The following is a 70,940-nucleotide window of genomic DNA, read 5'->3' on the forward strand; positions in this document are numbered from 1 at the left end:
ACAGTTGCTGGCCAGGCCTGACTGCAGGGGAGCTGGAAATGCTGAGTCTGGGGAACAGTCTGAGAGAAAAAGAAGCCAGACCCTTTCCAGATGTGCACAGCAAAAGGTCAAGGGGCCAGCTGCAATGCGGGAAATCTGCTTGGGTATCTGAAATAAACCTTTTTGCTCCAAGGTGGTCAGCACTAGCACCAGCTGCCCAGGGTGGCTGTGCTCCTTTCTTGGAGATACTGAAAACCCCAAAGGACAGTCCCTACACAACCTTGGAGACACTCAAAACCCCAAAGGACAGTCCCTACACAACCTGCTCTAGCTTTGAAGCTGGCCTTGTTTTAGTAGAGGGCTGGACTGGAGACTTCCAAAAGCCCACTGCTGCAGGCAAACACCTCTTGTCTGGGCACAGTCGCAAAGCAGAGGTTTTTCTTTTGCTGTAGCTTTCTTGGTGGTGATCTTCTCACGTCTGAATTTCTGTAACAGCCTCCTGTTTCTGTCAGGATTCACTGGGGTTCACTTATAGCCTATAGTACACTTCCAGGGCCATGGAATAGTTTGGGTTGGAAGGGACCTTAAAGACCATCTAGTGTCAACCGGGGGCACTGGACCAGGTTGCTCAAAGTCCCATCCAGCCTGGCCTTGAGCATTTCCAGGGCTGGAGCATCTGCAGCTTCTCTGTGCAACCTGTTACAGTGCCTCACCACCCGCACAGCACAGAATTCCTTCACAGTATGGAATTTCAACCTGGTGCTGGGGGAGCCTGTGTGCGCCCGCAGCCCCTGCTGTGCTGCCCCGGCTCCTTCTCCGCCCGCCTTGGGCCCGGGGCCGGGGCCGGGGGCGCTCGCTGCTCTGCCTCCATCGCTGCTCCACGCTGGGTTTTGGAAGTTCAAGGGCGAAGCGGATCGCGGAGGCGAGCGCACACCGGTGTGTGGGACAGGCGCTTCGCTCCATTCAGGTCCGGTCCTTCCCTGACGGCTGCAGCGCACTCCGGTGCCCCGGGCTCCACAGCGCCTTCCCCCCAGCGGCACACGGAGCCCCGCGCCCCGTCCGGACTGCGCCGGCGGGGACAGCGCCGGACGGGACGGGCGGTCACGCTGGGCAGCGCGGCGGTGGCGGTCCCAGGACTGATTCTGATTCTGATCCCGATCCCGGTGCCGGTCTCGGTCCCGCCCGCGCCCCGTGACATCGGCGGTGACGCGCTGGGGGCGGCCCTGGCGGCCCACGTGGGCGCTGACGCGGCGGCGGCGGGCGGGCCGGCGGCAGGTGAGGCGCGGCGAGCGGGGCAGTCCCGGGTGGGTGCCCCGGGCTGATGGCAGAGAGCGGGACCTGTGCCCGGCCCGGCCTGGCCATGGCTTTCCCCTCCAGCCCGTCCACGGCGGGTCTCCAGGCCCGGCCCGGGCGCCCAGGCCCCGCAGGGGATCCGGCACTGACAGCCGGGCCCGGCCGGGGTGGCCAGGCCCAGGCGGCTCCGCCAGTCCTCTAGAGGGCTGGGGGAGGCTTTTAGCCCAGGTGGGCACGAACATTTCCCTTACGAGGAGATCCGGTAGGAGCTGGGCCTGTTCAGTCTGCAGAAGAAAAGACTGAGAGGGGATCTCATCAATGCATGTAAATGGTTTGAAGGTGGGTGCAGGAGGATGGTGCCAGGCCCAGCGATAGGACGAGGAACAATGGCCATAAACTAAAACACAAGAAGCTCCACCTCAACATGAGGAAGAACTTCTTTACACTGAGGGTAGCAGAGCACTGAACAGGCTGCCCAAAGATGCTTTGGTGTCTCCTTCCTGGAGACATCCAGAACCCACCTGGGTGTGTTCCTGTGTCACCTGCTTCAGGTGACCCTGCCTTGGCAGGACTGGACCAGAGGTCCTTTTCTATCCCAACAATTCTGCCATTCTCTTTGGTGAGTTACAGGTGCAGCATGGTTCTGTGGACAGGGGACAAGCAATGGGCTTGTCCCTCAGTGCATGGCTGCCCTGTGTGCAGAGCAGCCTGGCTTTGAGGTGGTGCTGCTGGCTCCCGACTATCCAAGCCAATGTGCTTATTTTGAACGAGACTGTTCATAAAAGAGAAAGCGGAGAGGAAATTATCACAAGGATGAGCATATCTGACGAAAACATGACATAAACACTCAGGGTGGTCTACACAGACCCAGCTGCAGCCAGAGCTGCTGGCCTGGCCTCCCTTCCCCACCATGGCACTGGCACACACCCTGACACAGGGGCCCTGGTGGCCTTGGCCGTTGCTGCTGTCCATTTCTGTGCATGCATGTGGGAGGCAGGAGGACGTGTCTGCTTCCTCTGGCAGCATTTTCGTGGTTGCTCTTTGCCCCATGTGTCTGATGGAGATGTTGTCCAGGCAGGATCTGGTCTGGGCTCTTGGAGAGCTGCCTCTTGCAGCCTGAGTGAGGTGTAGATAATATATGTCTAGACAGTGGCAGATTTTGGGATCCAGCTCTGACTCTTGTCGTGCTGCAGTGGTACTTTGCATGTTACTCCTGCTCTGCCTTAATTTCTCCATCTGCAGTATGGGGAGTGGCCCCTGATAGAGTGACTGAGAAAACAAATTGGCATAAAGCAGCACACGCTTGCAAGATTTAATCATAAATCTTGACAAGCAAATGCGTGACCCTTGACGTTCCCTGTTCCCTCATGGTTCACCCTCAGTGCATCTCTAATCTTACCACCAAGAACTCAGTGTTCATGCGTGTTCAGCTCCTGGCTGGGGCATGAGAATGTTTTATGGGCGGGCAAAGTTTGTTAGCCACTTCAGTTTTGCCCTTTGCTTTCTCAGGCACAGTGGAGCTTATGAAGGCCGAGCAAAGAGCTGGATGGTATTTTGTGTGAGCACAGACAAGGGGCATCCAGACGTGGGGGACTGCAGAGACAGGTAACAAGGGAGCCTGGTACCTTGGAAAAAGTTAGGGCAGGAAATGGGGGTGGTTCTTGCACTGCTACAGCCACTAACTTAATTAAGCTGTGTTTCATTTTAATATCTGGATTGATTAAATAATGATAGAAATAGTGATAGAGAAGCTGTTTTAACTTTGTAGAGGCTTGTAATGGTGGCCAAGGGAGGAAAAGTCACCTGTTAAGACTTATAGGGGTGACCACAGTAAATGGCTACCAACTGTCTCTGAGAAAATGGCTTCTATTTCTCTGGAAACTGAAGACAATTTTTATTGTGAAGTTTGTGAAGAATCTTTTGAAGACCATTTCTTATATTGTGGGGGTTATCCAAAGTAGAAGTGCTCCTTAAGTTGGGTTTTGTTGCTAATCTACCTTAGTTGTGTTTTTAATATTGAAAGCAAATCTTTCAACAGTGAGAATACTTTTTAAAATTACTTTTTTTTTGTCCTTGAGAGAATCTCATCTTGCTAACAAAACCATGGCTTGTCAGCAAGGAGCTTTATTAAAAGGCAAAGCCTTGTCATGCCTTGCCTATTTATATGAGGCTTCTAGACTCCTGGAGACAAAGCACAGGCCAAGAAAGGAAGCTGTGTCCTTATGAGTTTGTAGAAGGAGATTCTTTTCTGCTGGCTAGTCACTATGTTGTTGTTCTCTCTCCTGTGTGTTTCACCCTATCTGAACATAAATCAGGAGCAATGTTATAGAGTATTACAGCAGCTCACTGTGGAGGACAAACAGAAACAATCACAGTATTATAAAGTTCAGTGTAGCTTGCAAACACTGTATAAAGCAATGACATTTGTGCTGGAAATAAATCTGAGGTGTAATCCCCTGCAAAGGGATGAGATACCAGTTTGAGGATAACACTAGTATGGTGCCTTTTGAGATTGATTTCCTTTTTGTGTTCTGGGTTTTAAAAGACAGTTTACCTGTGCTCCTGACTCTGTGGGCAGAGTCAGTCTCACACAAGTCTGGTGTGCTCTAAACTTCCTGTGATGAGACATGTGAATGGTGATCTTGGGTTTTCTTTACACCTGAACGCACCAGATCTTGGTTCAGGTTGTGATTGTTCACAGGGCTACTGTGTGACCTCGGGCAAATCAAACCTTGTGAAAGGGAGGCAGCTTTTCTGCCTTCCTGTTCAGATGGCAAACATCTCAGGGCAGGGACTGTGCCTTACTGTGCTTTGCCATAAGAGTGTAATGTCATCTGGGACTCCTGGTAGCTACTGAGGTGTAAATAGAATAAGTGCCTGGATAAGCAAAAAACATTTGAGACTTGCATGCTGTTTGCATCTCCCCTCTATGACCTGTTTGTAGACATGGCTGTGAAATGAGCTGTGAAATTAACTGGTCAGAATAAAATACTTCATAGCATGGCCTTCAAGCAGCACATAACCCACCTTGCCCTGGAAAGTGACAGCACTAAAGTTATAAGAGTTCTTAAAAATGTGAGAGGCCTGGGGAGAAAACCAGGAGGAGGATTATCCCACTTTGGGCACACTTTGGAGATATGAGCAAAGAAAAAGGTGGAGAACCTCTGAGGTTTAGGCTGTTTGATTTTCCTGGTTTTTCTGGCCAGTCACCCTCTGCAGCCAGCGTGTGCCTCCCACTGCAGCCATCTCCTGTGCCAGCACAGCAGCAGGGCCTGGCACGTCGCTGTGCCGGGCGCTCACCGCGGGCACTGCCTGGTCAGGGTTTGGGGGAGCTCATTGAGAGCTGCTGTTCACTGCAGTGCCAAAGGCACATCCATTGCAAAAACACACCCAGGGAGGCTGGCCTGTGCCCTTGGTTTTCCCTCTTATCTGCTGTGTGCCTTCCAGGCTGTGCCCCACCCCTGCCTGACACCAGCTGACATCTGCAGAGCATTTGCCAAAGGTCTTTAGAGAACATTCCCATGAGCATCCTTAGTTGTCCTCTGGCAGTCACTTGTGAGAGCTCAGTGGGCTGTTCCTCCTGTTACAGTTGGGTTCTTGCTAGGTGAACTAGTATGCAGCCCTGAGGTCAATGTAGCCAGTGAATACATCTCTCTGAATGTCCTTGGGAGCAGATTTCTTTTGTCTGAGTTAATTCAGTCAGCAGTTCAGGATGAAACTCTGGGCTACAGTAAAACCTCTAAAAGTTACATGTATAATTGGTCCATATCTGAGTTCCAGATGTGCATGTCTTCCTCTCCACAGCATCCCAGGCCCTAAAGTGAAAAGACTGAGAGTTTCTCTCAGTGCACTTGGTAGGTGGGGCAGTTCTGTGGGTGCTTGGCTCTCATGCCAGAACCTTTCCTGGCTGTCACAGAGTATGTCAGGTGCTTTATTCCTGGTGCTGTCCACGTGCAAGAAGGGATTGGCCAGTGCATTAAGCTTACATGTATCACCACAGGGCATTCCATTCTTCACCAGGTGGGAAAGATCCTTTCCAGGCCAGGCCAGCTTCTACTCTCTGGCCTTAACCTGACTTCTTGTTCTCGAGAAATGTAGGGACAAGACATGTGAAATTCTGGTCTGAGAGGGATGATGTTGGCATAGTTGTCCTCAAGGGGAGTTTCCAGTGGAAACAGCTTCCTCCAGCCTGAGCACATGGGTGACCTGGGATGGCTGGGGAAACACTGAAGTTTTGTGCTTTGTTTCAGTTGCAGGTAGGAAGATGAGTCCGAAAATTACAACAGAGCTGCTGAAGCACCTGCGGCAGGTGATGAAGAACCCCAGATATGTACAGGAGCCTGTCCAAGCCTACATAGTGCCCTCTGGAGATGCCCACCAGGTATGGATGGATGCATTATGGGAATGCTCATACTTTCCTTCTCTGCAAAAAATAAAAGCTAGGTATAACTAAAATTGTCCTTTGTTTAACCACTTTAATGGTTCTAGCATAAAAGTCTGGAAACCTGAGAAATATCATGTTGGAAAACATTTCTGGGGTCTGTTCAGGAGATGGAGGTCTTTGTGTTCTTGTAACAAATCAGGGTGGATGTTCCACAAACAGCTTTTCATCACATTGTCTTCAGGGAGCTCACATTGCAGAAAAGGGAGTTTTGCTGTGCCCATCCTGGCTGTTGGGAAGAAAGGGTTTACTGGGGGAGGAACAGGCCTTATCTGGGCTTTACTTTCCCCAGTAGCATCTCCTGATCAATACATACTCTCAAGGAAGGTAGCAAAGGTTTAGTTGCAGAGTTTTCTCTTTGCTGGATCCAGTTTTTGATGGAATTTGTTGCCTTATGCTAGAGCCCTTCAGATCCCAGATGAAGGGGCCTTAGGAGGGGCAGGGAAGGAACAGGCCACAGTGATGCTTCCCTTTCCATGCTGCTCTGCATCACATTCTGTGCACTAAAGACAGGAGGCAAGTCTGGGCCCAGGGTGGTAACCCATAGCAATAACTGTTGTGTGCTGCTTCCACTGTTAGGAATTTTGTAGTCCGTGACATAAATTTTAAAATGCTGAACTGCCTTTTACCTCCTCTGCTTGCTCATGTGTAAGGTTCACTCTGTTAGGAGACCCAAGAACTGCTGAGGGTTTTCCCCTCCTCAGCCATTTTCAGGAAACAAAAGACCTGAAGCTTTACTGGCACACACCCAAAGCTCCCTTTTACCCTGGGGTGTGCAAGAGCAAAATGCAACTGAATCAGAACCTTTGCCCTTGACTTGGCACTGGGGTGAGCTGGGTCCAGACTTGCCTGTGCCCTGGGACCATATGTGCAGCATCGTGTTTCCTCACAGGGAGATCCAAACTTGGGCAGGTAGGGCGAAGGCGTTTTCTGCAGCTGCTATTGTCTGCTGCATTCCTGCCTCAAGCTGCCTCTGTCCATATATAACTCTGGTTTCATTTCACTAGACATTAAATGCTGTCATGTGAGTTGAAGAATGTGACCCTCAGGACTTCTGGGTTTTTCTGTTGCTTTCTTTTCCTTGACAAAGTGCAGTTAAGCAGAGAACCCCATGTTGCTATTTCCTGCCAGGCGAGTTGGTCAGGTTTCTCTGCAGAGGGAATCTATCTGAATGGGAATGATTACTAAAAACTGCTGATTCTGGTGCCTCCTGAATAGCTGGTGCAGGGTTTTTTTCTGTCAGAGTTGGGAATTGATGCAGTTTTTGCCAATGACAGAAACCTGTTGATCCCAGAACAGCCTTATTGATTCCAGGTAAATTGTGATGACCTGTGATTTGAAACTTCTCCATGTTCCAAGCAAGGGTTTGTTTCCTGTGTGCAAACAAGAACTTTACAGCCTTGCAGTGAGATTTTGCTCTTAGGCAGCTCCCTCCATGAGTCAGAATTACTGTAGTTTAATGATACCCAAGTGTTTGGTGGCCTAAGCCATTTCCTCCCTGCAGTCCAAATAAGATATGTATTACTGTCCTTGCCTCTCTCAGCTATTCCTGAGGCTGTCCTGGCATCTGCATCACAGAACTTGTCAACAAATAGGGCTTTCCCTCCTGTGGTGCTGCCACAGGGTTTAGATTGCGGGAAACTTTATTCCTTCCTGGGTTGCAGAGGAGCCCCTGGATTGGACCAATGCTGATACACCCTGATGCTGCAACTTGCTGACTAATTTCACTTTGTAACACTGGGAATGTTGATGAGCTCTGAGTTCTGTGATGCTTTTAATATTGGTTTTCCTGCAAGGCTAGGTGGCTTAGATTATCATACTGCCAGGAGTCTTGCTACCAGTTGTATCCTTTGCTTTCCATGTTTAGTTGTGTAAGGAACTGAAAGACTTGCAGAGCTTCTCAAACACACCTGCCTCTGACTCAGACTTAACCAAGGCTGCCTTGGATTTGTGGCTCTTGCACTCGGTCCTGGATGTTGGCTGGCTCCTTTAATTTTTGAAAACTTTGATGCTGGTGATAAGAAGTCAGAGAAACAGACTTTTTCCCAGGGTGGTCCAGAGGCTGATGAGAAAGGAGGACAGTCCCAGCCAAAAGTGGAATGAAACTCAGAGTCCAACTACCTTTCATGAGTGCTGGGTGGCTACAGGTACCCAAAGATCACGAAGGGATGAAAAACCATGCTTTTAGGAATGAGGCTCCTAAACCCTTTGTGATTTGGTTTAAAATGTCAGAGCTTTTGGGATGTTGCAGTGGTAAAAGCAGGATCCATTTTTATGTTGAGTCAATCTGGAGTCTGCCCATGTGGGACTATTCAGAGACTGGAAGAGCTGCTTCTTAGTGGGAGGGAATGAGGTTTGGATTAGAGCTTGGGTTTGGAGCCAGTCACAGCTTAACTGCAGTTGGCTTCACCCTCCAGGCCTTGACTCAAAACAAATTTGGTCAGATTTGGCTGGTTGTCCACATGAAGGAAGCACCTGCCCAGCTTAGGGCCCCATGTTTGGGTTGGCAGAGGTGCTGTCTTCTCCTCAGGGCTGGCTCCTCTGACACACACTTGTGCTAAGCTGAGGAATCAGCCAAGTTGTAAAGCAGGAGATGGCTTGTGCACAGGTTGCCCTGGCGTGCTCCAGATCTTACCAATGCAGTTTGGTTTTTGGCAGTGAATCCCTCCCTCCCTCCAGGTTCACTGCAGTGTTTGTTCTTTAATGACACCAGTGTCGTGCCTCTGAGGGCAGCCAGATGCACTTTGCATTGCTGATCTTGGTTGACATTAGACTAAAATGAGCTTCAACATGTTTACAGCACAACCATGCAGGCTCTGGGGATAAGCAGCACTGATTTTTTGGGGGTTCTTCCTGGCTTAGATGAGCATTTTTTGTGATGTAGCCCCCAGTTTTGTCTGTGTGACTGACAGGTGTGGTGAGAAGCAGATGTAAAAGGACTGAGGAGGGGCAGGCTGAAGGCCATCAAAGCTTCAGGACAACCCCAGGGAAATACCTTGTTCTCACTGTGCTGTGGTCTGTGCTTTGTGTGGCACACACAGGTGTTCCCCATGTAATTTTAGCTTGTGCAAAACATGGGCTCATCTTTACACAGGGGGGGTTGCTGCATGGAACAGAACAGGTGGGTGTGCAAGAATTCAGACCGACAGATGAATGAACTGTCTTTCCCTCCAGATCACTGATACTCACTTTGAAAGCCCTTCTGCCTCATTGTAAACACTCAGAACACTCCCTGGTCTGTGAATGGGATAGCATGAGGTTTTCACAAGCAAACTAACCTGTAGTCTCTGCTGTGTTGGTCAAGAGAAATGGAAAATAAATCACTGCTCTCATTTGTACATCATTTGAGATGTATTTAAGTGATGTGATCCATGATGGAAAATTTCCAGGATCTCCTGTTGGCATTGGACCCTGGGAGATGATGTCCCACCTTTGAGCTGGGAAGTGTAGGAGAGGGGAGTCATAGCAGTCAGCAGGCTGAATAGTCTCTGGGGAGTGTTGAAATGAGGAATCCTCAGGTCTGGCATCACTCTGCCTTCGTGTTCTGTCCTGCTGCTCTGAGGCAGGCCATGGGGAAACAGACACTTGATTCTGTTCCCTCAGCAGCTTTGTCCACTCTGTCTGCTGATGCTTTCACCATTATTTGAAAGCGGCTCAGAGGTGATCATGTGCTGTGTGGGGCTGAGGGATCCACCCCATCAGCTGGAGCTGTGCTGAGGGCACTCATCCTTTCCCAAGGTGGCTGTCCTGACCTCCCCTCTCCCCACAGGAGACTTGTGACATGCTGAACAAGTCACAGCCCTGTGGGGCTGGACAGGAAAAGGCACAGGAAACTAACTGGGCCCTCATGGTCTCCATACTCCCCTCCTTTCTGCCAACTTTCACTAGAGTTTGGATAAAATGGAGGATTTCTTTGGGGTATATACAAGGAATCTTCCCTGGCAACTGGGAGCAAAAGCCACTCAACAAGATCTTCTTTTGGGCCATAAGATTTGCTGTCCCAGGGTTTAGTTTCAAAATGTTAGTGGTGGATGGTTGGTTGGCTTCTCCCAGGAGGGGGCAGACATGGCTGTTGTGGAAGTGGTTTGATGATGGAGTGATTTGGAGCAGAAATAAAGGTCCCAGGTGCTGTAATTTGTGCTGCTTGCTCTCTCCTGTGCTTTGAACCCTCTGTCTTCCGTAGAACCGTGAAGAGTAACAGATTTGAAGGGAGTATATTTTAACAATCAGGTGATTCTTTCACAGTAGGGACTAAAAGCACCTGAGAATTGGGCTGTGATTTCTTAGCTCAGTTCCTAAGATGTTTCTGTTGCCCCAGCACAGCTGGAGGCAGAGAAACAGACTTGAATTTCAGGCCATTTGTAAGGTACAAATCCAGGGGTTTTGCAGCTCAAACGTCAGTGCTGTCAGCCTGGATTAAGCTGATTTGCTGATTTGCACTAGTTCATTAACGGGCCTACTCAGCAGTTCTGACCTACAAACTTGCCAGAATGGAATCCCATAAAAAAAGTCATGTGGGTCATGTGAAGGTTCAGTTGTTTTAATTTTGGCAGTTCCTGTTAATATCAGGTGTCTGTGCATTCTCAGGCTCTTCAACATTTTGAAACAATGTATCCAGAAACACAGGTTGTAACAGGTTTAGGATGAAGATGGGCTCTTATTCCCTCTCATCCATCAAACCATGCTTTTGTGATTTTGGCTGTAGTCTGATTTTGACTAGGCAAGGAAGAAGTGAAAGCATCAGTATCTATTTGTCCCAAGTGTTAAATTTTTTACAGTCTTACCACCTTGATGATTTTCTTTCAGTGTCACTATTGCAGGAAAAAAAAAAGTCTTAAAGGAATTCTTATAAATGCGTATAAAACGAGGGGACTTCAGTGGAGATAGTGAGTTTTACAGATTTTATGTGCTGATTACCTTAAGAACAAGGGGTGCTTCTGGTTTCCCTTCCCTTCACGTTGCAGCTTCAAAGGCATGATTTGTTTGTTGCCTAAAGGGGAGGCTGAGTGTGAAATAAACGTCTGCAAACTCTGAAGCACTTCAGTGTTTACAGATGTTTGTGGGAGAAAAGTGCTGCAGCTTAAAAAAACCCACCAGTTAAACATAAATACAGTATAATCACAGTGGGATAGAGCCCAGGAATTTTTAACTCATTTTGTTCTCTCTGTGGTGTCTTTTAGGAGAAAAAGCTTATCAAAGTATTTGTCATCAGCTGATTGTTTTTTTTCCCCTGCTGCTATAAATAATTGCTGCCTCTTTTGTTTTCTAGAGCGAGTACATTGCACCCTGTGATTGCAGAAGGGCGTTCATCTCTGGATTTGATGGCTCTGCAGGTACCTTTCCAGAACTTGGGTTCTTGCATAATTTTCCTCTAACGAAATAGTTCCTCTCATGGCATAGAGGCAGGATGGAAAAGAAAATCTATCCAGCTTGTTTGGACTGTTTTATTCCCATTTCAGCATCTGCAGAATTATGTCTTGGCTACCCACTGGAATTATGTAATATCAGCAGAATAACAAGTTTTCACAAAATGTTTGACCCCTAAATGAACCTCTCATAAAGTAAAATCCTGTTAACTGTTTAATGTGGTGCCTGTAACCTGTGGTCATTTCTTTTGATGTGCAGCCAGTATGAACAGATTTTTACATTGCCCGTTTGGGCTGGGTGAATAGTGGATGGGCTTTAGCTGGCCTTTCTGTTTGAACAGAGCCAGGGCCAGAAACTCTGCATTTGGAAACTGAGCACTGTGGAAAAGTTTGCTTATCTTGCCGAGACAGGATGTTTTCTTGGCTGTAGGATAGGTCTGTGTTTCAAGAGACCTAATTTTTACCCTAGCTCTACCCTAAGCTGTGCAAATTACTCTGTTCTGTGGTTGTTGGAAAGTCACTTTAGTCTGCTGAAGTTATTTTACCCTCCAATTGCATATCATTTTAATAAATACTGGTACCTATGTTTGGAGGGTCTATTCATCAGTTCCTATGAGCTCTGGGGCCTCATTTGGAAGGTGATAAATCCAGGGCTGTGGGCTGCTGTTAATGGCTAACATGAATCCTGTATTAATTCTGCTCCTTCTGCGCAACCTCTTCATAACCTTCCTCTCTAATTGTGCCCTTGTTATGTATTTGGAAGGTCTGTTCCCAGCCTGGTGCACAGTGAGGTTTCACACCGTCACCTTGTGTTTCTTACTTCATCTTTTCAGGCTGAAGCAACTTAAAATGGGGTTTGTTTTGGGGAATTTGGTAGAAGACACAATGAGTTAATAATTGGAAACTCTGCTCTGCTAGTCTGAGTATCAGTTTTTTGTGACAGAAAGTATTGTCAAGATGCAGACTCCAAAGACTTGGATTCAGTTTCAGTTTGTGCCATGGTTTGTTTTGTTTTGTATTGTCAAGGGCAAAGCAGCTTGAGTGCCTTGCTGGGATGTCACTGCCCCTCAGCTCTCTGTTTGCATCCCTCCATCTGGAGTCAGTGAAATGGGACAGACAATGAAAGCAGCAGAAGTTTATGTTCATGTTTCCTGTTCAGCCATCTCTGCTAGAGCTGTAACATTTGGGAAAGGGGTGCAGCTGACAGCTGGGGGTGATACCCGTGTCTGCAGGCCTGCTATCAGCTGTGTTTTGTGGGTGGCCAGAGCCCAGGCTTCCTCTCCAAAAGAAGCTGGGATGGAATTCAGAGATGTACAGCATGTGACAGCAGCCAAGTTAGACCACAGTCTCTGTTACAAAAGGTTTGGAAAGCCCCACTTACCCAGTTCCACTGGCTGGCTGAGATTTGCTTAAGTTGAGTTCATCTGAGGCCATTCATGAAGGTGCATCCTTGTGCATACTGTCTGCAGTAGGATTTGGAAGGTCACAGGGCAGGGGAAACAGTGAATATCTCCACTGGAACAGGAATAACTTTAGAACAGTGATCAGAGATGCCTTTTAGGGAATTAGGGTGAATTTCAAACCCTGTCCCTGCTGTGTGTGTCTCTGCATGGTGGCTGCCCACCCTGAATCCCTTTCTGCCTCCCTGCCTAGGTACTGCCATAGTGACCGAGCAGCACGCCGCCATGTGGACTGACGGACGCTACTTCCTGCAGGCTGCACATCAAATGGATAGCAACTGGACACTCATGAAAATGGGTATGCAGGAGCCTGGGGTACTGCTCCACTGATCAACAGAGAGCAGTCACTTCCCACAAGTACAGCTTGAGCTGTAGGGATATCGCATCATGCAGGGACTTCGGGACATGTTGGATACACAGCTTCTGCTTTAGTGTCCTGTGAGAACTCTTGCCTGTGGGTCTAGACATTCATTAGTAGACATATCTAATGCATTAGCTTGGACTTTTTGCATAGTGTGGGAATGTTTCAATGTGACTGCTTCTTTGAACCTTTTTTTGTTTTTTAATCCTTGAAGGTCTGAAAGATACACCAACTCAGGAGGATTGGCTAGTGAGTGTCCTCCCAGAAGGCTCCAAGGTGGGAGTGGACCCTTTCATTATTCCAGCAGGTTGGTTTTACTTTATACTTATAACTCTGGGTAGTGCAACTGGATTTTTCTTCCTTTCTTCTCTGGCTGAGCTGTTGTGTGATGGTGTGCAGCTAACCATGTTTCAGATGTAGTGGTGGTTAAACTGTTATGCAAAACAGGCTGGATTTTGGTTTAGCCTTATATCACAAGAGTTACGTTGCAGTGCATTGACTCCAAAGCACAAGGGATGAGAAGTGCTTTCTAGGCTTGCAGTGACTTTACCTGAAAAGTAGAATTCTGATCACCTCTTTTTGTCTGTGCTTTGGCTTGTTATGGGCACTTCAGTACAAAGGTGCTGAATGCCTTGGTCAGCATCTGAGCAAGAAAACCCAGGCACAATTCAAGCTGTTACTCCTGCTTGGTGGCCTTGGGATCTCTGCAGCTTTCCCTGTAGGAAAGGGAGGTATCATTTATATCAAAGTATCCATCTATTCATGCTTCAAAACATGAGGCACGATGCAAAGGTCACTGGAGGCAAGGGGAGATACTTGCTTGTTTGGATGGATTAAGGACCTGTCTTGTGGCTGTGTGGAAATAACTCTTATCTTGTCTAGCTTAGATCTAGCATGGTTCTGCACTGGGGAGAGAACATCCTTAGGGCAGCTTCTGCTGTGGCTTCTTCCAGAGACTTCTGTCTCCCAGCTGGAGCAGTTCTTCAGCTCAAGCATGAGGCTTCAGGACTGTGAGGTTCTGTACCTGCCACTGGCTACTGTGGCATGTCTGTGGAACTGTAACTTCAGTAGATTTTGCTGTCTTTCTTAAGGGAATGGGAAAAGGAGAGGCTGGAAGGAAAGGAGAAGACTGGTTTTTGAGTTTGACATTTGTGAAGAGAGCTGTTGTTGAACATATGTGCACTCCTTAAAGCCTCCACTCTTGACTTTCTTCCCTTTGACAGACCAGTGGAAGAGAATGTCCAAAGTCTTGAGAAGTGCTGGCCATGACCTTGTGCCTGTCAAAGAAAACCTGATTGATACAATCTGGACAGATTGTCCTCAACGCCCCTGCAAGCCTCTCATCACACTTGACCTGAGTTACACAGGTGAGGAGCTGAACTCCCAATAGACATGGGTTGTTCCTATTGCCCTAAATCCCCCTTTTGCTCTTCTCTTACAGAGGAGAGTTAAACAGTAGCACAGCACAATGTGGTCACTGTGAATAATGACCCCTCTGTCCTCAAAACTTCAAATAACCATTTTCTAGAAGTTGGATGACTTCAGAACAAATCCATGGGCATCCAGAAGGCAGCTCATTTGAGACAGTTCGTATCACTTATTAGAAAGGAATGAGGAGCACAAGCATGATATGTTGGTCTGTGTTTACATCATCATCCCCAGCAAAGTTAGGAAATGATGTGGCTTTTCCTGTTGTGTTTTGCAGGGGTCAGCTGGAGAGACAAAATTGTAGCCCTCCGTTCAAAAATGGCTGAGAGGAAAGTCATGTGGTTTGTGGTAACGGCCTTGGATGAAGTAGCATGTAAGTCTTTGCATCTCCTTTCTCAGTTCTTTCTACAAAATAAATGTTCTTCCTGCTCTGGAAAGGAAGAATCATGCCAGGGTGAGAGGCCCTTATGAAAGCATGTTCATTAGACATCAGTTAACTTCTTATCAAGTGCAGTGGTGGTAACAGGTCACAAGCAGCAAGCCTGTATTTCTGCACAATGCCTCATTACACCAGTGCAGCTCCTGAGTACAGTTTTGGCCCAGGAAATACAGCAAATCACCACCTGTGAAAAACAGCCCAGGCAAAGGGAGAAGGTCACAAAGCCTGAGGCAGCGTGATGGAAAGAAAAAGACCTGTGAGATTTTCTGGCTGTTAAATATCCTGATGCTGCCTCACCCATTGGAAAATGGAGACTGTTTTCTGCTGTGGAGTCTGGGCTATAAACAAAGCAGTGCAGCATGTGGCTTTGTATACATAAAGCAAGGGTGGGGTACACCACATTCACAGTAATCTTCCTAATTGTCACAACTTCTTAAGTCAGTGTCTGCCTCTCCAGTGTTCAGCCAATGCTTTGGTTAAAACAAGTATGTCAGGGCTCGACTTGTTTTTCCAGATCATTTCAACCCAGGGTCTCACTAGAGTCCCCTCTGTGTTTGGGGCCCCAGGATGGCTGGGTCTCTACACCCTGGCTCCCAGCCCAGTGTGTAGGAAGGGAGAATGGCCAGAAACAGCAGTGATTTCCCCAGAACTGCTGTTCCTAGGACTGTGTGTCCTTTTTGCAGAAATCACCAGTGCACACACTGCTGTAGGGGAATGTAACACTGGCAGGGTGGGAGTGCTGCTCAGCCTGTGCCCCATGTCTGATCTGGAAAGATAGAAATGGGGGTGCTGTTTTCCTCACTCCAGCACTGCCAGCACAATGTCCCTAGCACTGGGTGAAGCCAACTTGATGAGGTCCCTGGGCTGTTCTGGATCTGGGACACTGAGCAAAGAGCTTTTTTTGTGAAAGAACTACTTCTGAGAGTGGTGAATATGACTCCTCCCTGGGGAGGCCTGCATGAGCAGAGATTGTATGTCTCACCTTTTCAGGCGCATCTCCAATTAAATTAATGATAAATTGGTGCCCTGAGGTGGTTTCAGATTAAATGTCTCCAGCAAAGTGAAGCTTGGTTATGAATCAAGAGTGTCAAGATGAACCACAGAAGGTCACTAGAGCAGCTCATTTTCGGGTGCCTGGTTGATTTCTTATCCTACAGGGGGAAGGGGAGAAGTTGTTTTAATTTTATCTAATTCAGTTCACTGTGTTAAACTCCAGACAAGTTTCTAGGGACAGAAAAAGAGCCACAAAGGAGATTGTTGCCTTCTTGCTGCATTGGGAGTTGGCTGAGCGAGGAAGTTTGTACCCATGCAGTAAAAAGTTCTTTGTGGCTCTTTCCTGCATTCAAGTGACCCGCTGCTTCCCTGGAGAGAATTAAGCTCTATTTTTACATTCATGGCAGAATTTGCACAGTTCAATGAATAAAGTGCTGGGTTGTAATTTAGGACATGTTGGTTCTTTTCCCAGCTGTCCTGCTGGCTGGCCTTATTGGCTTGAGTAACTTATTTCAGCTAATTGGATACCCTGGAGTTTTTATTTGACCCTAAAATCAGGAGTTTAGAGATGCTGGACATCTACTTCTCCTCTTGACTTTGTCTGGAGTTGTGTGGGACAAAATCTTTGTGAAAAATAGCTAAGACTGTACAGTCTGAATCTGAGATATTGGAGGGGCCCAAATAAGAGGCCTTTTTGAGGTATTGTAGTCTTGCCTATTGTGTTTTCCTCTTACCTCAAATGTCAAAAGGATTGGAATGAAATGACAGTTTGTAACCTTGAAGTTTTCTGGCTGTTACAAAGTGAGCTTTTATTGCATTGCATGGACCAGAAAGGACAGACCCTACCTTTGGTACATGTGTCCTTGTCTTTCCTTGCCTGTACCTGCTTTTTTCCAAGGCAGCCCTCCTTTAGAAGTTAAACACCACTTGTAACACCCGGGAGTGTTCATGCTGTGGTTCTGGTGCCATCTCCTGGCACAAATTTAGGATTGCCAGGAGTGAAGCAGTCTGTGGGATAGCTGCGCATCACAGCCTGCACCTGCGATGTCTCATTGCCTGCCTGTGTTTTTGTGCGATTGTTTTTGGCTTTCTCTCATGTTGCCGAAGATGACCCAGGACTGTGATTCTTGGTGTTCTTATTTTTCAGGGCTTTTCAACCTCCGAGGCTCTGATGTCGAGTACAATCCTGTGTTTTTTGCATACGCCGTCATAGGATTGAACACAATCAGGTGCTTGTATTCCCTTCCCCAAGATGCATTTTCTGGGGGAGAGCTGTTCTAGCAAAGTCTTTTCAAAACTACCTATGCTTGGTACTTTAGTGTCCTTTCTGAGCTCTTTTGTCTCCAACACTCGTTACCCTCCTCCCCTGATCAGAGCTAGAGAGGCAGCCAAGAGCTCTGCAGCACTCCTCAGCACCTTGGCTGGCTTGCTGGGTGACCTTGGGCGCGATGGCAGAGTCCTCTGTCTGTCACCCTGAGATAAAGTGTAGGGCCTTTGGAGCTCTGGGTGAAATGTGCCTGGCCTGGACATTACAAACTTTAGGGAAAAGTCTAATTGCTGAGTCACTTCAAAACTGCAGGGACACTGCAGGAAAGTTTCAGGGCTTATAACAGAAGGATTCTTTCCTGTGGCTGCCCCATATATTGAGCCTCAGCAAGCACAGTTCCTTTGGAGGCATCTGTAAGCTGCTACCTAGATCCATCTAAGGTAAAACCTGGCTGGGTGGGTGAGTACAGGCTGTGTGAAGGTTGAGCTGAACTTTTCAACTCAGTGGAAGTGAGGGCAATGTGATACTTAGAACTACAGTAGCTTTTCTCTTTGCAGATGGTGCCCTTAAAAGTTAGAGAGTGGCTGTTACTTGCCTCTGTTACTTTCCTGTTTCAAGCACAGTGATGGGATGTAGCCATTTTGACTGTGTCATACAAGTAGAAATGCTATCAGCTCTTTCCGCTCATTGGGGTGGCACATCCTAATTTCAAGCTGGGATTTAAACTGTGTGAAAGCTGGTGGTTAAAATGACATAGGACAAAGTAGAGTGCATAATTCATGATTTCCTTTTTCCCTGAAATGTTGCCAGAATGGTTTTTCCTTCCCTCCTTTACTCCAGCCACTGTTAGATGTGGTCTCACCTATTTGATCTCTCCAATTTGTTTCTCAGGCTCTTCATTGATGGTGACAGGATGATGGACCCAGCTGTGAGAGAACACTTACAGCTTGACTCCACCCTGGAACCCGAGTTCAAAATCCAGGTGATGCCCTATGGATCCATCCTGTCAGAGCTGCAGGCTGTTGGTGCAGGCCTCTCACCCAAGGAGAAAGTGTGGCTCAGTGACAAAGCCAGCTATGCTCTGACTGAGGCCATTCCCAAGGTCAGTGGCCCTAGCAGGGGAAAATGCTTTTCTCTTCTCTGCTCATTGTGGTTAGCAAGGGTGTTAATGAGGGCAGCTGGCCTCAGTTTCCCCTCTGCAAAGCCCAGTGCAGGCTGGAGCTTGTGCAGAAGGGACCCAGCCATGCTGAGGTATCGAGGGGTTGTTAATCCAGGGGTTGCTCCTGCTGGAGCTGCCCTTCCAACTCGCTAAGCCGATTTATCCAAAGAATTGTCAGCTTAAGATAAAACAAGTTCAGTGAGAGAGGGGAGGGAAGAGGCAGCGGGTGAACTCAGGTCATTCTGCCCATGGGTGGAGCATCAGCCTCATGTGGAAGAGCAGCAAGAACTGGTAACTTGCAGAAATTGAAGCAGGAAAGTTGAGCAGGACTTCTGGGAGAGTGCATTTGGCTTGATTTGAGTGTCTGAGGGTGGTTGCCCTTATTTAGTTCAGTGCCTTGAGGATATCAGGCAATATGTGATGTCCTTTACTGAAGGCAGGAGGGAGGAGATGACAGTTGTTGTAGCAGGGAATCTTGTGAGGACACAGATAACCTGCAGGCACTGGTTGTCCATGCACTTAGTGCATCTGCTGAGGGACAGTTGTAGCATCAGAATAATTTCTGCACAGCCATACATGCTGTATCTTGCTATCCTTTTGAACTTGCTGCCTGGGACTCCCTCTGTCCACCTAATATTCTAATAGGCATGAAAGATACCTGGGGAAGGAAGGACACAGCAACTGTGGACAAATGAGCTGGTTTCCATGCATCTTGTGTACATCTCTTGTTTGCTAGAGATCACATTCACTGGAATACCATCCAGTTTACAGTGATGTCTAGTAACTAACAGATGCTGTGAGTTAATATACAGGTTTTTGTCCCTGCCCAGGGTTAAATATTCAGACACCATCAGTCTGTTTCTAGGCCTCCTAATACAAAATACTGACAGCATAGTGTCTATGGAGCATTCAGGATAAATTGTTGTTCTTTTGACTTCAGAGTAGAAAGCTCCTTGCTGTAGTTGCAGTACTGGTCTATCCCCAGTTTGGGTAAGCTGCTGTAGTTGATTTATGTAGAGTATCCATTTGAAGAAGTACAGAAGAGCTGACCTAGAGAAAGGAATATAATGAGTTGGAGTGACTTTATTTACCCTGTGAGCACTGGAAGTTTTGGCTGGTTCTGAGTCATTACAGTGCTGCATGCCCTGTGTGCAATGGGGAGAGTCCCTGCCTCGAGGAGCTCTGTGCAATAGAAAGCAGGCAAGCAGGACTGAAATGTCTTGATTAAAAGCCACTTAGAGAGTCACTGAAAGAGCCAGAGTTTTTCCAGTTCCTCCCTGGCTCTCCACCACTTCAAAGCACTCCAGGCCAGCTGCTCAGCTGGTGTGAAGAACACCAGTGCTGGAAGTCCATCTACTGTCTGTCTCCATCAGAGCCAAATATTGACACTGGCAAAAATCCATTCCATTATTAAACACAGATCTGCAAACCCTTTACAGATTTGTTTACAGCTGCATGTAAATATACTTTTCACAGAAGATTAATAGTACTTACCAGTATCTATAAAGGGCAAGCCAAACTAAGAATCTGACTATTTATTCTGACTGACAAAAGGACTTTTCTGACTTTCTTGTGACTTCTGTAATTTAGTTTCTGCATTATGTAGTGTAGTTGTTTTGCTGTTTTTAAGAATTTGGAAATTGTAAGCCTTTAGGATTTATGTGAATTTAGTCTTTGCAGAGGATCTATTGGGCCTTTCCTTGAATTTGAGTGATACATATTTGTATGCTGATGCATTTAAAGTAGGAAACAACATGTTGCTTGTGCTGTGCTTCTGTAGGTGCTCATCCCATCTCCTGATATGTAATGGGTAAAGCAGAGAACTGGGCAAAAGACTTGGTTCTTCTTCTGATGCCAAGTGTGATGAGATTTGGGCAAGTCACCTGAGCTGGTGAATTTCTGAAGATGTGCTGAAACCATCCAAGCATTCCTGTTAATCTAGGGACAGCTGGTGTTTGAGGAAGTGTGCAGTAGTAAGGGATCAGTTACTAGTTGTTAATGCAGGGTCACCCCATCCAAGCACAGGAGAGCTTTGTCTCAAACCACTAATGTAAGCTCCTTACAGAACTGGCAGCATGTAAAGCTGAGCTTTGCAAAGGCCTTTCATGTTTCCTCAGTTCTTGATGTCTTTGTCAGAGCTGCTGATCACTAACAGTGGTGGTGCTCAGTGCTTGGTACCTGGACTGGGTACCTTTGCTCCCAGCTACTTGAGGGTGGCTGTCAGGTAACAAATCAACATGGCTTTTAGGTCATTTCCACAGCTTAAGTTCTACCATAGCATCAGGGATTAGTGTTTCTCACTGGCCTCTGGGCCTTCAGTGTCCATCAGCACCAGGAATCTATGGCTCAGGCATTGATATAGATATATGGTATTTAGGATATCCAGGTTTTCACCCTGCTTCATGACAAGCTGTTGTTTAGTTCTTTGGATTTCCCTGTGGCTGTTCTTCCTTCAGTCAGGGACTGTTTCTCCTCTCTGTTCCCCGGTGCACTAGGCTGACTGTTGGCAACCAGCATCTCACAGTGCTGAAGGTTGAGAGGGGCTGCCAAAGTACAAATTGTGGCCAGGCTGAGTTATTAAATCTGTAGGATTATGTAGTCTGACTAATCCACAAGTAATCCCTGTCCTTCTGCTGCAGGCTTACCGATACCTCACCCCATATACCCCCATCTGCATTGCAAAAGCTGTGAAGAATGCAGCAGAAACAGAAGGCATGAGAAGAGCACATGTAAGTGAAGCCTTGAGTGTCTCCTTGCACATGGCAACAGGTTTGCTTTACTTTTAGGGAAAGAAACAACATTTCCCTTTCAGTTTTGATGTTTTGGATAAAAAGCAAATAAGAATTTGGATGGCAGGATAAAAAAGGTCTTCTGTCAGACATCTACTGCTGTTGAAGCAGGTTTTTTGCTTGTTTTGCATTCCCTTGAAGAACAACATTTGCAATAGTGTGAGGAAACAGCCTTGCTCTGTGGGAAGACTGTGCAGACTTGAGAAATGTTGTTCGCAGTGTGGGCCCTTAAAGGGATGCTGTTTCCCCTTTGCTAGTTCTGTTGTCTTTGTCAGTGGAGTCTTTAAATTGTTATCACTTGAATAAACACAGCCTAAACAACACACAGAAATTCTTCAACACATGGTGCAAAGCTCAGGCCAAGATGCTCAGAAGCAGCCAGTGTCCTCAAAGCACTCTCTTAGTCTTGTCATCATGGCACTGGAAATGAGGCTGATTTCCCAGGAAGCTTCATATTTTCAAGCAAGGAATCTGCCTGTGAAACAGGTTCATGGTGGGGCTGAGCTTTTCTCTTGTTTATCTCCTGTTAGTTGTCAAGCAGCACTTTTCACAATAAGAGAAATGTGCCAGTTGAAGCAGGGCTGGCAGTTTTGGGCTTGTCCCATATTTTCTGCAGCTTCTTGGGAACCAATACTTTCTATTTCAATGCTTTTCTCTCCCTGTTTAGTTAAAGAGAAGTAAAAATAGTTGTACTGAGAAGAGGCACTTTGTCACCTGCCACCTGAGGACAAAATTGTGCCTCGTTCTTGTACACATCTCCTGCTTCTTGCCCCAACATACTGCCAGCATATAGGAAAAAAAAGGAACAAAAATGGGGGTCATAAGGCAAGAGAGCCAGAAGCTGTGTGACAGAGACTGTGTGGTGGCTGTGTGCCCAAAGGACACATTCCCCTGTCACATCACCAGATGTGTCGTGTGGTTGCCTTCTCTGGTCTGAGATGCAAGATCTTGGCTGCTAAAGCAAAATAGTCTTGAAAGTGATGTGTGGGGTAAAGCCAGACCTCACACAGTAAGATATGTCCCAGCAGTAATTATTAACATTCTTTTAACTCTCCAGGTAAATTTCCAGTGTTCATATTAATTACAAGGTGCAAAACCTGAAAATACCTCTTGGATTATCTCTTAGTTTGTGTTTCTGAAACTTACAGGTTGAATGCTTTTGCATCAAAACCTGTTTATACTGAAGCTTGATAAATCTTCTCCTTCTCAATTGCCTGTTCTTGTGCCTATTTTAACACAGATTAAAGATGCTGTTGCCCTGTGTGAGCTCTTTAACTGGCTGGAAAAAGAGGTATTGTATAACTTTTTTTAATGTGAAGGTTCTATTGCTGTGTGAAATTATTCATTGGCATAAACTTTTTGTTAGTCTTTATAGTGCCTTTACTAAAAGTGGGGAAACAGTTGGGGGTTTATCTGGTGGTTTGGGTTTTTTTGTGAGGATTTCAAACATGCTTTTGTCCAAGGCTGAGTTAATTTTTTTGAAAACATTCTCCCATTCATTTTATACAGACAAGTGAGAAATTACCTGAGCAGGCTTAGTGTAGTGTTAATGCTGTCTTGTGCTGGTTTGGTAGTGTAAATCATGAAAAAATACTCAGCTTCATACAATACTTGGGAGTTATTCTCATGATAATCAGTGTTGTCTGCCAGTATGAACAAATTTGGCATTTATGAATGGGAGGTGCAGTGAAAATGGGATAAAACCAAATTATTTGTGTATTCACTGGATTAGAAGTACTCAGTGGATGTGCAGAGTGCCAGGTGTTACACAGCAACTTACTAAGCTGTGCCACTGCACGTCTGAGTCTATTGACTTTATTTATGGGGAAGGCTTGATGCCTTCCAGAAGGTGCCTTTTTACATGTCTGAGTACCTCAAGAAGTCAGCCTCAGGGGTTCTGAAACCTAGCTCTTGCCTTGCTTTGCTTGTTTTCCAGTCCAGGGGAAGTTGGGTCACAGGTTTGAATTTCTCAAATGCCTAAAGTAAAATTTAACACACTTTGTTTTTTCTGCCACTGCTTCCATTCCTGATTTAAAAGCATGAAATTTCTAACAGCATGGGCTGCTAAGGAGAGCTATTTAAGCTTAGTGTCACCTGACAGCGAAGGGATGCTGCCTGTGCATGTCAGTGAAGTTAGTACTGCACTGACTGCTCCCTAGTCAGGGTTCAGCAGTCCTGCTGTGACCATCTCCACCTCCTTCTTCTCAAATGCCCTGCACAATGTTGCTGGGTTTGTGTTTGTCATTACTGAGGAATGAGGACAGAAAACCTGGAAAGAAGCCACTTCCAGGGTTTCATAAGGCACAGACAAGACCCAGTGTTTAAGCATACAGGGTTTTCTTTGCTTGTTTGCACTAATCCAGCCCATGTTTTTGTCCACCAGGTCCCAAAGGGAACAGTAACAGAAATTGTTGCTGCAGACAAAGCAGAGGAGTTCCGCAGGTAAGAAGTAAATCTTCTCTGAGGAGGTTTTCTGGGTGGCTTTTTTATCCGTTGTTTTTATTTTATTCTTTAGAAATGCATCTCACTTGCAGATATATTTTACCTGAGGACCTTTACTAATGGATTTATTTGAAAACTTGAAAGAGTTGGGAAGAATTTGGTCTCTTGGGAAATAGAAGTCCCAGCCCACTGGATCCTGTCCACTTTCCTTTTGAGATAGCAGTGAGGAGTACTGCAGGTTAGGACACTTAAATATGAGGCAGTTGTTTCCTTACCACAGAGAAATGTATATTTCAAAGTCAGATTTCTTCCTCTTCTCATAGAGAAGGAGCACTATTTATTTTGAGAGGTACTCCCATCAGCAGGACCTCTAAAATACCTTGGAGTAAATAAGTAACAAAGTAGAAATTGTTCAGCACATCTTCCTGGGTGATTTGGGTAGAGAATTTTCTTCTTCTAAGGAAAGAGTAGCTCTGGAAAACAGATGGCTGGGAGATGAGGGCTTCAAATTGTACATTTCTTCTACCCAAATTTGCTTGTCTAGGTGGCTTTTAAGGCCAAGGGGAAGGCTGAGGTAATGTGAAATTGAGGATGGGGCACTCCTGGTGCCCTAGGTGCTTGGTGTGCTCCTCTCACTTGTGTTGTAGTAATCACAATCTTTTCTTTCAGTCAGCAGAAAGACTTTGTTGAATTGAGTTTTGCTACCATATCAAGCACAGGTCCAAATGGAGCCATCATTCACTACAAGTAAGAGAAACACAGCTTCTCCTTCCAATCTTCAGCAAACACAGTTGGAATGGGCTGTCTCACTTCCCCATGGAGTCACAACAGAGTACTCCAGGGAGATGTTGCTTGCTATCTTTCTTTACTCCTTACTAAGTAAAGTTCTTCCCCTGCTGGCAGCATGCATGTATTGTGATGCTGATCTCCTCAGGGCCATAGAAAAGGGCTGTTTCGGGGCTGGAAGTCTGGGAAGGATGAGTATGAAGTGCCACAACTGTTCTGAAAAACATCCAGAAACAGATGTTGAGGGTTTTGCTGGAAGCAGCAAAGCTCTGTACTGTAGTGCCATTTGCTGTATACAAATTCTCTCCTCAGTATGATCCCTGGCTCAGCATGTGTGGGATTTCCATCACTGCCACAAGAAATCAGAGCCAACACATCCAAGCTTGTAGTTAATATGGTTTCTGGGCTGCAGACGTGGGCTGGAGACCTTAAAACTATGGAACAAAACCCTTTGTGTTTAACTGAACAGGCCAGTTCCTGAGACCAACAGAACGCTGTCAGTGAACGAGATCTACCTCCTGGACTCAGGAGCACAGTACAGGTGAGTGCATGAATGGTGCTCAGCTGCCAGGTGTTCTTTCCCCATGACCTCTCCAGGATCAGCTCACATTTCCCTTGGCATGCAAGGCAGTGTGGAGCTTTGAGTGGACAGATCAGGGCTGCTGACAGGCCTTGCTGGAGTCAGGGACAAGATGTCAAAGCACGGGTCCCATCTGAGTCCCGTCCATCCCCAGTGATGGGAGCTGTGCTTTGGCTGGTGGTTTTGGTATTAAGTTGCAGGAACAGGGAGCAGGCCTGACTGCCCTGGCTTGGCCTTGAGCTGCCTGCTCAGCAGCCTGCACAGCTGGTGAGGCACCTGCCCTGCCAGGATCTGCCTGTGGGCAGATTTGACTGATGTTAAGCTCAGGACAAGGTGGGTGAAGAAGCAGGACAGCACTGCCCTGTGGTGCTCTCTGCCTTTTCAGAGAGACTCAGAGTCAGGGTTCCTCATCCCAGTGGCCTCTTGGGTATGTTTTTGGGAGGGCATCATGTCTGAAAACTCGCTCAATGCTGTTTTGACAGTGCCATTCAGTGGCCTCAGTTCCTTTACTGTGGAACTCTTGACTCCATGGAAAATAAAAGAAGTGATGTTTTTAACCAGTGTAAATAGATGAGAAGTGGCTTGTTCAGGAAGATGCAGGACAAGCCTGGCTGCTCCTTTGAGATGGGCTTTGTCTTTAGAGCTGTGCTTTTTTTGTTATGTCAGTCAGGAAGAGCTTTGAAAAAGAACCATACAGACATCCTTTGATAAGATTTTTACAAGGAGATCTTTTTTCCTCCCCTCTGATGGCCTAATTAAGGATTTCCTTAGTGCCACTATGAAAAGCAGCCCTTTGGATACAATGTAAGCTGGACATCAATGGCACTTAGCACAGCATTGTGACAGGGATGCTTTGCTTGTCCCTGCTGAGAAGTTAAACCGTGAGCTCTTTGTGCCCAGGGCCTGTGTGTGCTGGGGAAGAGCACAGGGACAGGAGCAAGTTTCAAAGGGAACTCGTTATTTCAAGAGCCACTGTGTTTTTGACAGCAGGCTCAAAATGCTATTTGCAGAAGGAACTTAGAGCCAGTTTCTGATGTGTTAGATTAACCCCTGTCCAAATGCAGGATGATTTGCAGAAATCTTAGCACAAGACATCCTGAAGATGAAAGGGATACTATCCCCCCTTACACTTCCCTTTTCTGAGCTGGTAGCTGTCATTTTTGCACAAGTGTGTGTTTTAAAGCTGTTGGTGAACTGTCTTCCATACAAATAGGCTGGATTTGGCCTGTTCTCAGTGGACAGGTACCTGTTGCTAAACCTCAAATTAGCATCGTTTTTATGAGCAGTTTAGATTCTAGTTTGGGAAGAGCTTTGGGATACTTGTGATTGAAAGATAACAGTGGGAATTGTAAATCATCATTGCTACATCTGGGGCATTGTGTTCAGGAATTTTGGAGATTAGGAGCAGTTACATCATCAGCCTTGTGTAGCACAGAGCAGATGAGTTTATCCATTTATGAGCTTGGTTGTTTTGCTGCAGTGTGACTGGGTTTCCTGTGCATTCTCACTTTGATCTTTCTTTTCCCCCCATCCCTTTGGTTCCTGCATCTTTGTTTGCTTCTGAAGAGATGGTACAACAGATGTGACCAGGACAATGCATTTTGGCACACCATCAGCCTATGAAAAGGTAAGTTGGGATCACAGTGTGGTTTGTGATCTGACCCTTATTATTAGAGAGGTCATTATTATTACTAATTACTTAAATTAGTAATGTGCTCTATTGCTATGCAAAGTTCTCTCTGGAGTTACCATTTATTTACCAGTATGTGGCAGCATTTGGATAAGGACTGAAAAGGAGACTGTCATACTTCAGACTTCCAAAACAGAAACTCTTTTACAGAATTGACACCTTTCTATCTTAAAATGCAGAGGTCTCATCTGCAAAATAACTTGTTTCCTCTAATAAATAAGAAAATCAGCAGATTGGTTTGTCCAATAAGGGAGCCAGAGGAGTCTGATTTAGTGCGAAGCTCAGTGTCTGATGCAAGGCTCCAGTCAGATTGTGCCTAGTGTATCATATAAAAAATCAGTCTCAGACTTACCTGAAAAGGTCTGTGTTGGAAATTGAACAGTATAATTTTGTTTATTTTAAATTGCTTCTTTAACTTTTTATTAACTAAAACTAATTTCATTATTATAGTTGACTTAGTGACAAAAATAAGCTGTAAGGTGTGCCCAGGAAGTAAAAGTACAGCCACAAAGAGAACCAGTCATGTAGATCAGGGGAATGCTGCTGCTAAACCTGCACTCTGAGTTTGTGATAGTCTCTCTGTAATTACCAGAGAGGGATCTTCAGAGTGATGTAAACGCCTTCTGCTCATGGTTTGCTTTGGCATTACCAGCCACACAAGGGCATGAGCAGGTTTTTCCATATCCTTTGCAGTTGGCTACAAGATGCATCCTCTTTCCTTTCTTGGGAAATACAAAGCTTTTCCTTTCCCTCTTTACCTATGGCACACATTTCTTTGACAGGAATGCTTCACATATGTCCTGAAGGGACATATAGCTGTGAGTGCTGCCATCTTCCCAAATGGAACCAAAGGTGGGTTGGTGAGTTGGAGTGTTTTGACCTCTGAAGAACCATTAAGTGGTCTGAGAACAGCATTATGATTGGCAGGTCTAGGCAGATCAGGCAAATGTTGATGTAACTGTTTGTTTCCATCACAAGACTTTGGATTCTGGATTACTGATGCCTTCTGTCTCAGCATCAACCAGAGCTGAAAATTCTGAGGCAGGCAGTCTGAAGGATTTTGTGAGTGCTCTGTCTCTAGGGTGAGAGTGACTTTCATCACTCAGTGGTGCTCTAACACATGTGCTTGGAGGTTGTCTTTATTCTTTACTAATGGCTCTATCAAAGTGAGAGGTCACTCTCCAGCCTCACAAGGACTGGCTAATTCTCTTCCAATTACTGTGGAATCTCTTGTATCAGTGGGAAAATACATGGGAATATGACACACAAAGGAGTTGTTTTGTGCCGGAGAAGTAGTGACATATTATCCACCTCTGGATGATATTTTCTCCCTGGTCACACCTTATACAAAACCAGCTCTTTTTAGAGATTTCTTCAAGTTTGCATTCTTGGGTAAGCAGGGTAAAAGCAGCTGTAGAGTGCTATGAAAAACCCAAACCAAAATTGAAAAGGGTATCTGAACTTGGATGCATGGGCGTGGTGTTCACATGCAGGCAACAGAACTTCTGTGCCCTTTGGCTGAAACTGTGTGAAATGAGTGGCCTTCCAGAAAAAAAGCCTGGCTGATTAGTCTGCTAAACACAATTGGCAGGTCTCCTATTTTCAGTTCAATAAGTGCAGCTCCCTTTAAGACAGATACTGAATTCTCTGTGGGACTTTTAACCATTACATTCTTTCCTGAAAATGTCAGTAGAACAAGCAGCAGTGCAATGTTTCTGGTACAACCATCTCTTGAAGACCTGTGTAATGGAAGAGAGAAGGGCTCTTTAGCTGAGAAAGGGATTGAATGTCAGATTTGACAAATCTGCCCTGTAACATCTAACCATCCAATGACTTGCTTTCTTTGTGGGTGATCAGGCTTTTTGATGGGGTGGTGGGAGGTTTTTTTTGTTTGGGGTTTTTGTTTGGGTTTTTTTTCTCATGTTTTCCAGGTTTGAACCTTCATCATGGTTCTCAGTGTCTCTGAAGGAGCCTGACTTGATTGAATTCTTTCTCCTTGTCTGTCTGCAGGTCACCTTCTAGACTCCTTTGCCCGCTCTGCCTTGTGGGACTGTGGCCTGGATTACCTGCACGGGACAGGACATGGAGTTGGCTCTTTCCTAAACGTGCACGAGGGTCCTTGTGGCATTAGCTACAAAACCTTTGCAGATGAGCCCCTGGAGGCTGGCATGATTGTCTCTGATGGTATTTAGCACTGGTGATTCTCTCTGGTCACTGGGGAGGGACCAAGCTCTTCAAGATGCAGAGGGAATAAATGTGACTGATGTAAAGGAAAGGCTGGCTCAAAAGCTCTGGGCCTGCCTCCTCAGCTTGCTGGTTTAGTTTTCATTTAAGCTCTCCAGGTAAAGACCCTCTCATTAGCTTTTCACCTTCCATGAAGCACCTTTCCTGGGGGTGCTGCAGGACTGCTTCCTGCTCTCTACAGCACAGGCCTCAGAAGAGCTGTGCTGACCAGCTGGCTCTGGCATATTCTGCAAGAACTGGCTGCTATACAAGGTGGACACCAGGCATTCAGGAGCTAATCCTGTCTTTGCTATGGGCTATTTGAGGCAGCTGTTAAATCTTTGCATGCCTTATTCTTCCAGTAGTAAATTAACAGCCTGCTGGGGTTTGCTGAGAGACTTACATCCCTTCAGGGCTGCAAAGTCCTCTCAGGAAGTCAGGGAAACAGTCCCTAAAAGTGTTTTGAGGAAGGGGTTACCTGCTCCTGAAGACATTAATATTTTCAGAGTTTCTGGTATTTTAGCACAAGTATTCTGTGCTCTCTTGAATTCCAAGGAGATTCTGAAGCTTGAGGGCTGTCTGTCTTGTTTCTTCTATCTTTGAGAACTTCTGCTGTCACCTTGCTCGGGGCTTCTGTGCAGATTTAGCAGCGTCAGAAATTTGCCTCTGTGGTTGCCTGATGTCAAGATTGCTTAGTGACTTCAGTGGACTAGAGACATAGAGGGGAAGTTTGGCCATAGGGAATGAGTACTTGCAGAGTGCAGCAATGTGGCTTAGTTAATTACTGTCTGTTTCTGCAGAGCCTGGCTATTATGAAGATGGGTCCTTTGGGATCCGAATAGAAAACGTTGTCCTCGTCATCCCTGCTGAAACCAAGGTGAATGACCTGCTCACAATGCACCTTTCTCCATGACTTGCTGCTTATAAAACTTAAAGTACTGGAACTTGATGTGAGACCATGCTGCAGACAGTTAAATCCTACTCAAGATTCCTGATCTCAAAAACCCCATATTGATGAACACTGGTTCTAAGTCTCCCCTGATAATGTGAGCAGAAAAGGCAGTTTTGCTTCTGCAGAGTTTCTGTGGGTTGAAATGTGTGTGTGAGAGTTGTTTTAAATTGTTTTCTGTCTGTGTGTTAAAGCAAACTTATTCATTGTAGTCATTGCTGTAGAACTGGTTGATCTCATGCTGAGATTTTCCTCTGTGGTAGGGAGCTGTCAGTGGCAGTAGAAACAAAACTACAGGCAGATTTTGACATTATAGTTGCCAGTCTGGCTGGGTTATGCTTTTAGAAATGCCAGACTGAAAATGATCATGTAGTCATCAAGCTGAAGTCCTGTACAATTTTCACCTTTAGAAAGGAACCATTAAAAGAAGTAACTAAGGTTTATATCAAGATTCTTTGCTTGAGCTGTAAGAAAAATGCTGTAAGTTGCTACCCTTTCATCTGAGTGTTACCTTGGTTATTCTGTAGTGATGACATAACTAAGGAGTAAGTGTGATCAGGGTGGAGCTGTTTCTAAAATTGTACAATCTCTGTCTTTCTGCTGCAGTACAATTTCAAAAACAGAGGCAGCCTGACCTTTGAACCCTTAACCCTGGTCCCAATCCAGGCGAAAATGATTGACGTTAATTTGCTGACAGAGAAGGAGGTAAGTAAAACAGGTTTGCATTGCCTTCTTTGCACTAGAACCAGCTTATTTTGTTCTGTTTGCTAGAACCACTGGCCATTGTTCCATTTCATAGATCCAGAGAGCAATCCTGAGCACTCTGACTTATTTTTAAGCTTGACCCACTTTGCAGTGAGGGAGTGAACTAAACCAGCTTTTCAGACATCCTTCCAATCTACGTTATATGATAAAGACATTGAGGATTCCACCGATTATGTTGTTTTGGTAGTTCCCTTAATATGATACTTGCTGCTATCGTCTCTTTCCCTACTCCTGCCTTGAGTTGCTTCTGGCAAATGTCTGTCTTACCATGCTGTCTCCCCAAGGACAGCAGTGATGATTATCCTGTCTCATTGTCTGCATCTGCTTGTGACCAGTCCCATTCAGGCACACCCCACTGCTCAGTACACTGCTCAGTACACATGAACTCTGAACAGCCTTCTCTGATACCTGCTCAGCAGCATTTATTTCCTGAACAGCTTCATGCTCTAAGCTTTCTGTTTAAGTCTCTCACTACCCTCTCCATGGCATATTTCATCCTGTTTTTCTACTATACTCCTTATTTTATCTCAGCACATCCTCCTTTTTGGAATGATAACCCTCTTTTGCATTTCTATTTGCTGAATAGGGCTGTGAAGGGTACCAAGATCTGCCCTAGGGTTACCTGTTCAGATCAATAGGGCAGCTTGTGCCTCAGGAGTGCATTGTCCAGTCACAATTTTGCAAAGCTTTTTATTAAGCTGTGCCAAGGTAGCTATTCAGACTTGCTGGAGGCAGTGATTTGCAGAGACTTTACTTGTCAGCTGAATTGACCCTTGGCTCCTCTGAAAACCCAGGACGAATTCCTTCAGTTCCTACCCTCAAATGTACAAGTCACTTCCATATAATAGAGATCTGTCTCTTCAGGACAGGATTCCAGCTCAGACCTAAGGAGCACAAGGGCCTACAAATGTTTTTGGCTGTACATAACGTGTAAGGTCACGGACTCTCCTGTGTGTTCATGCTGAATGTGCTGCCCCTCCCTTTCTGCAGCGTCACTGGGTGAACGAGTACCACCAGCAGTGCAGGGACGTGGTGGGAGCAGAGCTGGAGAGGCAAGGCCGGCACGAGGCTCTGCGCTGGCTGCTCCGTGAGACGGAGCCTCTGGCCCCGCTGCAGTAGCACCAGGACAGCTCCACGGTCACCTGCGTCTTCCTGCAGCCTGGCACCGCTGGGAGGACGTTCTTCAGTGAGCATTTGGAAATCAGGAAGGGATTTTGTGTAGTGTTCCTTGCCCCACAGCACGTGTGGGCAATGTGGGGCTGAGGAGGGTAACTGTCTGAATAAGTGTTTTGGGGGGGAGGGGTTGAGCATAGAAAACAAACAATAAACAAGCACGTTGCCTTGAAACAGAGGTCTTATTTCAATAATGGTTATAAGAGGCAATACTGGAATATTTTATACTGTCTGGTTTTTCACTGTGAAAACTCAGTATTTTTGCATACTTGGGTTCCAGTTGCTAAGATGTTACCCACACAGCAGGACTGATTACTGAATAAAAGATTCCAATCCACTGTTTGTTCCATCTGTCTTCTATTGTCGTCAGTGATGTGTTGAGTTTGGCAGCTTGAAGAAGGACAGGAACCTCATCTTTCCACCCTTATGTGTGCATCTAACTCAGACAGGGAACAAATATATTTAGGACTGCCTGGTGCCAGGCACTGGGCAGAGGTTATGGAGAGAGCTGGCAGGAGCAGTCAGTTCTGATTTGTGACAGGTCCTGGAAGGATATGGAGACACTCGCAGAGGTTTGTGTGTGCAGAGTGCCCACACCAGTACTTCTGTCTATTGTTATGTCTTACTGAGTGCTTGTATAGCCCGTAGCGGTGCAGGATGTGTGGGCAGTATCATGGAATTGCAGCTCTTCCTGGACACAAAGCAATTAGTAAGTTAAAATAAATAAATGTGCCCACAATGGACAAAGGACGAGCTCGGCGGCGCGGGCAGCGCTGCCGGCCGGGCGCAGCGACACCTGGTGGCCGAGCGGGGCAGTGCGGGCTGAGCGGTTTCACAGGGATTGCCGCGCTCGCTGCGAGTGTTAGATCAAAACTCCAGTTTTGATCAGTATCAGATAGAAAAGGAGCAATCGGGAACAGCAAAACGAATTCCTGATCTTTCAAAGGAATTTTCTGAGCAAATGGAAATGTTTGTGTACGCAGTTTTCTTTCCCTCTTCCCCCTGCCCCCAGCTGTTTTTTTCCGAGGAGGTGATAAAGCAGAAGTGCAGTAAGTGCTTTAAAAGGTCAACATCACCTCCCAGCCACTGCAGACAGGTACACGTATTTAAATAATTAAGTGGTTTCTCACCACCCGCTGGAAGCATCAGTTTCATCTCAGCTGTGTCTGCGGAAGCCCAGCTCACACCTCAGCCCATCCCAGGTGTCTCACGAGGATGTGCTGCCACTTAGAACATGAAAGCCTCTCTGCCGAAGGAGCCTGTTACCCCTGGCTACAGGGTCAAAGGACAAGGGAGGGATCTCCGCACACACTGTGCTGTGACACGGCGGCTCTTCCCCAGGAAAATCCCTGTGTTCGGTGGGGCTGAGCTCTCTCCGCCGGCAGCCCGGCGCTGCAGCCTCTCCCGGTCCCTGGAGCTGCTCGGGGCAGGGTGGGGGCTCCGGCAGGCTCTGCTGCTCGCTGCGGGCCTGTGGGGAATGCACCGCTCACCCGGGGGCTCCTGAGCTGATTCAGCGTCCCCGGTCTCCCGGCAGTGACCCGGCCGGGAAAGGTCTCTATTCAGATGTAAGGGCAGGTGTTTCCACAGGAAAGAAGGGGGATTTCTACCAAACAGAGAAACACAGAAGCCAGGAACGCTTTTGTCCCTGCAGCCTAAAGCCAGTGTGGCTGGCTTGGACACTGATGTGAAGGGGGACCACAACACCAAATGGAATTTTCTAGATTTGAAAAGCCTTATTATACCTTTTCCCCACCTCAATATCCTCCTTGCCACCGTGGGGCCATTCCCACACAGATCACAGAAATTCATGGCTCGTCCCCATCCCAAAGCCTCCTGCATAGAGGTAGGACAACCAATCCTTGTGTTCTCCTCTAGGCCTCAGTCCTGGAGCCTCAGCAGATCCCTCCCACCATTCAGTCCCCAGCTCATCCTCCCTCACTACACAGCCCTGTGGGCTGGCAGGGAATCTGACACCAGCTCTTGGTCACAGATTTGTGCCCCTTTCTGGGGTTTGGCACCTCAGCAGGGACACACGGTGTTTGTAGGGCAGGGCTGCTGGCACACATTCCAAACTAAGGCGTTTGTCTCTCTCCCTGTTCACTCCTCGAAAACACAACTACCTTTTGTATCCTGTCCTGTCTGAGCTTTAGGTTTCCAATGGAAATTAAACTTGGATTTTCTTCTTTTCCTTTTGTGAGGTTTTCATTTATTCCATTAGTGCCTGCTTTCCCTGAGTGGTTTTTCCCTTTCCTGGTGGAAGGAAAATGTTAAGGAAGAGAGAAGCAAGGAAAAAATGAATGGAAACCAATGCCAGGTTTAGGGGTTTTATTTTTTGTGTGAATCATCCACAGAAATAGCCACAAAATTACGTTATTCAAATGAAAAAAAATATTTAATTCTGGAAAAAAAAAAGCCCATAAAGGCTTTTGTTGTTGTTGTGGGAAAGCAGGAAGGAAGGAAGGAAGGGGCATTTTCAATAACAACATACTCAGTGTTCTATTTTCAAACCATTTTGTTTTGCAGTACTTTTAACCTAGTGGGCATCTTGTACCTTTAGATCATGCTGCAAAGCACATTTCTGAGCTGTGAGAGAGCATCTCCTGCAGGGCTGTTTGTGGGTTCAGCCCATCCAGTGCTATCCTTGCACCGGCCCAGGAGCTTGGTGGCTGCACCTCACCACCAGCACCTGATCCTGTTTGTACCCTTGGGACAGGACCTCAGCAAATGAAAACCATACTCAAGGCCCATGTGGCCACCCTGCTTGATGTCACCAGAGCACTGCCCTCTCTGTCCCCTTCCCAGCTGTTAATGTTTGTGCTAGAAATTTCCAACTGCACTGCTGTTGCGTTCAAGGGCTCTGAAATTCTTTGTTCCCTTGGACTAAAAATGTTACAGCATGAGGCAGACCTTATCTGCCAATGAAGGAAAATCCACCTCAGCTCCACAGTTCCATCATGAATCATGATGCACACATTGTTGGTGTACAAGGCTTTTGAGACAAATAAACCATTTCTCCTTGAGTAGAGGGATTAATATTTATTCATCACCAGGAACAAGTGTTCCTTGCCTCCATAGGCCAGGTGACTGCTTGGCTTCTCCAGTCACCCCTTCTTCCTCAATCTGTGTGTGTTACCTTAAGTGTGCTTGGTAGCAGTAAAATTCAGTTGTTTTTAACTTAAATGGCTTGTAACTCACCTATAATCAAACCCCCACTATTGTTTGCATGACTATTAAACGGTCACTTCCCACAACAGCTGTTGGAGCAAGTTTTGATTTACAGTGGTAGAAAGAAGAAAACTTTTGAGAACACAGTCACTGAGGGCCTCCTGAGCAAATCCATCAGACCAGCCTGATGTGCAGGGTGCACACAGGAAAATGATTGCCCAGAAGCACTGAAGGGCTGGGGGTGTAGTGGGGCATTGATGCTTGTTTCTGTGCTTCCTTCAGCAGGGGACAGTGGGAGCAGCCAAATATCAAAGCTCTCCTGGGGATCTAAAGATGCTGTCTCTTTCCTTTGCCACTTCTGTTCCTCAGGAGTCTCCTTTGGGTGGCATGAGGCAGACAACAGCACGGAGCACTTTGGAAGATGTTCATGGCATGCTGAATAAGGCTCCGTGGTCATTCCGGCAATGGATAAAACCCCACCTGCCTGTTGTCACAGGGCCTGCAGACGCCCTGTCTTTGCCCAGCACCATTTCCTTTTGGCACTCAGCGGGGTCACTTGGCTGCTGGTGCTAAGGATTGCTGACATTAATTTTTGTTGACTTGTAGCAATTCACACCTTGTTCCTGGAGTCCTCTGGCTTGTTTTTGGAGAAGAAACTGCAGGCCTGGACATCTGGCAATGGTGTCTGGAGATCAGGAGTTAAATAACTTGCATGGTGTCACTGCCCTCAGCTTGTTTTACATGATTAGGACAAAACTCCCCATGGCTTTGGATGTAATAAGAAAAAAAAATGAAACAAGAACCTCTGGAGGGTAGAAATATGAACTGTGTTAGTGCTTAATTAAGTTGCCTATTAACAGTTGTGTAGTGGCCTGGAAGAATTTTAATGTACCAATTAAAGCAAGGAGCTATCTCCTCGGCTTTCCACCACCTCTGGGGACACTGTCAAGAGCAGGGAGCTTGCAGATCAAGTGTTGTTTATTTTGTTGCTTCCAGCTTGTTAAAAATCGTTCTAAATTTGGGAAGTGGCGGATGCCCATGGATGTGTTTGCTTCCACGAGGCAGCAGTGATGTCTGTCTGATGGAGATCCACATGGTAAAGAAGCAGAAAAATGCTGTCTGACCCCATAAACCCTCTCCTGTTTCTTAGGGTTCCTCTGAGTTGCTGCAGGAGGAGGAGGAGGGGGCTGGCAGCCCTGGGGCAGCTCCATGCTGACAGTGGGTTTGGCACATCCAGCCTGGACATCTGCGTGTGCCAACTTATCCTGCCTGTTCCCTGGCTGTCCCAAGCTATCCTGCCTGTCCCTGGGTGTCCCATCACTGTATCAAACCTTTTAGGAGTTTCCCCCTGATTTAAGCTGCAGGGATGGGAGTTCCCCCTCCAGCCTTGTGTGAGGTGGTCAGAGAGTGTGGCTGCTCTGATGCCTCAAATAGCTCTGATTTACAGCCAGAAGGTACTTGAGGCTATTTTAGTGCCAGCAGACATCAACCTAAGACATATCAGCAGATAGGGAGAAATGCATTTTTTAAAAAATTAATTTAAATTGCTTGTATTTTACTGGCTTGAGGGCTTGTGAAGGTTGCAGGGGAGTTGGTTCATCAGGGCTGCCCACTGCCATGGGCTGCTGAAGAATTGTTGCCTTGCTCCCACAAGACACCATGTGCAACCTCCATTCTCACATGGCATTTGAATTTAAAAAAATCAATTTCCATCCATTTTGTGTGTCCCTGTGGATGGATGGCTCGCTCTGGTTCCTGATGTCAGGGCAGGGTTTTGCCCACAGAGCCTGAAGGTGGATGGCCTCCCATGTGTGTGCTTGGCTGTGAGCCTTTCTTGCAGCTCTCAGAGCCTGTGACTGCCATGCACCAATCTGCTGATTGGGCTGATCCTGTTTAGGAACAAGGCTGGGGCCAGCATGTTGTAAACATCTCCCAAAGCAGAACATGGCCCAGCTGAAGGGTGCCTGCTGTGTCCCTTTGGTATCTCCCTGTCAGGCTACCCTGGCTGGGCATCTCTGGAGCTGGAGGAAGTCCCCACTCACTGCAAGCTGTCCCTCTGTGCATCCCCTCTCCTGCACAAATGCTGCTCTCCCCTTGTGGGAGCAGACAGTGTCCTTTGCTGCCATCTGCCTCTGGAACATATCTTCCAATAAACACATCTTCCAACAAACCACCACATTCCTCTTGAGGCCTGAATGCAAAATGAGCTGGGGAGTTTCAGACAAATGTAGCAATAGCTTGGAGCACCGTGGTCTTCCAGGAGGGGATTTAAGGAGCTTAGAGTGGCTGTGAGAATATCTGTGCTTCAAATCCAAACAGGCAGCTTGGTAAGTGCAAAGTTGAGGAATGTGTCCTCTTCTCCTTGTATTCTATTAATATTTAGGGCTGGGCTTCAATTATTCATTCCTTCAGGGTGTGCTTTTATCATCTCAGTGCTATAGCTTTGGCTTGTGCGCTGTCTCTGGGCATTCAGAAAAGACCTTTTCATAGTATTTGTGAAATTTCATATCTGAGAGGCCTTTTGCAAGCAAAATGTATGCCATGCCATTAGTCAGAAAAAGCAAATCTCCCTCATCCCCACCCAAGGCCTTTCTAAGCCCACACAGAGCTCAGCCTCAGTAGATACACAGGAGATGGCCTTGGCTGGGGATGTGCTAATCCAGCACTTGTTGGTTAGAGATTATTTCCCTTTTTTTGGGTACAAAACCAAGGATGTATATAGTGATATTAGACCCAGACCAGTTCCATACACACCCATGACCCTTGGCACAGGCAGCTCATGTGTCTGAGTTGAGGACAAATTGAAATGTGCTCTGATTAAACACTCCAAGTTGTTGACATCTGTGCTGGAAATACCTGACTTGTTAGCAGCCCACCTTCCTGCTTGGGCACAAAGCCTGGCACTCAGTTTGCTCAAATGAGGATAATCAGATCACATGTTTCTGAGTGCAGCTTGATCAGAGAAGGGTCTGGGAAGAATGCTTCCTTATTTGCACAATATTTGGGCAAGAATATTTTTATTTCATTAAGTAAAGCCCACCATGAAATTAGCATTCACTTTCTCCCTTCAGGAGGCTGAATGCCTATGGGAACTCAACAGTGCAGCAATTTGAGACTTGGTCAAAACAGGGACAAACAGAAAATATTTCTTTTTTTTCTGCCTTTTGAAAATATTTTGGAGGTCTATCCTGTTCTGGGATGAGATTATAAAATCATGAAAAATTTTTTTTACAATAAACCATGGAAAAATTGATGAGCTGAAAGAGTCACATCCATCGAATATTTTAATTTTTATTATTATAGAGGTGTTTTGTAAATACCGGCCATTCTAACTAAACTGAAAAGATTGGATTAGTTTTCAGAGCAATAGAAGAAATATTAGTTAGAGGTTTTTTGTTGGAACAAGGTAGTCTGACATTTTTTGAAACAGTGCGAAAATATTTTTTGACATAAACCTGATGAAACCTGGCCCTAAACTCCTGTGCGGGCTGAATTTTGAAGAACTTGAACTTTTCAGACAAGAAACACAAAAGCATAAAAAAATCCCCTGAAGTAAAACATTTTGCTGCAAATCTGCTAGAATGATTGCAGTGCTTCTGAGAAAAGAGAGTATGAGCTGAGACAGCCAAGTGTGGGTTCATCCTACGGGGCTATGACCTTGTGTTTGCACAAGGAGCAGCTCACCAGGTGAGCAGCTGGCTGCACCTTGCTTGTCTGGGCATCCCTGCTGATGCTGAGAGTGCTGTGGGGTCTGTGGGCAGCCAGCACAGACCTGTGTGCATCCCCCCTGCTGCCACAGCTGAGCTGTGCCCTGTCCAACCCCTTGCCTGGGTTATGCAAGGCAGTCTGAAAGGGCTCCCACCTGGGGCAGAGGCAGCAGGTGCTGATACTGTCTTGGGTTAAGGCCAGATGTTTCTGCTTGGGAGCACGAATAACCCTGGGCATTGGTGCTTCTGCTTTTCCTCTGCTGAAGGCTGTGGGTACCTGCACAGCTGGCAGTGCAGGGGATGGGATGGGATGGGATGGGATGGGATGGGATGGGATGGGATGGGATGGGATGGGATGGGATGGAGATGTCTCCTGCAGTTTGCCTTGCTTCTGCTGCAGAGTGGAGGGGATGGGAGGCAGGTGTCTGCGCCATTGCTTACAAAATAATCCCTCTATACCAGTGCGCTCTTTAAAGAAAAGTGCAGTGGTTTTATCATTACCACAAGAGTAAAGTTCTGTGTTTCCATACCACCATGACAGGTGAAGTTGTGTTTGCCCCACAATAAGCAGAGAGTCAGCAACACAAACCTCTTCCTGGGCAGCAAGCAACAGGTGAGACTGTGGCTGTTTTGGGGTAATTAGCCCCTTATGTAGCCAGGCTGAAACACAACCTCTCCTGCAAAAACTCCTCTGAAAGCATTATGGTAATGTGAGCAGCCTGATGGAGAGATACCCAGCTCCCTCACTGTCATGGTTTGACCAGGAAGGAGTGGGAATTCTGGGAAGCTGTGGTCAAACCAATGAAGGTTTTGGGTTTGAGACTGGCGTCCGGTGTGGCCAGTGGGGTTTGGACACACCTCCGAGAATACACGGGGGGTAAAAGCAAGGCACTGCCCTGGCACTTCCTCTTTTGGAGATCGTCGGGCGAAGAGGTCAGATCTCTCCCCCGCCCGGCCCGCTGCTGCTGGGCGGGGGGGGGGCCAGCCACGCGGTAGGCCTGGGGCCTGGACAGAGATGGTGTTGAGGGGGCTTCGGGGGGGGCTTCGAAGATAGAAGAGTAGAAGGTCCCAGAGAGTCAGCCCTCGGGCAGCCCCCCCCCCCGCCCCCCCCCCCCCCTTCCCCCAGGAGAGCAGCCAGCCAGGAGGAGAAGGAGGGAGACTGCCCGGCCGCAGCGGCAGCGTGTGGGCAGCGTGCGTGGGAGTCGTTCCGGGACCGACAGACAGAGACTGAAAACTTTTAACCCTTTCTTGCATGATTGGGGCCTTACAAAAATGCTAATCCTCCTCGAAGCTGAATAAGAAGGGAGATGAGAGATGAGATGACTTGGCCCGGAGATTGTGGAGATGATTGGAGGGGGAGATGATTTGGAGTGGCCTTTTGGCTGGACTTTTTCTTGTAGCCATGGACTCAGTTGTTCCTGTGACACAAACTGCATTTAGGGGGAGGCAGTGCCTCAAAACCAGGAGGGTTCATTTGTGAGGACCCCCCGGCCCCAGGGGGTTGGAAAAATATGGGGGGGACAGATGTCCCAAAAGCAGAGACTGTGCCTTTTTGGAGTGAGACAAGGCATCCTTGAAAGACAACCCTAAAAGCAGCTCTGATCCATGCACGGTGGTGAGAGCACTGGGCATGGAAGGACGATGTTACAAGCGGCAGAAGGACTTTTTTTCTTCCGGGCGGTGCCGAAGTAACAGAGAAGCATACGAGGTTCTCAGTGTGTTTCCAGGAGAAGCCTATGGAACGAGAAGGACTCCTTTCCTCTTCATGAACTGCAGTTTGAGTATACTAAAGTGTCGTGCCGGGCTGGGCAGTTGTTTTGGGAGAATGTATTGGATTGGGAAAGTCAGGTGGTGGGGGAGGAGGAAAATGGGTTTTTTTGTAAGGTTTTCAATTCTTTTTTTTTTTCCCTTATAGTCTTTCCCTATTTTTCCTGTAGTTTTAGGTAATAAAGTGTTATTTATGTTTAAGTTGGAGCCTGTTTTGCTTATTCCTGGTCACATCTCACAGCAGACACCAGGGTGAGGCATTTTCATGGGGGCACTGGCTCTGTGCCAGGCTCAAACCATGACACTCACCTTTGCTCATAGGGTCTTTCCACCAAAAGCACAAACCCATTTTATATCAAAGGTTCTGCATAGATACAAGTAGGCTTAGTGTGACTCAATTTTTCTTTGTGAAATGTCAGCAGAGACAGGTTTTTTGCATGCTCTCTCCTGCTCCTGCAGCAATGGCTATAATTTCTTACCAGCTCTGGATTCTTCAAGCAGCTCAGCTGAGCACCAGGGAGGTGCCAATATTAAAGAGGGAGCAGTGTGTGCCCTGACACCAGGGTGGAGAGCAGGAATGGTAGCTGGCAGTAAAAGCTGACAACCATAAATTATTGCTGCTTTTAAGTATCAGCTCTCAGTAGAAATAAACCTTGAATCCTACCAGGCAGAGCTGTAAAATTGCATGGATCTCACTTTAATCACCAGCTGAGCACCCTGAGCTCTCTGCTGCTGTCTTGGGGAGCGTGGCACAGGGCCTGTCTGTCCCATTAACAAAAAATGGAGATAATGTGAATTTAACCCTCTAGGAAAGGGTGTTGGCACAGTCCAAATGTGGGCTGTGCCCAGCGAACAGCCTGGTCCAGGAGCATTCCCAGTTGTACCAATGTGGCATCAATGTGGTCTGCTATGTCCTGCCACTCCTGCTCTTGACTGGAAGATGAGCTCCAGGGCAGGGCTCACCCATCCTCTCCTGCCTGTGTTCTTCCTCCTGAGCAGTGCAAGCCATCTTAACAACAGTTGGGACACCCATCTTTTCCTTGAGCCCGAAGATTTGAAATTAATCATGCAACGTGTGTGATCACAGGCTGCTGTGCAAGATCTGGATAAAAGCGAAAGCTCCTGAAAAAGCAGGAGGTTTTCTGCAAAAGAAAAGTACAAATACTGAGACAGGAGGCTGTCTAGAAGGTGTTCCAGCTCCACTTATCCAGTTCTCTGTGTGCAGAGGGACATCACTCAATCACAGCTCAGATATTCCTTGTAGGGTGAACACTGGGGACAGTTGGACCTGCAGCAGGAGAAGGGAGTTCCCAATGTGGGGTGGAAAAACTAAAAATTCAGAAAAATTCCAGCTGCTGAATCAAAAGGAGACATGCAATTGCACCAGATAAGCAGCAGAGTCACAACCTATCTGATAATGACACTGAGTAGAGCTGGTTCCCTTTACCTTTAAAGAACAAAGCAATGGAGTGTTCTGCTGCTACAGCCAAGCACTTAAAAGTGCATTTCATAAACATAGAATTTTTAATACATGCCATCCCACCATTAATAAGAGTCTGTCAGCATTACAAATTGTACAGCAGATACATGGTTTTGCCAGTTTTGAAACATCAGCTAATTTAGTTTTAATCTGCTGTAGAGCTAGAAATAGTCCCTGTAAGGATGACACTGTTTTGCATTCAGTGCATTTCTTGAGATGAGAAAACCAGCAAGCATTAATTTAAAGTGATTAATTCAGTAACATGCAAATGTGAAAGCTGTGTGGAAGCAACAGATCACATGCTGCAAGCCAGAGTTCAGTTCCTTGGCTCCCCTGGGTTCACCACCCCAGAGCAAACCTCCTGCACACAGGGAGAGAGAACACAGTCAGAAGGAAAAGTGTTGATACCGAGGGGGGCCCAGGATGGGGTTTGGGTTGGCAAAAACCCATCAGGAGGGTGGTGGGCAGTGATGTGGACATAAGCCTGGCCAGGTGGGACACTGTGGTCCAGAGACTTCATGCACAAGGGGCCTGAAAGGAATCCTGCCCAAACAGAGTGCAGGGGATCTCCCTGGAGGAGGAAGGCAGAGTGCCCTAGCCCTGCTGTGTATATTGCATATTGAGCATGACTCTCAGCTATCTGTGACATTTTCACAGGACTCAGCATTGCCAAGTGCTCTGAAAAGAGAGGAAACAGCCCAAGAAGAGGAGCCTTTCCATAGCCCTCATAATTTGGTGGAGAGTGGTCAAAGGACCTGTGAGACCTCTGCCCTGGTGAATGGGGCAGCAGTGGATTCAAGCCCAGCACAAACTGGTCTCAGTTAGTTTGTTCCTCAGGCTCAGGATGACTTTTGGGAAGGTGGCAGCCATAAGTCTCCTCCATCCATTGGGGACCCCCTGCACCCTGGCTGCAGTAAAGGAACCACTGTAGTGATTTGCCTTCCACTTCTGAGCACCAAACCTTGGCTTGGTCTGCAACATACACGTTCCAGCTGGCAGAGACAAACTGGGTCATTAAGAAAATAAAAACAGCAAACGTATAGAGAAACATGAAAAAATGACCCTGGGATGCATTCACATTTTATGCAATTACTGGGATAAAACCTTGAGTCTATAATATTAAATCAGAATGTCAAAGAGATAGCTTATGCTAATTTAATTAAAGGCAGCATCCTGGTGCATATGGGTAAGGAGCTGAATTAATATTGTGCACCACCCACTAATTTTGCCTGCCATGGGTGTGCTAAGGCTGGGTTGTCCTGATGTGCTCTTGGCTTTGCTTTTTCTGGACAGGATGAGTATATCCCTGCACACACATGGTCTACCAAATTGGTGCAGAATCAAATTTAACACTTTGAAGTCCCAAAGCTCACTAAATCTGTGATAATTGCACTTTTAGACACCTGGGCACTAATTTATCCACCTGTGCTAGAAAAGTGAGAGATCTTGCCTGCCCTTGCTTTCTGTCAGGGGAACAAGAGAGGGGTTTCTCAAGGAAGCGTGAAGTTAAATACTGTGAACTCCCACCCTTTCCCTAAGTATGGAACAGGATTGAACCATTCTGGAAAAGAAATCAACTTAATCAATTAATGGGGTTTGAGACATCATAAAGGTACCATAAGCCTTCAGCTTCACACTTCACATGCCTATATCCTAATTTTGCTTTGGGCATATTCTCTTCCTTCATATGTGTGGGAAAAATCATCCTTCAAGAGCCACAGCAGGGCGTGATTTTGGAAAGTTTGATCTTTACCTAGGTGCCAAGATAGAGCTTCATTAGCTCTATTTAGCTTCATTAGCAGGGACAGGGGCTGGTGAGCTCTGTCCGCCCTTTGGGTGGAGAGATGCACCCAGCCCCTGCTCTCCTCCCCTCCAGCCCTGGCCTCCCACTCCTGGCAGTTCAGGTGTGGGTGTCCCTGTTATTTATACAACAGACACATCTTAAATCCACAAAGCAGGAACAAATACCTCACATCCTCATATATGCGGGACCTTATCAAAAGCTAGGTGACCCTTTAGGAAATAGTCTCTGGGTACAATTAAAACCTCATCCAAGCTAATGGGAAAGTTTTGGTGGGCCTCAAAGGGATAGGGATCAAATGGATCCTTGTCTAGGGCTGGATGCAGAAAAGAGCTTATGGCTTCTTTGTGCAACACACTGCAATGTGCTGAACTTGCAGAACGTGTTGAACTCCCTCAAAGTTTCTTGCTAGCACCAGAGCTGCCAGACAGCTTCTGAACTGCCAAGTCCTCCATGCTTCTTCTTTGGCATGGTACTGCTTGTGAAACAAACCTATTTTTCTTTCCCAGCCTGGGTTGCGAAAAGGGACAACAGGCAATTTAAACATTGTTGTGTGAATCCTGGTTATCAATCCATAATACCAATTCCCCATTTGGATCTTCAAATCTTCTTGCAAGGAGCTTATTGAATGCTTTTGCCCTCTGCAAATCAGGCAAAGAGCTTGAGTCCATTGCAGATGGAGCTGACTGGGGCTGAAGTTGCAGACTAATTTGAGCCCATCAGAATCAGAGGTAGAGTGTTTGCCAGTTCCCTTCACTGGGGCACAGGCACTCCTCCAAAGTGCTTGCTGGTTAAAGGTGCCAAGAAAGTGGAGTTTCATTAGTAACTGTGAGAACTGTGGAGGGAGGTGCATCTCTGAGGGTGTGAGGATTGCCTTGCTGGGGAATATGACTGTCATTATAAGCTGGGCTAGGAGCAGTTTTGATGAGAAGAAAGTAAAATAGGAATAAATTGCAGTATAAAGTTTCCTGTTAGTGCTCTTTTCCCAGGCAGAGGAAGCACTAAGCACGAGTGCACTGTAAGGCTGCAGTAATGCCTTCTGCTGATAAGTAATAAGAGCAGAGCATTCTCAGGATGGCACCTGTAACTCCTCTCTGTTAGGCTAAAAATGGCTTAGGGCTGTGTAAGTGCCTTTGCAAAGGAAGCTGCTGGTGTGCAGAGGTGTCTGTGCTCTGCAGCACACTCGGTCACAGGGCCAGTCCTGCCCATTAGCTGTGAGCATCCTGAAAAGAGTTATCATGGAGCAAAATATCCAGCCCCACCTGAGGGGCTGGGACAGCTCTCAGACAGCCCAGGTGTCAGTGAGAATGAGGGGTCACTGCCACCACCAGGGCCATTAAGATGAGACCTTTCTGGACTGTGTCACTGCTGGAGCAGCAGTTTCTGTGGTCTGTAGAGGAGATGCTTCAGAGCCTTCTGAGCTGCCCTCCTCCCTGGTTTATAAAACACCTTGTTGCTGCCTTATAGCACTGGCAGAAACCTGGCACACTGCCCCTAGAAAAGGTGCAGCTGCAAACATCTGCATTGAGTAAACATCTGCATTCAGCAAACATGAGGCCTTTTTTTCTTCCATTAAAGTGGAGCTGCTCAGGCGATAAACCCCTGTTATGGGTAATATGGCAAACCAGAAATGAAAGCTGAAATACTTGGGACTTGGATTGGCACTTCGTTCTGCTTCCCACTAAAGGGTGTGAATGAAGCAACTTAATACCTTACTTTTGTGAGGAGTATGTAATGTCAGACCCCCAGAGGAGTTGGAAGGACTCCTCTCACCCCTCAAAATTTCCTGCTGGCTACCAGGAATTCTTTTATCACCACACTTTAAAGTGAAAACACTCTACGTATTCTCTATGAACTGTATTGCAGAACATGACTTGGGAATCACCTGAATAGGAAGGTCTGACAGACTGTTTTTTCTAAAGGCTCTTTGGGGAAAAAAGCAGACATGACCCTCTGCTAAATTATACCTATGTTAAAGTAGTGTATTGCCACTGCTATTGACAGCTTTGCACCTGGCTAAATGACTGTGAAAGAAAGACTGGGACCAGCACCAAATTATTTTCCACTTAGTAGAATTGCAATGGTCTCCACTAAGCCCAGGGGAGTTTAGAAAAACCTCCTTGGTTCTGACCTCCTTGGCCAGGTTTGACAGGGCATTAGAGCTGGTGAATCATCCATATCTTCAATACAGTGATTTGGGGCACTTAGAATGTAAATAGTGTTCTAAATAAGATTTCATTATTTTGGACTACATCAGTGGGAATGTGCTGTAGATGATTTGTGAGAAAAGTATTTGAAGACAATTTGTTGGGTACAAGCTGCTGAACTCATGAAAATTGCTGTTGGTCCATCCTCTGCCTGCTGCACTAAGATCATTCATCCTTTCCCCCTTCTGCCTTCTCTTCCTGTGTGGGAATTTGGAATTTGTGTCTGTGTCCCTGTTGAGGGGAGGACTTATTGATTAATTTCCCTAAGGCTGGGCAGGAATAGTGTTTTCCATTAATGAAAGTTCAGATTATGTGGCAGCCTGAAAACCTGAGTGCAGGCAGTGCCTTGTTTTGTGTTTGGGTTGTGACCTGCTGATCCCGTCCCTGCTCTGAGGTGGAGGAGAGGATGCTGCGGGGCCACGCTGCCTCCTGCACTACTGTAATCCTACGGCCCTGGGAGTATCTGCACTGTCCTGCTACTTTGCTGCCTGCCCCAGTGGGCTGAGAACCACCATGGGATCAGATCCCACACAGCCAGGGACAAAAATCCCATCTTAAAATCATAGAATCATGAAATTGTTTAGGTTGGAGAAAACCTCTAAGATCATTGAGTCCAAGCATTTACCCATCACTGCCAAGGCCACCACTAAACCACATCCCTAATCACCACATCTGCACTTCTTTCAAACACCTGCAGGGATGCTGACTCCACCACTTCCCTGGGCTCCTATTCCAATGCCTAACCACCCTTTGTGCAGAGAAATTTTTCCTAATATCCAGTCTAAATCTTTCCTTGTGCAACCTGAGGCTGTTTCCTCTCACCTGCCACTTGTTGCCAGGGAGAAGAGGCTGACCTTCCTCTGGCTATGCCCTCCTTCAGGGAGTTGTAGAGATGGACAAGGTCTCTCCTGAGCTTCCTTTTCTCCAGGCTAAGCACCTCAGCTCCCTCAGCTGCTCCTCGTATGACGAGGGCTCTAGACCCTTCTCTGCACACCTCGCTGCTCTTCTAGTACTGAAAACAAGCACAAAACCGAAAGTAGAAAACTGAGTCCAGTGTTGCTGGGCTGGACCAGGGGAACAGGCACATCCCGGGCAGGGTGAGTGGTACCCGGGGCTGTCAGGGATCCAGCACATCCCGGTCAGGGTGAATGGTACCCGGGCTCTCAGGGATCCAGCACATCCCGCACAGGGTGAGTGGTATCCGGGGCTGTTCAGAGCTGGCACATCCCGGGCAGGGTGAGTGGTACCCGGGCTCTCAGGGATCCAGCACGTCCCGGGCAGGGTGAGTGGTACCCGGGCTCTCAGGGATCCAGCACGTCCCGGGCAGGGTGAGTGGTACCCGGGTTGTTCAGAGCCAGCACATCCCGGGCAGGGTGAGTGGTACCCGGGCTGTCAGGGATCCAGCACATCCCGGGCAGGGTGAGTGGTACCCGGGCTGTCAGATCCAGCACATCCCGGGCAGGGTGAGTGGTACCCGGGCTGTCAGGCATCCAGCACATCCCGGACAGGGTGAGTGGTACCCGGGCCGTTTGGAGGCAGCGCATCCCGAGCATCTCCAGGCAGGGAAGGCGCAGGGCATCCCCCGCTCCGCTCCGGCCGCCGCCGCCGCTTCCATCGGCAGAGGGACCCCTCGGACCGGCCATGGGGAGCTGCCGGCCGGGGACACATCCCCCGTGCTCTGCGGGAGCGAGCCGACGTGGGAAAGACCTACGGACGAAGGAAAAACAGATGAGGCGGAAAGGAAACAGTGATTAATCAAGTTTTCCCGGTCATCTGTTTTTTCAGCAGTTTTTGTTGACAAAGTGTTTGAAATTATGAAGGTAAAGTAGTCTTGATAAAAGTAAGGCCTTCTGCTACCAAGCTTGTTCTGTAAGTCTTATTCATGATTTTGTGGGCCCTAAGACAAGTAGGGAGTGATTATGGGTTTAGGTGGACGCAGGGTGCAGGTGTCTTTGCTTGGAGAACAACATTTGCCTCTTCTATGCTGCTGCCTCAGCCAGTGTCAATCCTGTCTCCATCCTCTCTCTCGAAAAAAAGTAAGAAATGTCCCATCGATGTCCTGGAAGTAATTAATAGAGTCATAGAATCATTAAGGCTGGAAAAGATCTCTAAGATCATCAAGTCCAACCATTATCCTAAATTAGCAATAGGAAAAAAAGCAGAGCAATCAAAGGGCTGCATCCTAAGAAACTGCTGGGCTTCACTATGCTAAAAGCTGTAATTATTAATGTAACAGATAATGGGGTTGATTTGAAACCTTTAGTGAAGTCAGCTGTAACATTTTTTTCACCCCATCAAGGCTAAAATATGAATTATGCACTTGTAAATACCAGTTTTTCATAGAGGGAATGCAGCTCCTGGTTTTGAAGGAGAACAGAAACTCCCCAGCCTCAGCTCTGTCTGAGAATGGCCCTTTGGAGAGGAGTTTGCTGTGCAGCCCGAGGCCCGTGTGCTCAGGCTGCTCCAAGAGCTCCCTGGGCACCCCTATGAATTCTGCCACTGAAAATGCCTCAGAACCTTCTTGTCTTTCCCCTGTCCTTCAGAAGCTGCCAGCTGGAGGGGGAAGAATTTTAAGTGTGTTAATCAAGATCTTTTCAGGAAGCCAAACACTTTTTTCAGTTTGTCTCTCTTTCTTTTTGCGGAGGATTCCCTTTCTTTCATAATTACCAGCTGCAGTGCTGTAGGTGTGCCTAGGAGGTGCCAAATACAGGTTGGACAGCCCTGAAGCTTTGTACCCAGCTGAGGTGGAAGATGGGTCCCTGTCCTGGCTGTTTGAGTCATCTGTATTCATGTGTGCTCCAATAATCCTTCCTGCAAAGCCAGCCATGTGCCTTCGTACAGCTGCGTGACTAATCCTTAAGTAATCGTTTATTTGGGGAATGTCACCTCTGGGTGTGCAATTTATTGGGCCATAACAGTACATTTTGAAGGGAGCAGGTTGGAATAATCTAATTAGCATTTCCTGAAGGGGGATAGGACCCCTTTCTCTTTTCTCCTTGTCCCCAGCAGAGTACAAGGAGTACATGGTGTGCATGTGAAGAGATGGGAATCTGAGTTTCAAGGAGATGAGGGGTGTCTGAAGGCTGATTGCAGTGTGAAGGACAGACTGGGGAGGAAACACAGGCAAACACAATGTGGGAAAAGCTGCTTTGCCTGGCTGCTGGAGCCGTGGGGTCCCAGAGTGCTTTTTGAAGATGTGGTGGGAGCCACAACACCATGCCTTGCTGTGGGATGCTCTGTGGCTGGAGAACACCTGGGCTTCTCTGTTTGAGGACTCATCATGGCCTCAGTTGTATTGTAGCCATGTGTTGCATCAGTTGTATGCAGCAGAAACATTTCTAGTTCTCCTGAAATGCCCAGGTCATGCCCCTCCATGTGGAGAGTTCTCTGGTGCTGGTCCCTCAAGGGCTTTGGTGGCTGCAGGAGTGTAGCTGGCACACTCTAGGTGTGTTTCTCCTGCTACAAAGCTGGTATGTTGGGAAGGTCACAGCACAGCCAGTGAGTCTTTAAGGGTGCCAGGAAGTCTGACAGCCAGGAAGGATGTTGTACCTGGAGCCAAATCCCATCCCAGCAGCCCCTTGGAGTGGAGAACTTGCCTTCTCAAAGGCTGGATCCTGAACATAGTGCTCCAACTTTCATGTACTGCTTAACACCAGTGGAAAAAACATTTGCAGTCAAAATTCCTCCTGTTTTTTTACTTTTTTTTCTCCTCTTATAAGGCAATTTAGGAACTTATCAGCTTGAAGAGGAGGGTGCTGGCAGTCCCTGGGGCTGGCTCCTTGCTCTGGCCTGAATACCAAGACGTGATTTGAGCTGTTGATAGGACTCAGGGAAAATCCAGCTCATTGCAGGACTGGTTGCTATGACATTTTTTAGATCACCATATCAGGAGCTATTGGTGTAAGGGTAACCTACATTCTGCTTTGTGTCTGATTAAAGCCTTTTTGACAGGAACTCTATGCGTTTGACATGAATATGGATGGTTTGGGCTTCATAAACCAAAAAAAAGATCTCTATTTACCCAGTAGTGGTAAAGCGTAACTCCTGTGGGACAGCTTTGGGGTCCTTATGCCTTTTAAGGGATAAGTTAAAAATAAAGCTATTATTATTTATCTGTTGCTTCCTTTGGCAATAATATTCATTGCTTATATTTTGGCATGGTGGGGAAGAATTTCTAGGTGAGGATTTGATCTAAAAAGTCAGAGGAAATGTTTCTACAAAAACTGATTCCCATAATATGAAGAGTGGTCTGGTTTTTTCCTCTAGTATAAGACAGTGAGATCAAAACTGGGCACTTCCAGACAAGGCTGAAGGTGTGTTTCTGTCCTTCTGACTAAAACCTGAAGATTGTCAATGGGTTCTTGGTCTTTTGTCCCAGGGGCATTATATGTAAGACAACTTTGCTGACTTTCAGTCAATTTCCTTAACACTGCTGCAGTGGAGGAAAAAATAGCTGGTTCAAATGAGGACCAAAATCAGGATGTCTGGTTTTAAGGCAATGCAAATGTTTCTTAAGGCTATTTTTTTGCATTCTAGTTCAAACTGCTCTCTAATCCTGTGTAGCATCTGGTACTTCAGAGGAAGGAAGGGAAGAATGAAATGAAACCTCCCTGTAGACCCAGAGTATGCAAGTAAACTGCAGTTTCTCTTGTCTTTAAACAAGATTAGCAATCATTAAAAGGACAACTGACAGAAGAAGAGTGCGGGCCTGTGGTCATTTCCATGAAGTTGGAAGGATCAATACATCCCTGGGCATGAAATCTTCATTTTCAGTGCCTCCCATTAAAAACCCAGCTCATGGGGTCACCATGAGGTCACTGCCATGACGTGCAGTGGTTGCTTTCCCCAGCTGATGCCATTACCTATTTTGACTTTGCCCTTTGGCTTGCCTTTGGCACTTGAGCTGTATGAACCACTGGCGATATGAATCAGCGTGCAGGACTGACAGACTCAGCCACTCAGGCAAGCTGGAGATGTGCCAAATAAATAATCAAAGCTCCTAATGAGGCTGCATAATGCTGGGGGCTTGCAGGGAGCTTTCTTGCATTGTGGTTGTGTCACAGTCATTTGAGAAGAAGAGGAAAAACATAATGTTTGCTACAGCAGAGAGAAAATCCAGCTAGAATATTTTAAGTCAAGTGATGAGCAGCTATGGTGCTGTTTAGATTTTCTTGCCACATGGCTTATGATGTTTATTATTTATGATAGTACTGTTGGAGCTGCAGTGGTATGAACAGCAGAGCAGAAAGATTTTTAGAAGTAAAAGATCTTAGTTGTAAAGAAGCCATTGCCTCTATCTAAAGACACTTTTTTTCATTGTTTTCACATACGTGTCCACATCTGAAGAGTGATTGTGCAAATTAAAAGCAGATCATCTGCTCTTTTTTTTTTTTTTTTTGCTAGAATGATTCCTCAATATTGCATTTGAAAGCTATAGGCTTATCTCCTTCAGGAATTTCCATGTGTTAAAGCATCAATTATCAGCTGGGACTTGTGGTAGCCTATTGACTGCTGTGGTCACTGAGGAAAACGCTGCTTCTGCACTTCAGATTTACCAGGAGAGTGGAAAGAGAGGAGATGCAGAGTTCACATGCAGTACTGGGAACAAATTGTAGCAATCCTCAGTAACCTTCACCACTGGAAGCTGCTGTTCATTTTGTGGAGGGCCAACATGGTCAGATCTTGCTGCAACAAACTACCCCTGAGCACATCTTTCCTCATCTGGCCAGGCAGCTGATCCCTGCCTGTCCTCAGTTTTGTGCAGTCTTGCTGTAAGTCATGGCCAGGGAAGGAGGAGGGAGTGGGAAGCTTGTCCTTTTCTGCCCTGTGCTCTAACATGTATTTTCAGTCTCTTGGTCTCTCTCCCCACCAGAAATAAAGTGGAGGGGGAAGACCTGATTTGATAAAGGTAACTAGAAGAGTTTGCTAGATAAAAGCCTGTGGAATTGCAGACACACTTCACCAGTTCTCTGCAGGAGCTTCTCATCACAGTTTGAATATTTCTGAGAATCCTTTCCTCTTTCCCCATCTTTCTAAATGCAGAGTTTGGAATTTTCCATCTCTCCTTAAAAAAACCCCAAACAACCAGATGTGCTGTATGGTCCCTTCCCTCAGCCTCTTTAAATTTGCACAATTTTGATTCAGTCACAAGGACCATGGTCTCTCCTCACTCTCCAGCTGGGAGCCTGCCAGGGCTGTGACTTCTAAATCCACCTTGGTGCCTCCATGCATTGGGAGGGATGGAGGACACAGCACATGGGACATCCCCGTCCCCCCAGCCCTGACACAGCACATGGGACATCCCTGTCTCCCCAGCCCTGGTCTCAAAGGACCTGATACCATTTTGCCTGGCTGATCCAGGGCGTGTTGCCTTCGGGAACAGCTTGCAGAACCCAGACAAGTGAGGCAGAGCTACCAACTATGTTAAAATCCTCAGGCACCGTATCCAGAAGTCAATTAATTATGCCCCAGCCTCAAAATCATTAGTCAGCAGTGGCCATTTTTCCTTTCAATTACGGGGTTTAAGGGATTACTGTGAGTCATTACCCTGAGGCATTCATAGCTGCATTGCCTCTGGTTCAGGTGAGGAGGTGGTGCAGCAGCTGCACCCAGGGCAGCAGGGAGCTGGGAGCACGACCCTTCCTTTTAGTGTCTAGGGCAGATCTGGAAGGGATACATGCCCTTGTGTTAAAAATTCAACCCATTCCACAAGCTTTTCACTTTGTCTCTCGAGGGGTCAATTAAAGCTTCACGCTCTTTCCTGCCACACTGGCAAAAAAAGATATTCATCTCCCCTTCCTTTGATTAACTGTGTTGTTATAAACAGACGATGCAGCACAAGCAAGGCAAACTAATATGCCTTCCCCCCAGCCAAGGTCCTTGTAAATGAATCCATTAATTTGAACCAGGGCACCCCTGTGCTCAAAAAGGTGCAAAGCTGGCACACAGCTACAATCCTGCTGAAATCTAGGTGCTGTGGGGACAAGGGGCCTCAGATATGGGAAGCTCCCCCTGCACACACAGACCTCACACAGGCGCCTGGGCAGGAGCTTGCTGGAGTGGTTTGCTGCAGATCCTTCCCCCAGTTTGGCCTCTTGGTTCCACAAAAAAAGATGCTCAGAGCAGGCATTTAAATTTTTATGAAGTGCTTGCTTTATTATCTTAATAAATCCTTGTTTGGTTTGCAGAATGCATCCCCATTGAAGTTAAGAGTTTATATGAAAATTAAAATGGCACTGTATCTTCTTAATTAGACAAATGTACAGATAAAAAGAAACAAATGTCAGCTGGCACTGGAATTTAGCTTTGCTGGGAGGGCTATTTTATATTTCTCTCAAGATGCTTGCAGAGGTTAATGCTGGTCCTGCAGGCATTCAAAGGGACAGGAAAACTGCCCCTTATCAGCAGGCAAAACACAGGTACAGTCCTTCTTCTGTGTTGTGACTCTCATCAGTGCTGAATTATTTACTTCCGAAAATAAGTTACATAATTGTTATCACAAAAAAATTAAGCATATTTAATTTTCACAGGTGAACAGCCAAGGCTGAGCCCATGAAACCTTTGCTCTGGCACATTATTTAAGGTGCACTAACTTACAGGCTTAATTGGCGAAAAATGGTGGGAGAATATTGATCAATTAATTTTTTATTCAGATTGGTTTTGGCTTTCAGAAGCAGGACATTTAAGAAGGAGGTGATAATTACTTCTTACTTACAACTCTTAAAGGCTCCAGCTGTAAATCAGGCTGTAAATCAATGTTTTCTACATTTTTTATTTTTTTTGAGAAAGACAGGAAGCAAAATTAAGCTGAATTGTGGGAACAGTTTTCTTCTAGCTCAGACCTGGCTGCAGGGTGGATATCAGGCTGCGTTTGCTCTCTTAGCTACACATTCCAGAAGAATATCTGGTTCTCAGAATGGAATATAGTGGGAGGAGCTACTGGGTGATAATGTAAATTCTTGTAGTTACTGCCTCTGATGGCCAGGGTTTCAGTAATGAGTTTTGTTCCATGTAATAGGTTGGGATAAGTGATATTTTGCAGCAGATCTAGTGCAGCAGAGATGGGCCTGGCTACAGGGCTCCTCATCTTCTCTCTTGGGAGGAGGAGGATGGAGACTTGGCAGGAGGCATCAGTCTGGAGATGTCCCACCAAATGCTTCTGAGAGACTTGGTTGTACAAGGAGCTTCATAACCCTGCCCTGAAGGAGGAAGAGACATGGCAAAGCTGTCACTGCAGTGACTGAAGTAGGGGTAGAAAGCAGGGAACAAAAATGTAATACAGAGTTTAAAGACATTTTCTTAAAGCAGATCAGATACTTTCTGTTTACAGCACAGTTTAAAACACTATTGTCAATCAACTCTGCTTAAAAGGTTTTTTGTTTTGACTTCTCTCTGTAAAACTTTCTAAAACTGGGAAATTGTCCTGCTTCTAAAGGGAACATAACAGACTTGAGGAGACTTTCACACTTAGAGAATGAAACCAAGACCATCAAAACAAAATCCTTGACTGGGGCAGTGTTTTTGTCTAGCAGAAGTCACAGGAAATTTATTACATCCTGCTACTGGCAGGCTGAGAGGAGACCTGCAAATGTCACTGTGCCATGGGGGGCACTGGTAAATCATCAGCCTCGTGGGAGCTGGGGCCAGTTCCACAAGCACTGAGAGTCTGTGGGCAGGAGTCACTGATCTGCCAGCCCTGGGTGCCCCTTGCTTTGGTGATGGGGTCTGTCAGTGCTGAGGGGTGAGCAGGGGCTGGGACTGCTGAGCAGGACATGCTGCTGGTCTGGAATGTGCACTGGGGAGCTTTGTGCTGAGCAGGACATGCTGCTGGGCCTGGATGAGCTGAGCAGGACATGCTGCTGGGCCTGGATGAGCTTTGGGGAGCTTTGTGCTGCTGGACCTGGATGTGCACTGGAGCTTTGTGGTCCAGGAGCTTTTTGTAGGAGAGCAGCTCACCTCAAATTTTTCAGATTTTGAAGCGTTGAGCTGTGACCTCTCTTGCTGGGGCTAGGCAGGAACTGAATGTATTTGCTGCCTGGGTTATCTGCCCTTCATCTCCCCTGGAAAATGCAGGATAGAAGCAGCAGGATTCCCAGGGAGAGAAACCTTTTGGGGGAGATATCCTCTCCTAGGCACACAGCAGCAGCCATCATTAGTTTTGTTGCAAGTGTATCTTCCAAATGGGGAGATCAATTCTGAATATTTTATGGCTTTAATTACACCACCCTGCATGTGATGCAGAGAATGGGTTATTAGGCTGCAGGATGCTAATTTCCTTCTAGGATGAGGTGTGGTTGTTTTTCCTCATGCTTTTCCTGCTTTAGATGGCAAAATATTGTATGCAAGGAGGCAAAAATTCATGGCTGCATTGAACTAGTGGTTAGGCTTAAAACAAGAGCTGGCAGAGCAAAAGGTCTCCACTCCTTTCCAATATGACTCAATAGCTGAGTTATCAGCAGCATATGGATTTCAAAGGGCAGGGAAGGAATTATTTATCACCAAGTCATTCATATCTGCTGCCAGAGATTCTTCTGCAGTTCAATCAGAGTCCCTGTGTTTGGATCCAACACCCAGGACACAGGGATGGTGCTCAGGTGGGGGTGATCCAGGCCAGTGGTGCTGCCTGGCCCTTCCATGCCTGGTTCAAAGAAAGGGACCAAGCTTGCTGCTGCAAGGTGCCACCAGTGTCACTCTCAGCAAGCACAGTCAAAGCCTGAGTGCTGGGATACACGTAGGGCTGGGTGAAACAGCAGCAGTGAGGCAGCAGCTTTCTCACACAGGTCTGGACTCTCTGTGCTATCTCAGCTCACCCACAGGCAGGTCAGTCTGTCCATGCAGGGTCTGCAAGCCCTTGAAAAGCCAGGTCCAAGGAAACAATCAAGACACTGTGAGCTCAAATCAGTGCTCTGATGAAGTTTGTCTTTTCCCATCTGAGCCATCTGTCTGCCTCTCCCCTGGTATCTTCTACCAGATCTTTTAAAGCCATTTATTTTGACAGTCTGCACGATGATATGATGTAGCAGAGGCTATCTGCTCCAGCAAGTAATGACTTCGGGTATTTTGCTTTGCATATGGGTGCAAAAGGCCGTTGCCCTCTGGTTGGATACGTTGGCCTATCATCACATCAAATCTCATAAATTAAACAGGATTGAACAATAGAATCAGCAATTGTTTAGACTGAAGAAAACCCCTAAGATTGCCATGTCCAAACATTAACCCAGCACTGCCAGGTCCACAATTATCTTGTCCCTAAGTGCCACATCTACACATCTTTTAAATACCTCCAGGCCTGCTGAGTCCACCATTTCCCTTGGCAGCCTGTTCCAGTGCTTGGCAACCCTTTTGGTGAAGAACTTTTTCCCTAATATCCAATCTAAACCTACCCTGATAATCTTAAGACTTTGTCCTATTGCTTGTGACTTGGGAGAAGGGATTGAGCTAGACCTCACTACACCCTCCTTTTTTCTGAGTGTTATAAGGTCTCCTCTGAGTCTTTTTTTCTGTAGGTTAAACACCTTCAGTTCCCTCAGCTGCTCTTCACACGACTTCACAGGACTCCCTCAGACCCTTCACAGCTCCGTTGTCCTTCTCTGGACATGCTCCAGCCCCTCAATGTATTTTGGTTGTGAGGGGCCCAAAACTGAGCCCAGTATTCCAGATGTGACCTCACCAGTGCTGAGCATAGGGGGCCAGCCACTGCCCTGCTCCTGCTGGACACACCATTTCTGACACAGAGCAGAAATGCCACTGGTCTCCTTGGCCATCTGGGCACACCTGGCTGGTTTTCAGCTGCTTTGACCAGCACCTCCAGGTCCTTTTCCCCTGGGCAGATTTCCAGACACTCTGCCCCAGCCTGTAGTGCTGTGTGGGGTTGTGTGACCCAGGCACAGGACCTTTCACTCCCCTTTGATGAACCTCATCCAGCTGGCCTTATCCCATCAATCCAGCCTGTCCAGATCCCTCTAGGCTGACTTCATCTTAGCATCTTCCACGGGAGTGGATCTGGTGATTGCAGGAACCATAGAATCTCTCCTGAGACTGAATTCCTGGTCCTGAACAGCCTGAGAGGGGCCGCACAAGCACATTTGTTCTGATATTTCCAGCTGTTTGAACATACCCACACACCTCTGGGCAACCATGGGTGTTGAGTTTGCAGGGGTCCCCAGGATGAGGTGAGAGATGAACAAATCTGACTTCATGTTCTTAGAAGGCTGATTTATTATTTTATGTACTTATATTATATTAAAGAATGCTATACTAAAACTATACTAAAGGAAGAGAAAGGATACAGACAGAAGGCTTAACAAGAATGAGAATGAAAAATTCATGACTCCCCAGAGTCTGACACAGCTGATAGTGATTGGTCATTAAGTAAAAACAATTCACATGAAACCAGTCAAACAATGAGCAGTTGGTAAACAATCTCCTGACCATATTCCAAAGCAGCAAACACAGGAGAAGCAAATGAGATAATATTGTTTTAATTAATATGGCTTTTCATCTTCCCAGGAGAGGAAATCCTGGTGAAGGGATTTTTCCGGAAATATGACAGTGACCCATGGGCTAGCTGGGGGATCCAGCAGGATTCCTGGGGCATGGTACCAGCTCCTGCCCATGTGAGTGCTTGAGCTGCTTTCCTCTCCACAGCAGGCTATGCTGCAGCCCTGCTCTGTTTGAAGGGCCCAGTGCTGCCCTGGCAGAGGCTGTGCTTCAGAGGACAATGCTCTCAGGATTGGAGGAACCGGTTATGGCTGGAAAATAGCTCTCCTCAGTTCCATCATTTGTCAATGACACATTGCACTTATCTTCCTTGGGACTGGATTTATAGTCTGATAAAGTAAATGGCAGTCTCTTTGTTGACTTAAGAGGATTTTTGGGTTCACAGTTAAGACTTGATAAAGTAGAAGTATACTGCCTTTACAAGTCAAGGAAAAATAACCCATATTAGACTAAATTTTACTTTCCTAAATAGTTTGCATTCTTGTTTTTTTGGCACTGTTTCACATAACTGCTATATTAGGATGTCTATTTTGTAATTGTGCAGAACAGATAGTTCTTTTCTTCTCCAAATAACTTTCAAATACATCTTTCAGTTGGGTTTTTTGCTCTTCATCCAGTACAGCTGAAGGCTTAATGCACCTTGACCTTTAGCAGATCTGCCTTTTTAAGACCTGCTTGACTTCTTTGTGACTATTCTTTGTGGGGCAAGAAAATGACACTTTTCTTATATCACCTCCCATAGTTGGGATTTCTGTGAAGTATGGGGTTTCTTTCCTTTTCCATTAAACCTGTGTGCCCCCAAACCCCTGTGAACATTGAGGAGTCTGTGTGTAAATCAGGTGTTTCTTATTCACATCTTTAAAACCCTCAGTCTTTTCCTTTTCCCACATGGTGTTTTTTCAGGGGTTTTTTACAATCTTGTGTGAATTAGCTGTGCATTTGGAAGTTGAGTTAAAAAGCTTATAGAGAGTAAATCTTTAACAATTTGCAGACTGAGTTCTAATCTTGGTTACAGTGTTGAGGGAGGGGGAATTCCAGAGTCTTAGCGGAAACCTGGAAAGTTTTCTGAAAAGAAACCTGGACCAATCTCTTCCTCCCATCCTTCATCTTACCTCCAAAGGACTTCCTACTTTGGCGCCTATGAGAAAACCATGGTTATTATTTCTTACAAACAGAGAATCAAGATAACAGGGGGGTTTGGCAGCATTCCTCATTCCCAGAATAATGTAGTTTCTCTTTTTTGTTAGAAAGAAGATTGTCTCTCTCTGTAAGTCCTCCCCTCTCTTCATTGATCCCCTGTTGTGGTGCGGCCAGGGGAGAGGAACAGCTGCATTTGCATCAAGACAGATCATCTTCTCACATCTTGAAAGTTTTCCCTTCCCAGCAGAAGAGATGATCTCCACCTATGCTTATCTTTCATCTCATTCCATTGTCTATGATTCATTTTGTGATTTCATTAAGTGTCCCTTATGCTTATCTTGGAGAAGTTTAGAAGAGCACAGAAAGATCCATGTGATGAGGAGGTGATGAGAAAGTGTGCTCTCAGGGGTACAGAGCAGGTAGGGAAGAAATAATGATTGCAAGATATGTGAATACTATTGCTATGGGGGTCAGAGTTAAGGTTAATTAAATGTCTTCATTGTGCATTGTCTTCCCCTTAAGGTGTTTGAGAGCCTTCTAAGAGAACCATTAACTCTGAGCAGCCAAGGCTTTTAATGAATATTTTTATTGATTTTGCTTGCAACAGGTTTGCTCTTAACTTACCTCTATGTGTTCCTCATGTATTTTGCCTTGAAACTATATTTAAATTTTCCCAATTCAATATTACTAACTGGTACATTTTAAATCAGATATGGCATGTAAATATTCCTACTTTTTTAAGAGAAAGACATCAAAGTGTATATAGTCCTTTTTTTTCAGTCTTTCTACAAACATGATACGAATAAAATATTCTGGAAATTACATACAGATAACTAAGGTGGCTTCTACTGACATAGGCAATTAAAACATCTCCATATGAATTGCTTGGTGATATGCAGAAGTATATGTTTTAGCATTTCCTGCATTATACAGGATTTAAGATTAAACAGAACATTGCATCTAGATAAAGATCTGAAAATTGTTGCGTCTCTTGTTTATAACCTCCATGTTGCTGTGAGAGATTTAGGTGGATATTAAGTATGAGCATTTGTGATTCATTTCCTCTGTATGTATGAGCATTTCCTTTCAAAATGCCTGCTTCTCATTTTGCATGAAAACTACTGTTTCGCTGCCATGGAAATGAGAAATTGTGAGAATTAATGGAATGATGAATCTCCATTGCTTGAAGACTTTCAATCAAGGCTGGCTGTCTTGAAGAGTTATTGTTCTCAGTGCAGGAGAAACTAGAGGAGGTACTGACCTATGTTTTCTGGCCCTAAAATGATGTTTCTGATGCAAATTTCTTTTTTTATACTCAGTCTAGCCAGATCCCCTGGAGGTCTCAGCACAGGACAGTGCTGTGTGTGTCCTTAGGAATGCACTTGACCTGACACTGGTTTGGTTACAGCTCACTTAGGACAATGCTATGGGTCTCCTCCATGATATTTTGGTTTCTCGCTTCCAGCAAATCTTCAAGTGGCTGCATTCTGTGTTTAGACTGTGGGGCACATGACATACACAGAGATGTCCAGAGTCCCAATCACTGATCCTCCAACCTGAGGATCCAGCTGGAGCATCCATGCTGCTCTGTGTGCCTGCTCAAAAGACAAGTGGGCTGGGGACAGGGAGAGGGAAGTGGAATTTTAAACTTACTAGAGGTCTTGTGTCTACCACAAGTAACCACTGTGTGCTACTCATCTGAAAAAACTCTCAGGTCTCTTCTGTATTTACAAAAGGAAATGTTCAGTTCTGCTCCTGTTCAAACAATCTATCAGCTCTGTGTTATAAAATACAACAGTACAGATCTGAGACCATTAGTTAAAGACATAAAGAATCACGCCCAAAGTTGTAAACATAAATTTCTGTGAATTATTTTTTTATTGAAGTATGTTCAAGAGATTTGCATATAGATTAAACCCTAAATATACCAAATGTCAGTCTGTTTACATCCTGATGCCTTTGTGTTGCTGCTGTGAATGGATTGCATTCAGAGCTGGAGCATTCTCCTCATTGCCTCTCTAACTAAAATTCTGCAGCAGTGAGGGTTACAAGGGATCCTTACAGGTCACAGACATGCTTGGGAGAGCTTTGACTTGCTGGGACTTTGGTATGAACGTGTCACAATATTAATGTATGTGGCCTGGAAAGCTAATGAGGCTCCATCTGGAGACTTATAACTGATTACAGGCTCAATTATTTATCATACCTGAACAGGTCAGTCCTTTGTTCATACTCCTACAAAAACAACAGCAGCAGCAACGCAGCGACATCTCCTCATCAGAAGGAGAGATCTTTTGCTGAAAGCAGTTATTCAATAGACTTGTACCCCATGCAGGCAACTTTCTTTTTTTTCTTTCTTTTTTTTTTTTTTCTTTTTCTTTGTCTTTTTCCCCTCTAAATTTAATTTCGTGGGCATTTTAAATGCCTCTTCCCTCAAGGTGATCTTGTAGTGGTTAGCAGTTCATCAGGATGGATGTACAGATGATATCGATATCCTTGCCTTCACAGATGGGGCAGGCTAATCTAATAGCTGAGGCACCGGAGGGGTCAGAACTGTTGGGTAATTTAGAGTGATCACTTCTAACCAAAATGTGATAGCACTGAAGGAGAAAAGAAAACCTTATGGTGCAAAAGGTAAAAAGTGCATTCGAGTTGTTTGTACGATGCTATAAGAGCAGGTCCACAAAACTTTGGTGACAGAGCCTGGCTGTCAAGGAAAAGGATTTGAAATGTGCCTTGTAGAGTCACTATTTTCTGCTGCAGTCCTCTTCTTTCATATTTCTGTCTGCATCTGGAAAGGAGGGAATGAGGCTATAATCTGACAAACAGAGGTTGTGCACAGCACCTGGTCTGTACAAGGTCAGTGCTGTGTGGATCCCTGGGTCACAGAGTGAGGCTGAGCAGAGCTGATCATGGCACCCTGGCTATATGGAGCAGCTCAATTCAGGATTTGTAAACCAGAGGGAATAGAGGAAGTTCCTAAAAAGGTCTAATAACTCATCTGTGAATTTCTGTTGTTGTGTTTAACAGTCCATCAGTTTGAGGGCTGCTGGGCACTTCTTATGAGACTTTTATTTTGCAGAGTACCAGTTGTAACATTTTCTTTCCTGTCCCTGTTGCTTTATTCCCATGAGCAGTAGCCACCCCGTTCTGGTGACCAGGCTCCTCTCCAGTTCAGTAGGGATGGAATATCATCCCTTCTGCAGTGAATTGGGCTGGGCCTGTGTCAGCCCCTCTGCTGGATGATTCCAAGATCACCGAACCATGGCAGGCTGATGGGGGGACAGGCTGCACTTAGCAGCTTCAGCCATGCAGAAAAATCCAGAAGATCTGTGTCAGTGAGGGAATAGGGTCTGCACCATGATGAGACAACAGATAGAGCCAGATGGTGATGGTGGTGATGATGAGGATATTAGGATCTGTGTCCTGCTTCATGGGAATGTAAGAGTGGTTTTTGACTTGCTGGGGACTGGAGGAAACTATTCTGTGCCATGAGTAAGTGCTTTGAAAGAGATGAAAAAGTTTTCCTTGCTTGGCTAAAACATCCATCTGAGATGGTAACTACCTATGCCTGGCTCCTGCAGACAGCCAGAGAAATGTCCCCACGTCTTCAAGGCAGCTGTGAAATGAAAACTTTCTCCTAACAGATGATACATTCCCCTTATTAGTTACAGCCCGGTGGCCACTGTCAAACACATACTAATTATTTCTCTATTTCTTTTCTTTTTAGCATCTGCAAGAAGCTTTTCCCTTCCATAAGCAGCTCTTTATTGACCAGCAGTTTGTTATTGATTTCTATATTCAATAAAACCCGTGGTAAATGAGGACATTAAATTACTCTAGAGCTCTCACTTTTAAAAATGCAAGAGAAAATAGGACACCATGATGTGTTATGTTAACAAATGCAAGATAGAAGGAGAAACTTTGCTGGAGTGGACTGCCTGAAATTTGTCTGGTCTGGTTACAAGTAGACAAAATTTGTTCATTGCATGTGTGAGTACATGTGAACACATATGCAGAGAGAATCATGTGCACATGATTTTCCTCCTGAGAGAACTGTAAGTTGTCTCTCATTTGAAGCCCAAGCCCACTCATTCTCATTTGGATGAAAAATAATTTGTGAGGCCAAATTATGACATTCATTAGGCAGGACTTCGAGAACAGTATCTCAGTCTGCTATCAGACCAGTCATGAGGTGTGATGTGGGGCAGGACTGGGGAATAATTCTAGTTTAGATTATGACACTGGTGCCTTTTGTTCCCTGGGTAAAACAAGCCCTCTCTTTTCCTCAAGTTTCCTCTCTAAGTGATTCACAGTTCAAAGTCCCTCTCTAGAGCATCTGGACTGTGCTTCATTTTCTGTATGATTTTGTTTTTTCTACAAACAGGGAGAGGAAAAGTGGGTCAGGTAGTGCAAATGCAACTAAGCAATTTGCTCAATGGGCAAAGTCAACTGCAGGACAGGGGTGTCTCTGGGGGCCACCCTGAATGCATGCCCCTTAATCCAGTAAATTTAGGACTGGAAAAAGAAAAATAAAACCCCAATGTTGCTTTACCCTCTGCTTTATTTTTTTTTTTTTTCCTTTCAGCACTCTGACAAAAAATATGCAACTCCTGATTCTCCTTCCATGCTTGTGGTAGTCAGGACAAATTGATTTTGAGCACTGTGGAATTACATGAGAATAGCGGTAGGGAAACAAGATGTTTCTTTTTTTCCTGCTCTGGTATTCTGTAATTCTTCCCAGCCACTGGATTCTTGGATTTGAGTTAAGGAACCAGCTGTAGTGACCTGGCTTTGCTGCTACACAGAAGTGGGCATGAAGAGTGGGGTTTGTGCCCTGGTAGCTCCACAGGCTCTGCAGCCCCAGCACACTTTAACCCCTGCTCCTGGGGCTTGCACTGCTTCTCCATCTTCCCTTGAACTGGAACCTTGAGCCTTTTGGGCCATTTGTCATTTTTTATGAGCACACCAATTCACTTGCAGTGCTCCCACACTTCTTCCCCCTGGCTCTCTCTCGGTCCATTTGGTTGATTGCCGCACGCTCCTGTTAGTGCCGTGTTGGGCTGCTGATGGATGTTTAGTAACTCTCTTTAGTAGACTCGTCCTAAAAAAAAAATAAAATACAGTGCTAAGAATTTCTGACACATGAGCTGAAGATATGTATTTCAGGGTGAAGCCCTGCTCTTGGCCTCCTGCTCTCTCATTGACACTGCACGATGGGATTGACAATAGAAATTTTTGTTCTGTGTCCCTGCATTAAGGTGAGTTAAACAGGGTTGGGTGTTTGGCAGTTAATTATAGTTTAGCAATCGTGCTTTGTGATGATTGGAGCAGCTCTGCATATAATAGATGTACTCAGGTAATTACCTTGTCTGTTTAAAAAGGCCTCATGGACAAATAAATTTCTCATTCTCTTTTTTTTCCCTCTTTCTGAGAGGAGGGCAGGAGAGGCATGCTGAGCAAACAGGGAGTGTATTCTAATGGAGCCCTGACCCACATCACACCCAGCCTGGCACACAGGCATGCAGAGGAGCAGCTCTGGCTCTCTCCTGTGCTGGGGTGGTGTGGTCAGACCCAGGATTCCCACCCTGCAGTATCTTCACGCTGCAACTGCACTAAGTAATAGCAAAACCTTTTAATGGGTTACGCTCGCTGCTTTCATGATATGAACCCGTCAGGCTCCATTTCCTTCCCACACATATCGTGCTGTTTTACAGCTTTCTCATGGCTTGGATGAGAATAAGCTTCCTCTTGCTCTCAGCTTCGGCTGGAGAGCTATTTTATCTCTCTCTTGCAGCACTCCTGGGCAGAGAGGCTTGGCCGGCTGCTCCCTGCTGGCACCGGGGCAGCCCCACCGCGCAGGGGATGAGAATGGCAGCAAGGAGGGCTCTGGGCTGCTGACCCACCGTGGGCAGGGACAACACCACACAGGGCCGGGTCTGCGGGCATTAAATGGGGTCACACTGCTCCTGCTGAAGGACGGCTCTGCTGGCGGTGCGGGGAAATTGCTCCAGGCTGGGTTTGAAAGGGAGGGAGCTCCTCTCTGCCGTGGGAGGGAGCGAGTGCCTCGCTGTCCGAGGTTACCTTTGAAAGGGCTGACCTGTGCCGGCAGGGGCTCGGATCCAGGCACATTCCCATCCTCTGGGTCGCTGGCACTGCTGAGCAGCAGCAGCAGAAGTCATGCACACAGGATGCTTTGATACACACCTCGTGCCTTACACCTGTGGCACTGTCCATGTCGTGGGTTGCCAAGAGAGTGGATTGGCCAAAAAGCTTCTGCTAATTAATGCAATAAGTCATTTTCTACATTCAGCGTAGCCACAGATACAATATTTTACATCTGGGACTAGAAGAAATAATTTGCTGGAATTTCTTTCCTTATGATTAAACTTCTGGTCTTGAAGTCTCCTTAGGAAAAGGAGTAATTATGAGAGGTCATTTGTCAAAAAGGGTTCATGCATGTGATTAATTTACTTCACTTCAGCAATTTACCATGTATCAGCTGGAAGATGAAGACTATTTGTGTGTGCCTCGCCCTAAGCAATACATGGGGCTAGGCTAGCATGAATTTACATAATAATACATTTCTATGCATGAATTTTCAAAACTGTAATGAAAGGCTGGAGATTTTTCTGGAATCACGTTTATTTTTTGTCAATTACTGTTCTATTACTGTACTGATACTCTATTGCAGAGCTCAAACTGTAACCTGGCAATATTTCCTAAAGGTGGTAGTGCTGTTGTTTAAGTTAATCTTCCCTGTAAGATGCTTTTCAAGCCATATCTTATTAACAGATGAGGTTTTGCCCCCAGCTGTCAAACATTTCATCCATGATTTCATGAATTCTCTTTGTCCAGAGAAATTCTCAGTCATATATAGAGTAAAATTTTTACTACAATTAATTTTGGTCCCCTACTAGTAATGAACAACACTCTTCTCAATGTTTAATACTGAAGAAGTTTTTCTCATTTCACTAAATTTATTTTGATGATTCTTATGCAATATATGTAATGAAATGCCTTGTGCAGGGTCATTCTGGGACAGTTGTGCAGTGAATGAGTGAAGGCACCATCAATACAGTTCTGCTGAGCTCAGAGAGCTTTTGGATCTGTTCCTAACTTAGTGTCCAACTCAATTGACTTCAAGAAATTCCTGTTGTTCTTTGATGTTAGGAGTTCATACAGCTTTTTCCAAGACTTTCCTTTATGTGTGGTTTATTTGCAGAAGGGGAATGTTGGTGTGTACAAACACACAGAGATATATATGCACACACACACACAAGTTTTCTACACTTAAAGTGTTTCAAACTGACTGGAGAAAAAGCGAGGTTAAAGTGGAAATCCCAATTCCTCAAATATTTAAAATTTACATTCTTTACAGCCATCACAAATACTGCATTTTGCTCCATGAGTGCAAACAGTTCTCCAGGCCTCTCCAGCAACCTGTGAGATCCTTGCTGGAGCCTGATAAACCAGCAGCGTTGTCCTCTTGTTTCAGGTGACCCACTTGAGTCCTCAGGTCTGAGCAGCCCTTGGAGCTGCCAGGAGGATCAGGAGCCACCATCAAATGGTTAATTTTTGGTGGCCTTAGAGCCATACTGATAACTATGCATTTCTAGCATGTACTTTTTTGTCTTTCAGAGTGTTGTTTTATTGCTTTTATGTATTTTTATTGCAGCAATGACTAAATACCCTCCAGTACTGGGAGATGACCCAAACAATGTGCATTCTAATAAGTAAAACAGAGGAAAAGGAAATATGGTTGTGCATATTTTAAGACGGTGAACTTACTGATAGCAAGGTTAAGTGGCCTTTCCAGTATCAGGTAAAAAGTGAACAAGGAGTAAACTGAGATATCCAGAGTCTCAGGCTGGGATTTTAATCACAAGACCATCTTTCCTGGTCTAGTTGCTCCCCAGAAGTAAGAAAATTTGCCTGAACATTTAGAAAGCTCAGGGCAATTTTGTCCTTGTCACTCCATAAAGGAAAGTATTTGCACTCAAGGGTTTCCCTTGTGTGGGGAAGTGATGCTTTGGATAGGAAGAGTAATCTCAGCCTAGGATTGTTTTGTATCATTCTCCATGAATTTTCCATACAGGAAATGGAAAGTTCTCCCAACCCTGTGGGACTTGCCCTCTGTTATAAGGATTTAAACCCAACAGTGTTGAGTCCTTATAAACTGATGAGGTTTTACCTGCTGGAACTGCACCTTCCCTGTGCACAAGTACCTGTGCTTCTCAGTAAAACAGCACTTACTCCTGCTTTAGACCAAGGCATTGTGCTTGTACTGAAATGCCATCAATGAAACCTGCCCAGAAGAGACTTAGGTTATCCTGTAATTGCCCACTCCACCTTCTGCAATGACCACTACTGGATGCAGCAAAAGGCTCCTCTGTCACCTTTGCTCCTCTTGCCACATCCCCTGAAACAACCACAGGAGATGAGCAAGAGGATGAGGAAGCCTCAGGCAGAACAGTTTTGGGACTCAGAGCAGCTGCAGCTTTTCAAGCAGGGTTGTGAGATGTGGCTAATCTTCCTTTGAGCTTCTCCAAGCTCAACCCAAGTGGGAATTAATTGGAAGTGTTGATGGTGTAAGGTCTATTTTACTCATCATTTGACAGCGATGCTACCAGGTTTTATTATTAAATAATTTTGCACCACTTCCGAGTTGATTGGCTTTAGGACAGGACACCTGGTGGGAAGGGCTTAGGATTTGATTTCTCTTGGTGAGAATAAACTTCCACATCCTGCAGGGTCAGATATCACATGCATAAAACGCGCTGCCTAGGGCTGTCAGCTCCTCTCTTTGAGCTGAAAGGCCAAGAAAAAACATGCACACATGTGTGGGAGGCTGAGAGGATTTAGCAGAGACAGGTTTGAGCTCTGTAAAGGTGAGGACTTCCAGGGACTTCCTTCCAAGGCAGTTACCAGCTCCTGCTCAGTCAAGTCAGAAAGAATTGCTAGATGACAGTGGCCTTTTCTGGTGCAGGAAAAGAATGTTTCCCTGTTTATTGCTCTCCCTTTTTCATGAAGCAGAAGCCAGGTCAATTAGTTGGAGGAGGCTGGAAGCCTGCTGGGAAATGTGCAAAGCTAAAACCAGTGTTAAGAGAGTACTTAGATAAACTGCTGAATGTGCGCTCATTAACATGGAACAAAAATGCTTAAGCATGAGTTTAGGCATGATAAGCTTAAGGGACTTGTTAAATTATATAAAACCTAGGGCTGCACAAGCACTCTATCTCTCTTTGGAACAAAGATGACTGTGAAGATACCAAGCAGACAATGTTATTAAAGTTCATTTGTTGCTTAGTTGTATCAATCATACTATTTCTTGACATGAAAAAGTGCAAGACATTTCAGGACTTTTTGGTTTATATTTCTCACACCTCAGAGGCTCAACATGGAAGTAAAACTTTGCCTTTTGAAGCAAAGTATATGAACAAAAAGACAAAAATCCACAGCCAAGATTTTCAAAAAGTCTTTTGAGGACATCATAGAGCTAATGACAGGCTCAAAGGTTTTCAATTTTCACTATAATTTTGCAGATGGAGGAAATATTATTAGTTCAGAGATGACTGAAGTCCCAACATTATTGCATTATTATTTCACCTAATACAAATCCAAGATCCCTGTAATCCTCTTCTATCCCTTTCCTCAACAAACAGGAAGAGTAGACAGGGGTGGTTGAGACCTGCAGTTATGAGCAGGCACAGAGCAGCAGGGTTGGGAATTCAGTAATTTGGTGTCTGTACAGCTGTTAGCAGGAGGTTGTAGGCAGTGCAGGAATCCCATGCTTTTCCCCCTTTTCCTGGGAAGGTAAATCCTCATCTGACTGTGAGTGACTGGATCAGTGCATTGCTGCCCAGGACACTTCCCAGGTGAATTGTTCTGCCTGCTGCTGTGCCTCTGGGGGATGAGTCAAACACCACAGCCCTGCCTGGCTGGGCCAGCCCCAGAGGGGGCTGTAAAAAACCAGATGCTTGTTTTCAGGCCAGCAGATGTTGCAAATGAGGCATTCACTGGATGGTGATAAAGCTGGAAAGCATCACTGTGGACAGAGCATTGGGAAAGTCAACAGGTTCAGCTGGACCCTTAACACAAGAATCCTGACAACACTGGATTGAACCTGACTTCTGGGGCTGCTGAAACCAAACCAACACAGCCAAACAAACAGAAAGTATGCAAAAAGAATGGTTACTAAAGTGAGGAAAAGAGACAACAGAAGTTGTTTACCAAAACAGAGAGAAACAGTCTCAAAACAAAATGAAACAGCAAATATGTTTGTGTGTATATTGCAGGATGTTCCCTTGTGTGCTCATTTCTCCTGCAGCCTCACCTCTGCCACTTAGATGATGGCACATGATCTTATCAGGAAAGAGGATCACACACCTGTTGGGAGTCACCATCAAATATCTTCACTGTGATATATTACTGTTCTGAAGGCAAAGATATACTATGGCAGCAGTGCCTTCATTTTTATCTTTAAAATAAATAAAACATTTATGGAGTAATATTTATAGGCTTGCAATTTTATCTTATTTCAGTTACCTGCAGTACAGAAAAAACCTGTACCCTCCATGCTATGCGCCAGGAGGACTTACCTGCTCATGATCAGAAGAGACATTTGTCTCTTTTATTTCCCAGTAAGCTCATAAAATTGCAAATATTTTGGTCTGCCTGCTAAGTCCCTATGTAAAGACATGTGTGCATATTTGTATTTAGAGTTGACTGAGTAATTGGAAACAAATCATTTATTTAACACGTTTTCCTTCAGCTGAATCTACAAAGAAATGCAGTGTAATTGGGAAAGCAGCTTTGTGCCTCCCAATGCAGAGAGCCTTTGAGTAGGATTGATGGAAAAGTTGTCAGAAAGCAATTTCAGAAGAAAGTATCCTTATCAAAAATCAGGGAAATGAAACGTGTTTTCTGTTTTTCTTTCACTCAAGCAAAAGGCTTTAATGAATTGTCATTTTATTTATTTTTTTGAAAAAGCATCAGGAACAGAGCAATGGGAAGCAAAACTAAACAATTTATTTTCAAAGGCTGGGGCAAGGAGCTGTTGCACCAAGGCAGAGGGGACCCAGCTCTGTAGAGAAACTCCAGACAAGCTGTAATGTCCTGGGGCTTGGGACAGGATTTGGGTCCCTCCTGTACAGTTACCAGCCTGCCAGCCACTCGTAAGAGATCCTCACACATCTCTGATGGGGATGTGACACTTGGCTTGGAACACTGCTTCTCCCTGGTAAAACACAGCCCTGAGAAACACCTCCCACAATACTCCATTAATTATAGAACTGAGGAAGAATATATTTGAGGAGTCACCTTACATCATCGGTGTCTAATGACAGAAAAACCAGCTGTTGGTTTAAAGCACTTCTCAGCTCCAGTGGATCATTTTTTACTGGGAATTAAAACTCTCTATCTCCCACCAACTGCTGCTCTTTGATAACAGGGTCACTCTTCTGTTTCACTGCCAAAAACTGCTGCAGGAGCTGTTGACTGGATGGTCTTATCAAGTTGCTAAATGTGGAGCTCCACAGAGAGTGCACAGGATAAATGTGACTGCTAGTTCAGTATCTCTGCTGGTTTTGAGCTTCCTTCATGTTGGTTTTACCTGGTCATGGTCCTTCTCATCAGAACAATATAAATTCATTACAGCAGGACAAAATTAAATATTTATGTGTTTAGGAAAAAGCTTAGCATTGAGTGTTTTATGCATCTCACTGAAAGTTATTTGCCATGCACTCCATTGTCTAAAAAATTTATTTGGAATGATGATTATGATAATATCTCTAGGGGTGCATTTATCATTCATGCTTCTGAAGCGAATCCTGTGGAAAACAAAAGTTGACATATCTGTTTCCCTGTTCAATTAGCAACATTAGCTGCTCTTAAAATATTAATCTTACAAGATAAATTGCAAAAGAATTTGTGGAAAGAAGACTGTCCAGAGTTACAGGGATGCAGGAATGCAAAATCTCTTTGCAATGGTGCTGTAATTCAGAGAGGAAATATTTTTAGCAATAAGCATGCTGCAGTTATTTGATACCTTTTTTCTTGGGGTTACAAAGCATCTCACCAGCCTCAAATCAGTGCTCATGTTCTCCTTAATGTTACAAGGCCACATAGAGACAAATGATTGATTCCAGATGGCTGGGAGGATCAGAGGAGTTACAGAAAGTCAAATCTGCACTCCTTGTCCATCAAACTCACTTTTCTTGCATTCCCTGCTCTATTTATTACTTGAAAATATGCCTGCTCCCTTATTTCACCCCAACCTGCTCTTCATCCCTTCCACATTGGGACTTTCTGGGAACCTGACTTTGCAGAGGGTATTCAGGGACATGGCCCCTGCGTGGGACACAACTGGGACACACTGCCCACAGCTGGGACATCAAATATAAAGTTTGCTGCTCAGGATGTGGGGACTTCAGGATGTGGGGATTTCAGGATGTGGCACTTTGAAAACCAGATTGCTTATTTATAAGACCAAAAGTAGAAGCACGTTTCTTATATTAACCCTGCTATAAATTAGTTTCATTGTCTTAGGCACGGCTTGAATGTATCCTGTGAGTGCCAGATATGCAGGAG

At 45.8% G+C, this 70,940-nt stretch overlaps 1 protein-coding gene across 2 annotated transcripts; it reads left to right on the plus strand.

Moving 5' to 3' along the window:
* Positions 1-1,205: 1,205 nt before the first annotated feature.
* Positions 1,206-31,930, plus strand: XPNPEP1 (X-prolyl aminopeptidase 1). 2 transcript variants are annotated; one of them, XM_064716830.1, is made up of 21 exons: positions 1,217-1,254; positions 2,782-2,877; positions 5,523-5,653; positions 10,983-11,046; positions 12,733-12,837; positions 13,115-13,207; positions 14,124-14,267; positions 14,606-14,701; positions 16,908-16,989; positions 17,919-18,129; positions 20,826-20,915; positions 22,216-22,266; positions 23,359-23,417; positions 24,087-24,164; positions 24,673-24,744; positions 26,350-26,410; positions 27,256-27,325; positions 28,484-28,657; positions 29,497-29,573; positions 30,252-30,350; positions 31,401-31,921. In XM_064716830.1, exons 3-21 carry the CDS (start codon positions 5,537-5,539, stop codon positions 31,527-31,529), a joined length of 1,872 nt encoding a protein of 623 aa, XP_064572900.1. In that variant the 5' UTR covers positions 1,217-1,254; positions 2,782-2,877; positions 5,523-5,536; the 3' UTR covers positions 31,530-31,921. The 2 variants fall into 2 exon arrangements, with proteins under 2 accessions (XP_064572901.1, XP_064572900.1); XM_064716831.1 differs by lacking the exon at positions 2,782-2,877 and having other exon boundaries at positions 1,206-1,254; positions 31,401-31,930.
* Positions 31,931-70,940: the final 39,010 nt, after the last annotated feature.

The sequence above is a fragment of the Zonotrichia leucophrys genome, chromosome 6 (genome assembly GCF_028769735.1).
Source record: "Zonotrichia leucophrys gambelii isolate GWCS_2022_RI chromosome 6, RI_Zleu_2.0, whole genome shotgun sequence".
NCBI lineage: Eukaryota > Metazoa > Chordata > Aves > Passeriformes > Passerellidae > Zonotrichia > Zonotrichia leucophrys.

Excerpts from the sequence above, each read along its gene's own strand:
- XPNPEP1 (XM_064716831.1), top strand. The coding sequence starts at position 5,537 with ATGAGTCCGAAAATTACAACAGAGCTGCTGAAGCACCTGCGGCAGGTG. Across the intron at positions 24,745-26,349 it reads GACTCAGGAGCACAGTACAG|AGATGGTACAACAGATGTGA; the intron begins GTGAGTGCATGA and ends TTGCTTCTGAAG. Across the intron at positions 29,574-30,251 it reads TCATCCCTGCTGAAACCAAG|TACAATTTCAAAAACAGAGG; the intron begins GTGAATGACCTG and ends TTTCTGCTGCAG.